Source organism: Centruroides vittatus, unplaced genomic scaffold (assembly GCF_030686945.1).
Source record: "Centruroides vittatus isolate TY-2023 unplaced genomic scaffold, ASM3068694v2 contig_178, whole genome shotgun sequence".
Taxonomy (NCBI): Eukaryota; Metazoa; Arthropoda; class Arachnida; order Scorpiones; family Buthidae; genus Centruroides; species Centruroides vittatus.
Genome location: NW_027121089.1, coordinates 552,850 through 624,938, shown reverse-complemented (window position 1 = coordinate 624,938; position 72,089 = coordinate 552,850). Strand labels below are relative to the sequence as shown.

Sequence of the window (72,089 nt, the reverse complement as noted above, 5' to 3'; positions counted from 1 at the left end):
AGTAAAAGAGAATATAAAGAAAAAAACACCCCTACCTAAAGCAGGGATAGTAACCAGAAATGTGGGTTCTAAAAAAGCTAATAAGAACCCACTGAACAAACAAAAATTAAAATCAGCCCTCTCTAAATCTAAAAGATCAGAGACTCAGTCTATGAGTGAGTTCTCTGACTTCTCAGATGAGGAGACTAATAAGGTGGTTACACCACCAAACTCGCCTCCAAAAGGCAAATCGGCTGTAAAACTAAAGAGGGATACTTTTACAAAGAATGCTGCCTCAACCACATAATGGATTATAAAATAATCCAATGGAACTGTCGTGGTTTCCGCAACAACTTTTCTGACGTTAAACATTTGACATCATCTACCACATCTCTCTGCGTGGCACTCCAGGAAACACATCTAAAACCTGGAGAAAAAATTACTTTAAAAGGATTTAATCTTTACCGTAAGGATGATGATAGCCACACTCGCGCCAGTGGAGGTGTGGCTGTACTGGTTTCAAATTGCATCCCTTCCTTACCGGTACAAATAAGAACAGAGCTGCAAGCTGTGGCAGTCAGAATTTCAATTGGAGTAACTGTCACAGTTTGTTCCATATACTTGCCACCAGATGTCAGAGTCAATGAGGATGAATTGGATGACTTGGTTGAACAACTGCCAACTCCGTTTATTCTACTTGGTGATTTCAATGGCCACAATCCAATGTGGGGCAGTCACGACATCAATTGTCGAGGCAGAGCCATTGAAAGATTCATAGGTAATCACCAACTGTATTTATTTAATACTGGAGAAGTGACATACTTCCACGCCCCAACAAGAACATTTACTGCCATTGATTTGACATTAGCTAGTCCAAATCTGTTTTCAGCGTTTACATGGGAGGTTGGATCTAATCCACTTTCCAGTGACCACTTCCCAATATTTTTAAAATATAGAGGCAGAGGAAGCTGTGAAACAGCCCGTCCACCACGCTGGAAATTTGAAACGGCAGATTGGCCTGCATTTTCCTCTTTGGCTAACATCACTGAGGAAATGGTCAATACTGCCGATATCAATGATGCAGTAGAAGTTGTCACTTCCAGTATTATTCAGGCAGCCGAAAAAACAATGGGGAAAACGTCAACCAGATATCCAAAACATCCGAAACCATGGTGGGATCAGAATTGTGAGGCAGCATTTAAAAAACAAAAGAAAGCATGGGGGATTTTCAGAAGATACCCCACTGCTGAGAATTTGATAGCTTTTAAAAAAGCAAAGGCAAATGCCAGAAAAATAAGGAGGCAAAGCCAAAGGGATTCCTGGAGGAAGTATGTTTCTAGCATAACATCTTCCACCAGCTCAAAAGCAGTCTGGGATAAAATCCATAAAATTAATGGGAAATATGCTTCTCACTCTCTGTCCATGCTGGAAAATAATGGCACAATAATCAGTGACATAAAAGGTATTGCTGATTTGTTGGGTGAAACATTTTCGTCTTCATCCAGCAATATTATGTATACAACAAATTTCCAGGCTTATAAAGTCCAAAGTGAAAAACAATATCTAAACTTCCACTCTCCATCTAATGAGGAATATAATGTGCCATTCAGCAGAATAGAACTATGTACAGCAATCTCTCGCTCGGGGAATACTGCTGTAGGGCCGGATAAAATCCATTACAGCATGATTAAAAATCTGTCAGACAATTCCCTTAGTAACCTTCTGAATCTGTTCAACAGAATATGGACAGAACATACTTTTCCTGACTCTTGGAGGCTATCTATCATAATTCCCATTCCCAAGCCAGGTAAAGACTGCAAGAATCCCTCTAATTATAGACCAATTTCTCTGACTAGTTGTCTCTGCAAACTTTTCGAGAGAATGGTAAACAGACGCCTGATGTTCCTCCTAGAGGAAAAGAACTACTTTTCACCACATCAGAGTGGATTTCGTAGGAACAGAAGTACCACAGACAATTTAGTAAACCTTGAAACATCCATACGCGAAGCGTTTGTTAGACGACAGCACTTAGTGTCTGTGTTTTTCGATATAGAGAAGGCCTACGATCGCTGTTGGCGATACGGGATACTCCGTGATCTGCACAAATTCGGATTGCGGGGTAATTTGCCAATTTTTATAAAAAACTTCCTACAGAATCGAAGATTCCAAGTCAGGATGGGCAACACTTTGTCTAGGCCTTTCACACAAGAAGAGGGTGTCCCTCAAGGTTCTATTTTGAGTGTAACTCTGTTCCTAATAAAAATTAACAGTATAACTAACTGTCTTCCTCCCAGTGTGAAACACTCTCTGTATGTGGATGACTTTCAGATTTCCTGTCAGTCTAGTAACATGGGTTTTATTGAGAGACAACTGCAAACCTCCTTAAATCGAATAGACAATTGGTCCAAGACCAATGGTTTCAGTTTTAACGTAGAGAAGACCTCGTGCATCCACTTTTGCCGAAGGCGTGGTTTGCACCTGGACCCTGAAATTCACCTAAATGGGGTTAAAATCCCAATGGTCAACGAAGCAAAATTTTTGGGTGTCGTGTTTGACCATAAATTGACGTTCTTACCACACTTGCGCAATTTGAAGAGTAGATGTTTAAAAGCTTTAAACCTGTTAAAGGTATTGTGCTGCTCATCCTGGGGAGCAGACAAATGTTCTATGCTCAGGATTTATAGGGCCCTTGTTCGCTCTAAGCTGGACTATGGGTGCGTTGTGTATGGCTCTACACGTGAATCTACTCTTCGGATGCTGGATCCAATCCACCATCAAGCATTGCGTTTGTGCACTGGTGCATTTCGAACTTCTCCTGTACAAAGTTTGTATGTGGATGCTCATGAGCCTCCACTATCTCTTAGGAGAGAACAGTTGTCTCTTTTTTATTACATTAAACAGAGATCTCAAAATAAACTTTTAGCTGATTGTTCAGATAGTCAGCTGAGGAGATTATTTGCAGCTCGCCCAAGTAGTGTCCCTACATTTGACATAAGAATGGAGAATGTAAGCAGCACGATTGACCTGGACACAAGCAACATTTCGCAGGTCGAGGTCGATAATATATCACCTTGGTCAATTCCTGTGATAAACGTTGATTTAAGCTTAAAGCAGTTTCTAAAAGAAACCACCCCAGACTACGTTTATAGACAGCACTTCGCAGAAATTCAACATCGTGACAGGAATTTAATTCCTATATACACAGATGGATCTAAATCGGATGACTATGTTGGCTTAGCCTTTGTTTGCCAGGATGAAATCGTGGCAGAGCAAATAGCACCGAAGTCTTCCATTTTTACTGCGGAGTTGCAGGCTATTTATTTAGCCCTAAAGTATATAAATAGGAAAGGTCATCGTTGCTGCGTGATTTACACTGACTCAGTTAGTGCACTTCAGGCTTTGATCTCGTATGAACCTAGTTTTCACTCCATAGTGATTAAAATTCGTAAGCTGATTTGCCATCTTTTTGCGAGGAATTTCTCTATAAAATTTTGTTGGGTCCCAGGCCATGTAGGTATAAGAGGGAATGAAGAAGCTGACGCAGCTGCAAAGTCAGCAAGTCCTTCTCAGCATACAATGCATATTGAAGGAGGTGACTTGAAGCTAGTTGTTAAAAAACGACTAGAGGAGAGATGGCAAAATGTGTGGAACGCACAAGTCCACAATAAACTACACGAGATCAAACCTGTGATAGAAAATTGGACACAGAAGAAACCTTATGACAGGAGATCTGAGGTCATTCTTACTCGTTTGAGAATTGGACATACTCGACTGACTCATCAATACCTTTTGAAGGGTGATGACCAGCCTGTATGTCAGTATTGCAACTGTAATGTAAGTGTTAAGCACATACTGAGCAATTGCATCGCCTCTGAACGGATTCGTAGACAGCATTTTGGAAATGCAAGTTTTAAAGAGATTTTGGGCCAGAGGCCAAATGTTGATAAATTATTGAACTTTCTAAAAGTTACAAATATTTATAAAGAAATTTAATTATTTATTTATTTATATCCATATACATGTAGTTGTTATACACAGTTTAACTGTTGTATATTTTTGTTATTGGTTTTTTGTTTTGTTCATTTTTATTGTTATTTATGTACATATATATACCGTATGTTGTGGCGCAGCTTGGCCTATGTGGCCCTTGTGCCAATAAACTTAAACCAACCAACCAACCTGAGGCACGTCGCATGGTCACTTTAAGTGCACCAGCAAAAAACAAGACATTTGCTGCTGTTTTAAAATCGACTAAGACATGTGGAGTTCAAACAGATATTTCTGTCTCCAATGAATCTCTCACTCGCCATGCGAAATGTCTACTGATCCCATCGAAAGATACATCAGAAAAGGAGAAGATAAAACCTACAACACCACTACCTAAAACAGGGGTAACAACAAGAAACCTGGGTTCTAAAAAGGCAAGTAAGAACCCACTAAACAAACAGAGAGTGAAAGCAGCTCTCTCTAAATCTAAAAAATCAGAGGCTCAATCTATGAGTGAGTTTTCTGATACCTCTGATGAAGAGAATAATATGGAGGTGACACAACTAACGTCACTTTCAAAAGGAAAATCATCTGTGAAGTTAAAGAGGGATACCTTCACAAAAAATGCTACCTCAAAAAACACATAATGGATTACAAAATATTCCAATGGAACTGTCGTGGTTTCCGCAACAACTTCTCTGATGTTGAACATTTGACATCATCTATTACATTTCTCTGCGTGGCACTCCAGGAAACACATCTAAAACTTGGAGAAAAAATTTATTTAAAAGGATTTCATCTTTACTGTAAGGATGATGATAGTTACACTCGCGCCAGTGGCGGTGTGGCTATACTGGTTTCAAACAGCATCCCATCCTTACCGGTACAAATAACAACAACGCTGCAAGCTGTGGCAGTCAGAATTTCAATTGGAGTAACTGTCTTAGTTTGTTCCATATACTTGCCACCAGATGTCAGAGTCAATGAGGACAAATTGGATGACTGGGTTGAACAACTTTTGACTCTGTTTGTCCTACTTGGTGATTTCAATGGCCACAATGCAATGTGGGGCAGTTACGATATCAACTGTCGAGGCAGGGCCATTGAAAGATTCATAGGTAATCACCAACTGTATATATTTAATACTGGAGAAGTGACATACTTCCATGCTTCGACAAGAACATTCACTGCCATTGATTTATCATTAGCTAGTCCAAACTTGCTTTCAGCATTTACATCAAAGGTAGGATCCAATCCACTCTCTAGTGACCACTTTCCAATATTTGTAAAATATTGAGGGAGAGAAAGCTGTGAAACAGCTCGTCCACCATGCTGGAAATTTGAAACGGCAGATTGGCCTGCATTTTCCTCTTTGGCTAACATCACTGAGGAAATGGTCAATACTGCTGATATCAATGATGCAGTTGAAGTTGTCACATCGAGTATTATTCAGGCAGCTGAAAAAACAATGGGGGAAATGTCAACCAGATATCCATAGCATCCTAAACCATGGTGGGATGAGAATTGCGAGGCAGCATTTAAAAAGCAAAAGAAAGCAAGGGGGATTTTCAGAAGATACCCCACTGCTAGCAATTCGATTGCTTTTAAAAAAGCAAAGGCAAATGCCAGAAAAATAAGGAGGCAAAGCCAAAGGGATTTTTGGAGGAAGTATGTTTCTAGCATAACATCTTCCACTAGCTGAAAAGCAGCCTGGGATAAAATTTATAAAATTAATGGGAAATATGCTTCTCACACACTGTTTATGCTGGAAAATAATGGCGCAATAATGAGCGATATACAGAGTATTTCTGATTTGCTGGGTGAAACGTTTTTTTTGTCATCCAGCAATACAATGTGCACAAGGAATTTTCAAGCTTATAAACCTCAAAGAGAAAAACAAAGTTTAAATTTTCTTTCCTCATCTAACGAAGAATATAATTTGCCATTCACCAGAATTGAATTACATACAGCGATCTCTCGCTCGTGGAGTACTGCTGTAGGCCCGGATAAAATTCACTACAGTATGATTAAAAATCTGTCAAACAATTTTTTCAGTAACCTTCTGAAACTGTTTAACAGAATATGGACAGAACATACTTTTCCTGACTTTTGGAGGCTATCAAGTATTATTCCCATTCCCAAACCAGGCAAAGACTACAAGAATCCCTCTAATTACAGACCAATCTCTCTTACGTGTTGCCTCTGTAAACTTTTCGAGAGAATGATAAACAGACGTCTGATGTTTCTCTTAGAGGAAAAGAGCTACTTTTTTCCACATCAGAGTGGATTTTGTAGGAACAAAAGTACCACAGACAATTTAGTAAGCCTTGAAACATCTATACGCGAAGCGTTCGTTAGACGACAGCACTTAGTTTCTGTGTTTTTCCATATTGAGAAGGCCTATGATCGCTGCTGGCGATATGGGATACTTTGTGATCTGCACGAATTCGGATTGCGGTGTAATTTGCCAATTTTTATAAAAAACTTCCTACAGAATCGAAGATTCCAATTCAGGATGCGCGACACATTGTCTAGGTTTTCCACACAAGAAGAGGGTGTTCTTCAAGGTTCTATTTTGATTGTAACTCTGTTCCTAATTAAAATCAACACCATAGCTAAGTGTCTACCTCTCAGTGTGAAACACACACTGTATGTGGATGACATTCAGATCTTCTGCTAGTCTAGTAATATGGGTTTCATCGAGAGAGAACTGCAAACCTTCGTAAATCGCATAGACAATTGGTCCAAGACCAATGGTTTCAGTTTTAATGTAGAGAAGATTTCGTGTATCCATTTTTGCCGAAGGCATGGTTTGCACCTGGATTTGGAAATTCACCTAAATGGGATTAAAATTTCAATGGTCAATGAGGATGTTTTGTGTATGGCTTTGCGTGAGAATCTACTCTTCGGATGCTGGATCCAGTCCACTACCAAGCATTGCGTTTGCGCACTGGTGCTCATCGAACTTCTGTTCAAAGTTTGTACGTGTATGCTTATGAGCCTCCACTATCTCTTAGGAGAGAACAGTTGTCTCTTTATTACTACATTAAACAAAAATCTGAGTACGGACTGTTAACTGATTGTTCAGATACTCAGCTGAAAAGATTATTTGCAACTCGCCCAAGTTGTGTCCCTACACTCGACATTAGAATGGAGAATGTAAGCAGCATGATTGACCTGGACACAAGCAACATTTCACAGGCTGAGGTCGATAATATATCACCTTGGTCAATTCCTGTGATAAATGTTGACATTAGCTTAAAGCAGTTTGCTAAGGAATCTACCCTGGACTACATCTATAGACAGCACTTTGCAGAAATTCAACACTACGACAGGAATTTAATTCCTATTTATACTGATGGATCGAAGTCGGTTGATTACTTTGGCTTGGCCTTTGTCTCCCAGGATGAGATCATGGCAGAACAAATTGCACTGAATTTTTTCATCTTCACTGCAGAGTTGCAGGATATTTATCTAGCCTTAAAATATATAATTAGTAAAGGTCATCGTCGCTGTGTTATTTACACTGACTCAGTTAGTGCACTTCAGGCTTTGATCTCACATGAACCTAGTTCTCACTCTATAGTGGTTAAAATTCACAAATTGTTTTGCCATCTATTTATTAGTAATATTTTTGTAAAATTTTGTTGGGTCCCAGGCGACGTAGGTATAAGAGGGAATGAAGAAGCTGACGCAGCTGCAAAGTCAGCAAGTCCTTCTCAGCATATAATGTTTATTGAAGAATGTGACTTGAAGCTGGTCGTTAAAAAACGACTAGCAGAGAGATGGCAAAATGTGTGGAACGAACAAGTCCACAATAAACTTTACGAGATTTAACCTATAATAGAAAATTGGACACACAACAAACAGCATGATAGGAGATCTGAAGTCATTCTTACTCGTCTGAGGATTGGACATACTTGGCTGACTCATCAATACTTTATGAAGGGTGATGACCTGCCAGTATGCCAGTATTGCAACTGTACTGTAAGTGTCAAACACATACTTTGCAACTGTGTTGCTTTTGACCAGAGTTGTAGACAGCATTTCGGAAATGCAAGTTTGAGAGAGATTTTGGGCCAGAGGTAAAATTTTGATAAGATACTGAACTTTCTGAAAGTTATAGATATTAATAAAGAGATTTAAGTTAACTAAGTGATTTATTTATTTATTATGTACTTATATTTTTTTTGTTCTGTTTGTTTGCACTTGTTTATGTTTCTGTGTTATATTAATATTTTATGATATATATATTTGGCATTGTTTAATTTTATTATTTGTCATGGCGGAGCATAGCCTATATGGCTTTTGTGCGAAAAAACTCAAACCAACCAACTAACTTTCTTGAAAATGTATTGTTTTCAGGTATTGCAAATTAGCAAAACATATGTTGCAAAGTGAATTATTAAACAGAATTTTTTAATGTAGGGAAAACAAATGTTATCTTGCTGTCATACTGGTTTAATTATAAAGAAACAGATGTTTATACTTTTGTTACAGATTGTATATATGCATCTTATGCTAGGAACTTGTCATTGTTTAAAAAAAAGTTTAACATTAATTTACCCCTCGATGTGGGTTCCTGTCCGTGGTGAGGGGACCTCCCAGAGATGGTTTAGAAACTCTTCTTTACCATCGCTGGGATCTGAACGCCCACCCACGTGTTTGCCGTGCGTGGTGTCCCGTATGCCGGAAAGGGGGATCCTGGTAGTTGAGGGGCAACATACCGTCCCCAACACACTGCTTTGGCCCCTGCTTCGGATAAACGGGAGGCTCAAATCAGGCTCCGTTTGAGTCAATCGGCTGGTCGTTGAGTCATTGTTGACCTCGGCTTGGAGTCAACTGATCGATGCAGACCGGGCAGACACGTCAGACAAGATGTGCTCTTCTTGACTGCATTGTGAGGGTATAGCTCCTGGGAAACCCTGGTGTGACGGTCTATGGGAGTCTCCCATGTGACGGCATCCCCTTGTTGGACTCTATGGTGGGTGGGGTCACTAGGAGCTGAATATTAATTCTTAAATATGGATCCTAAAAACAACAAACAAGCGACAAAGAACCAGACCTCCAGCCAACCCGCTTACTTAATAGTACATGCAACTGGAGAAAAACCCCTTGCTAAGTGTTCTCCTTTTTTGATTCAAAAGCTATTTGAATCAACCATCGGGCTTTTAAAAAAAACGCAAAAATTGAGGTCAGGGGATCTACTAGTAGAAACAGCCTCTCCTCAACAAACAATAAAGCTTTTGTCAATGAAGACTCTTGGAGACATGGCAATTTCGGTCACACCACACGTAAGTTTGAACTCATCACGAGGTGTGATATCTGAGTTTGACTTAATGTCTGAAGACGAATCAGACATTCAAATCGGCCTCTCAGGTTGGTTGGTTGGTTAAAGTTTATTGGCACAAGGGCCACATAGGCCAAGCTGCGCCACAACATACGGTATATATATGTACATAAATAACAATAAAAATGAACAAAACAAAAAACCAATAACAAAAATATACAACAGTTAAACTGTGTATAACAACAACATGTATATGGATATAAATAAATAAATAATTAAATTTCTTTATAAATATTTGTAACTTTTAGAAAGTTCAATAATTTATCAACATTTGGCCTCTGGCCCAAAATCTCTTTAAAACTTGCATTTCCAAAATGCTGCCTACGAATCCGTTCAGAGGCGATGCAATTGCTCAGTATGTGCTTAACACTTACATTACAGTTGCAATACTGACATACAGGCTGGTCATCACCCTTCAAAAGGTATTGATGAGTCAGTCGAGTATGTCCAATTCTCAAACGAGTAAGAATGACCTCAGATCTCCTGTCATAAGGTTTCTTCTGTGTCCAATTTTCTATCACAGGTTTGATCTCGTGTAGTTTATTGTGGACTTGTGCGTTCCACACATTTTGCCATCTCTCCTCTAGTCGTTTTTTAACAACTAGCTTCAAGTCACCTCCTTCAATATGCATTGTATGCTGAGAAGGACTTGCTGACTTTGCAGCTGCGTCAGCTTCTTCATTCCCTCTTATACCTACATGGCCTGGGACCCAACAAAATTTTATAGAGAAATTCCTCGCAAAAAGATGGCAAATCAGCTTACGAATTTTAATCACTATGGAGTGAAAACTAGGTTCATACGAGATCAAAGCCTGAAGTGCACTAACTGAGTCAGTGTAAATCACGCAGCAACGATGACCTTTCCTATTTATATACTTTAGGGCTAAATAAATAGCCTGCAACTCCGCAGTAAAAATGGAAGACTTCGGTGCTATTTGCTCTGCCACGATTTCATCCTGGCAAACAAAGGCTAAGCCAACATAGTCATCCGATTTAGATCCATCTGTGTATATAGGAATTAAATTCCTGTCACGATGTTGAATTTCTGCGAAGTGCTGTCTATAAACGTAGTCTGGGGTGGTTTCTTTTAGAAACTGCTTTAAGCTTAAATCAACGTTTATCACAGGAATTGACCAAGGTGATATATTATCGACCTCGACCTGCGAAATGTTGCTTGTGTCCAGGTCAATCGTGCTGCTTACATTCTCCATTCTTATGTCAAATGTAGGGACACTACTTGGGCGAGCTGCAAATAATCTCCTCAGCTGACTATCTGAACAATCAGCTAAAAGTTTATTTTGAGATCTCTGTTTAATGTAATAAAAAAGAGACAACTGTTCTCTCCTAAGAGATAGTGGAGGCTCATGAGCATCCACATACAAACTTTGTACAGGAGAAGTTCGAAATGCACCAGTGCACAAACGCAATGCTTGATGGTGGATTGGATCCAGCATCCGAAGAGTAGATTCACGTGTAGAGCCATACACAACGCACCCATAGTCCAGCTTAGAGCGAACAAGGGCCCTATAAATCCTGAGCATAGAACATTTGTCTGCTCCCCAGGATGAGCAGCACAATACCTTTAACAGGTTTAAAGCTTTTAAACATCTACTCTTCAAATTGCGCAAGTGTGGTAAGAACGTCAATTTATGGTCAAACACGACACCCAAAAATTTTGCTTCGTTGACCATTGGGATTTTAACCCCATTTAGGTGAATTTCAGGGTCCAGGTGCAAACCACGCCTTCGGCAAAAGTGGATGCACGAGGTCTTCTCTACGTTAAAACTGAAACCATTGGTCTTGGACCAATTGTCTATTCGATTTAAGGAGGTTTGCAGTTGTCTCTCAATAAAACCCATGTTACTAGACTGACAGGAAATCTGAAAGTCATCCACATACAGAGAGTGTTTCACACTAGGAGGAAGACAGTTAGTTATACTGTTAATTTTTATTAGGAACAGAGTTACACTCAAAATAGAACCTTGAGGGACACCCTCTTTTTGTGTGAAAGGCCTAGACAAAGTGTTGCCCATCCTGACTTGGAATCTTCGATTCTGTAGGAAGTTTTTTATAAAAATTGGCAAATTACCCCGCAATCCGAATTTGTGCAGATCACGGAGTATTCCGTATCGCCAACAGCGATCGTAGGCCTTCTCTATATCGAAAAACACAGACACTAAGTGCTGTCGTCTAACAAACGCTTCACGTATGGATGTTTCAAGGTTTACTAAATTGTCTGTGGTACTTCTGTTCCTACGAAATCCACTCTGATGTGGTGAAAAGAAGTTCTTTTCCTCTAGGAGGAACATCAGGCGTCTGTTTACCATTCTCTCAAAAAGTTTGCAGAGACAACTAGTCAGAGAAATTGGTCTATAATTAGAGGGATTCTTGCAGTCTTTACCTGGCTTGGGAATGGGAATTATGATAGATAGCCTCCAAGAGTCAGGAAAAGTATGTTCTGTCCATATTCTGTTAAACAGATTCAGAAGGTTACTAAGGAAATTGTCTGACAGGTTTTTTATCATGCTGTAATGGATTTTATCCGGCCCTACAGCAGTATTCCTTGAGCGAGAGATTGCTGTACATAGTTCTATTCTGCTGAATGGCACATTATATTCCTCATTAGATGGAGAGTGGAAGTTTAGATATTGTTTTTCGCTTTGGACTTTATAAGCCTGGAAATTTGTTGTATACATAATATTGCTGGATGAAGACGAAAATGTTTCACCCAACAAATCAGCAATACCTTTTATGTCACTGATTATTGTGCCATTATTTTCCAGCATGGACAGAGAGTGAGAAGCATATTTCCCGTTAATTTTATGGATTTTATCCCAGACTGCTTTTGAGCTGGTGGAAGATGTTATGCTAGAAACATACTTCCTCCAGGAATCCCTTTGGCTTTGCCTCCTTATTTTTCTGGCATTTGCCTTTGCTTTTTTAAAAGCTATCAAATTCTCAGCAGTGGGGTATCTTCTGAAAATCCTCCATGCTTTCTTTTGTTTTTTAAATGCTGCCTCACAATTCTGATCCCACCATGGTTTCGGATGTTTTGGATATCTGGTTGACGTTTTCCCCATTGTTTTTTCGGCTGCCTGAATAATACTGGAAGTGACAACTTCGACTGCATCATTGATATCAGCAGTATTGACCATTTCCTCAGTGACGTTAGCCAAAGAGGAAAATGCAGGCCAATCTGCTGTTTCAAGTTTCCAGCGTGGTGGACGGGCTGTTTCACAGCTTTCTCTGCCTCGGTATTTTAGAAATATTGGGAAGTGGTCACTAGAGAGTGGATTAGATCCAACCCCCCATGTAAATGCTGAAAACAAGTTCGGACTGGCTAATGATAAATCAATGGCAGTGAATGTTCTTGTTGGGGCATGGAAGTATGTCACTTCTCCGGTATTAAATATATACAGTTGGTGATTGCCTATAAATCTCTCAATGGCCCTGCCACGACGATTGATGTCGGGACTGCCCCACATTGGATTGTGACCATTGAAATCACCGAGTAAAAGGAATGGAGTTGGCAGCTGTTCAACCAAGGCATCCAATTCATCATCATTGACTCTGACATCTGGTGGCAAGTATATGGAACAAACTGTGACAGTAACGCCGATTGAAATTCTGACTGCCACGGCTTGCAGCTCTGTTGTTATTTGTACCGGTAAAGACGGGATGCGGTTTGAAACCAGTACAGCCACACCTCCACTGGCGCGGGTGTGGCTGTCATCATCTTTACGGTAGAAATCGAATCCTTTTAAAGAAATTCTTTTCTCCAGATTTCAAATGTGTTTCCTGAAGTGCCACGCAGAGAGATAAAGTAGACGATGTCAGGTGTTTAATGTCAGAAAAGTTGTTGCGAAAACCACGACAGTTCCATTGGATTATTTTATAATCCATTATGTGTTTGAGGCAGCATTCTTTGTAAAGGTATCCCTCTTTAATTTTACAGCCGATTTGCCTTTTGGAGGTGAGGCTGGTGGTGTAACCACCTTATTAGTCTCCTCATCTGAGAAGTCGGAGAACTCACTCATAGACTGAGTCTCTGATCTTTTAGATTTAGAGAGGGCTGATTTTAATTTTTGTTTGTTGAGTGGGTTCTTATTAGCTTTTTTTGAACCCACATTTCTGGTTACTACCCCTGCTTTAGGTAGGGGTGTTCTTTTCTTTATACTCTCCTTTTCTTCTGTTTCTTTGGATTGAGTTAATAAACATCTAGCATGGCAAGTGAGAGATTCATTTGGTGAAACGGAAATGTCTGTCTGAACTCCACGTGTGTTTGTGGACTTCAAAACAGCAACAAATGTTTTCTGTTTCACTGGTGCACTTGAAGTGACCATGCGACGAGCCTCTAGGTAAGATAAATTGTTGACAGTTTTTACCCGCTGAACCTTTTTCTTTCTCTGCCATGCAGGGCATTTCCGGGAGTAGGAAGGATGGGCATCTTTGCAATTCACACAGCATGGGATACTTTTACAATCGGTACTCTCGTGACTTTCAGTCCCACACTGTGCACATACGCTCTTTCCTCTGCAGGATGTTTGAGAATGTCCAAATTGCTGGCATTTGAAGCAGCGCAGCGGGTTTGGAATGTATGGTCGAACTGGGCAGCGCAGATATCCTGCAGTAACAAATGATGGTAATGTTGGCTTTCCAAAAGTGAGAAAGAGATGTTTGGTTGGTATCAACTTGCCATCACGACGAATGGAGATGCGTCGGACAGCAGTGACACCTTGATCTGAAAGATTGATCTGGATATCTGATTCATCTTCAGACATCAGATCGATCTCAGATATCACACCACGTGACGAGTTCAAACTTGTGTGTGGTGTGATGGTGACATTTATGTCTCCTAGAGATTTAGTTTTTAAAAGCTTTGCTGATTGTTGAGGAGAGGCTGCCTCTACAAGTAAATCTCCTGACCTCAATTTTTGGATTTTTTTAAGATGCCCAATGGTTGATTCAAATAATTTTTGTATTAGAAAAGGAGAACATTTCGACAGAGATGTTTCTCCCGTAGCATGAACAATAAGGTAGGCTGGTTGGTTGGTGAAAATAAAATCGCTTGGTGGTGATGCATTGGTACATGGTGTTTTAGATTTTAGTGAATCCATATTGAAAAATTATTATTCAGCTTTTGGTGACCCCACCCACCATGGGGCCCAACAAGAGGATGCCGTCACATGGGAGATTCCCATAGACCGTCACACTAGGGTTTCCCAGGAGCTATACCCTCACAATGCAGTCAAGAAAAGCACATCTTGTCTGACGTGTCCGCCCGGTCTGCATCGATCGGTTGACTCCAAGCCGAGGTCAACAATGACTCAACGACCAGCCGATTGACTCAAACGGAGCCTGATTTGAGCCTCCCGTTTATCCGAAGCAAAGGCCAAAGCAGTGTGTTGGGGACGTTATGTTGCCCCTCAACTACCAGGATCCCCCTTTCCGGCATACGGGACACCACGCACGGCAAACACGTGGGTGGGCGTTCAGATCCCAGGGATGGTAAAGAAGAGTTTTTAAACCATCTCTGGGAGGTCCCCTCACCACGGACAGGAACCGACATCGAGGGGTCGGCCTCTCAGACCAAGGTGTCACTTTTGTTCGACGCATTTCGATCCGCCGAGACGGCAAGTTGATTCCCACAAAACATTTAATCCTCACGTTCAACAACCCTGCATTGCCATTTTTTGTTACAGCCGGGTATCTGCGCTGTGCAGTTCGTTCGTATATTCCAAATCCGCTGCGTTGCTTTAAATGCCAGCGATTTGGACATTCCCAGACGTCTTGCCGAGGCAAAAGCTTATGTGCACAGTGTGGAACTGAAGGTCACGACAGTACTGAATGTAAAAGTACTCCACACTGTGTGAACTGCAAAGATGCCCATCCTTCCTACTCCCGGAAATGCCCTGCATGGCAAAGAGAAAAAGAAATTCAACGGGTAAAAACTGAGAAAAACATATCATATTTAGAGGCTCGTCGCATGGTCACTCCAAGTGCACCTATGCAACAAAAGACATTTGCTGTTGTGTTGAAATCTACTACGACACGTGGGGTTCAAACAGATATTTCTGTATTTTGAAGCGAATCTTTTACACGCCATGCAAGATGCTTATTGATCCCATCTACACAATCAGAAGAAAAGGAGATCACAAAGACTAAAACCTCTGTAAGTAAATCAGGGGTAACAACCAGAAATGTGGGTTCTAAAAAAGCCAGTAAGAACCCACTTAACAAACAAAGAGTGAAAGCAGCCCTCTCTAAAGTTTCAAAAAAATCAGAAGCTCAATCTGTGAGTGAGTTTTCTGACATATCTGACGAAGAGCCTAATACGGAGGTTACGAAACCAAAGTCACCTCCAAAAGAGAGACCCCCTGTTAAATTAAAGAGGGATACCCTCGCAAAGAATGCTACCTCAAACACATAATGAATTATAAAATAATCCAATGGAACTGTCGTGGTTTCTGCAACAACTTCTCTGACGTTAAACACCTGACATACTCTACCTCATCTCTCTGCGTGGCACTCCAGGAAACACATCTAAAACCTGGAGAAAGAATTTCTTTAAAAGGATTCGATCTTTACCGTAAAGATGACGACAGCCACACCCGCGCCAGTGGAGGTGTGGCTGTACTGGTTTCAAACCGCATCCCGTCTTTTCCGGTACAAATAACAACAGAGCTGCAAGCTGTGGCAGTCAGAATATCTATGGGCGTCACTGTCACAGTTTGTTCCATATACTTGCCACCAGATGTCAGAGTCAATAAGGATGAATTGGATGCATTGGTTGAACAGCTGCCAACTCCTTTCCTTTTACTTGGTGATTTCAATGGTTACAATCCAATGTGGGGCAGTCACGATATCAACCGTCGAGGCAGAGCCATTGAAAGATTCATAGGTAATCACCAACTATATCTATTTAATACTGGAGAAGTGACATACTTCCACGCTCCAACAAGAACATTTACTGCCATTGATCTATCATTAGCAACCCCAAATCTGTTTTCAGCGTTTATATGGGAGGTTGGATCTAATCCACTTTCCAGTGACCACTTCCCAATATTTCTAAAATACCAAGGCAGAGAAAGCTGTGAAACAGCCTGTCCACCACGCTGGAAACTTGAAACGGCAGATTGGCCTGCTTTTTCCTCTTTGGCTAACGTCACTGAGGAAATGGTCAATACTGCTGACATCAATGATGCAGTAGAAGTTGTCACTTCCAGTATTATTCAGGCAGCCGAAAAAACAATGGGGAAAACGTCAACCAGATATCCAAAACATCCGAAACCATGGTGGGATCAGAATTGTGAGGCAGCATTTAAAAAGCAAAAGAAAGCATGGGGGATTTTCAGAAGATACCCCACTGCTAACAATTTGGTTGCTTTTAAGAAAGCAAAGGCTAATGCCAGAAAAATAAGAAGGCAAAGCCAAAGGGATTCTTGGAGGAAGTATGTTTCTAGCATAACATCTTCCACCAGCTCAAAAGCAGTCTGGGATAAAATCCATAAAATCAATGGAAAATATGCTTCTCACTCTCTGTCCATGCTGGAAAGTAATGGCACAATAATCAGTGATATAAAAGGTATTGCTGATTTGTTGGGTGAAACATTTTCGTCTTCATCCAGCAATATTATGTATACAAGGGATTTTTAGGCTTATAAAGTCCTGACTGAAAAACAATATCTAAACTTCCACTTTCCATCTAATGAGGAATATAATGTGCCATTCAGCAGAATAGAACTATGTACAGCAATCTCTCGCTCGGGGAATACTGCTGTAGGCCCGGATAAAATCCACTACAGCATGATTAAAAATCTGTCAGATAATTCCCTCAGTAATTTTCTGAATCTGTTTAACAGAATATGGACAGAACATACTTTTCCAGACTCTTGGAGGCTATCTATCATCATTTTCATATTCCAAGCCAGGTAAAGACCACAAGAATCCCTCTAATTATAGACCAATTTTTCTGACTAGTTGTCTTTGCAAACTTTTCGAGAGAATGGTAAACAGACGCCTGATGTTCCTCTTAGAGGAAAAGAACTACTTTTCACCACATCAGAGTGGATTCCGTAGGAACAGAAGTACCACAGACAATTTAGTAATTCTTGAAACATCTATACGCAAAGCGTTTGTTAGACGACAGCACTTAGTGTCTGTGTTTTTTGATATAGAGAAGGCCTATGATCGCTGCTGGCGATATGGGATACTCCGTGATCTGCACAAATTCGGATTGCGGGGTAATTTGCCAATTTTTATAAAAAACTTCCTACAGAATCGAAGATTCCAAGTCAGGATGGGCAACACTTTGTCTAGGCCTTTCACACAAGAAGAGGGTGTCCCTCAAGGTTCTATTTTGAGTGTAACTCTGTTTTTAATAAAAATTAACAGTATAACTAACTGTCTCCCTCCCAGTGTGAAACACTCTCTGTATGTGGATGACTTTAAGATCTCCTGTCAGTCTACTAACATGGGTTTTATTGAAAGACAACTGCAAACCTCTCTAAATCGCATAGACAATTGGTCCAAGATCAATGGTTTTACTTTTAATGCAGAGAAGACCTCGTGCACCCACTTTTGCCGAAGGCGTGGTTTGCACCTGGACCCTGAAATTCACCTAAATGGGGTTAAAATTCCAATGGTCAATGAAGCAAAATTTTTGGGTGTCGTGTTTGACCATAAATTGACGTTTTTGCCACACTTGCAGAATTTGAAGAGTAGATGTTTAAAATCTCTGAACCTTTTAAAGGTATTATGCTGCTCATCCTGGGGAGCAGACAAATGTTCGATGCTCAGGATATATAGAGCCCTCGTTCGCTCTAAGCTGGATTATGGATGTGTTGTTTATGGCTCTGCGCGAGAATCTACTCTTCGGATGCTGGATCCAATCCACCATCAAGCATTGCGTTTGTGCACTGGTGCATTTCGAACTTCTCCTATTCAAAGTTTGTACGTGGATGCTTATGAGCCTTCACTATCTCTCAGGAGAGAGCAGTTGTCTTTTGTTCTATTACATTAAACAGAAATCTCTGGCTAAGCCTTCAGTTTATTGTAGAGTATCAGATACTCAGCTGAAAAGATTATTTACAGCTCGCCCAAGTTGTGTCCCTACATTTGACATTAGAATGGAGAATGTAAGCAGCACGATTGACCTGGACACAAGCAACATTTCACAGGTCGAGGTTGATAATATATCACCTTGGTCAACTCCTGTGATTAATGTTGACTTTAGCTTAAAGCAGTTTCCTAAGGAATCCACCCCGGACTACATCTATAGGCAGCACTTTGCAGAAATTCAACATTGTGACAGGAATTTAATTCCTATTTATACTGATGGATAGAAATCGGTTTATTACGTTGGTTCAGCCTTTGTCTGCCAGGATGAGATCGTGGCAGAACAAATCGCATCGAATTCTTCCATCTTTACTGCAGAGTTGCAGGCTATTTACCTAGCCTTAAAATATATAATTAGTAAAGGTCATCGTCGCTGTGTTATTTACACTGACTCAGTTAGTGCACTTCAGGCTTTGATCTCACATGAACCTAGTTTTCACTGTATAGTGATTAAAATTCGCAAACTGTTTTGCCATCTTATTGCGAGTAATATTTTTGTAAAATTTTGTTGGGTCCCAGGCCATGTAGGTATAAAAGGGAATGAAGCAGCTGATGCAGCTGCAAAGTCAGCAAGTCTTTCTCAGCATACAATGTTTATTGAAGGAGGTGACTTGAAGCTTGTTGTTAAAAAACGACTAGAGGAGAGATGGCAAAATGTGTGGAACGCACAATTCCACAATAAACTACACGAGATCAAACCTGTGATAGAAAATTGGACACAGAAGAAACCTTATGACAGGAGATCTGAGGTCATTCTTACTCGTTTGAGAATTGGACACACTCGACTGACTCATGAATTCCTTCTGACGGGTGATGACCAGCCTGTGTGTCAGTATTGCAATTGTACTGTAAGTGTTAAGCACATTCTGAGCGATTGCATCGTTTCTGAACGGATTTGTAGGCAGCATTTTGGAAATGCAAGTTTTAAAGAGATTTTGGGCTAGAGGCCAAATGTTGATAAATTACTGAACTTTCTAAAAGTTACAAATATTTATAAACAGATTTAGTTGTTTGTTTATTTTATATTTACACCTTGTTACTATATACATTTTAATTGTTATTTATTTTTGTTATCGGTTCTATGTTTGTTGTTTTATTTTGTTCTATTTTATTCCATTTAATTTTGTTATTTATTTATGTATTTATTTACACTATGTGTTGTGGCGCAGCTTGGCCTGTGTTGTTTTTGTGCCAAAAAAACTATTACCAACCAACCAACCTAAACATTAATTTAAATATAATCAATGTAAATTGTCTCTATTGTATTTGCATTATAGATGTATGCACAGCAATCAATTACATTTCTATGTATACATGTAAGTGCAGTGCATTTTATTAACAAGTCCATCTTATTTACTCAACTATTTATTTATACCAAATTCAAATCCACTTTTATATAAACACATTTGTTAACACGATATTAATTGTTTTTCATCTTTAATCACTAACAAGTTCCATCTACAAACATGTTGATGCAATTTCTGAGTCTTCCATCACTTATCTGAAATAATTACATCGTCTCATATCCATTTACTAAAATTGAATTTGAAGTGAAATAATTCATTTTCGAATTGTTTGTATTTTTTTTTCCAAGGAATTTGGAGTAAGTTATTGATGGGTAATGTTAAATGAATTTCTTTTTATCAAGAAAAATAGGAACAAAGCTATAAATGGGGCCCCTTTTTGCCTACCAGATTGATTACAAGATCTCTATATCTGCCAGAATATTTTGTTAGTGTTATGCCTTTGTCCCTATTCCTGAATTAATTAAAAATAGAGGAATTTTACAAGGTGAGCCACTTTCACCATATTTGTTCAACTTTTATATTAATGATATTGACAAGTTGTTTTTAGATGATTCAGAAGATATATATATATATATATATATACATGGAAGAATATTTCATTATATTTTATATGCCAATGATCTGGTTTTATTGGCCCCAACCAAAGTAACTCTACAACACAAGTTTATCAAAATGAATGACTACTTGAACTCTATATTCCTATCAATAAATATTGCTAAATCTAAAATAATTTTTTTCAGAAATAACATTAAATTATCAAACCAAGAGAAATTTTTTTATTTAAACAGTCAACCTTTAGAATTAGTTAATAATATAAAATGTCTTGATATGATTTTTACTGGAATGGTAAATTCCAGATGCATTTGAAATATCTTAATGTAAGAATCAACCAATTAATTAACAATACTTATTATTTAAGTGCAAGTTTAAAAATTGCAAATTTAAAATTGCATATGAAAATGTTTAACTCAATTCGCTTGTGCCACTAACTATAGGTGGCGTATGAGTTGACTAAAATGGCAGCCAGAAAGGGTATAGCATGCCTGTTGACATAGACATTACAAACAAAAGTCACTTGTGTGTTAACTTTTCTTTCTATAGTGAAAACGTTTTATTCGCATTCTTGTCTGATATGAACAACTACGAAATCAACTAGGATTAATATCGTAATGAAATCACATTGTGACATTTTAGATTATGTGGGTGATAGAAAAAGATGTTTTATAGAAGGAGAGGAAATGCTAAAACAGATAATTTGCTGAGGCATTAAAGAAAAAATCCTTCTGAATGTTGGATTTTTCACTTAAACTTAAGAGTGCCATAGCTGCATCTTTTTCTGTTCGTGATACTGATGTCATATCTTCATCCTCCTCTATTTGTGATGTCATTTGTTGATCTGTACATGCACAGCAGTCAATACATGATTTAGACCAGGATGTACTAGGCTGTGACAATTCCAAAATGTTGGTGTCATTATTAGGTTGATATGTTCATTTTTCCTTGATAAAAGTTTCTTTATTTGCCAGTTCCAAACCTAAAAATTTAGTGATTTCAATCATTATAAGATCTTGTATTGACGTAGCGTTATTAAAGAAATGCATCTGACAAAATGAAGAAACAAACCTTTATTCCATATTTCCTGTCTTTTTTGGGCATGAATGGACCTTTGCTCAGCAATGTTTTGAGGAGATTGTATGAAACTTCCTTATCGGTATGTTTTAGATGGATACGAATTAGGTTTTAAATAATGACGAGCACATGGTAAACCTATAAAAACGTAAGTACCGTACGTGATAACAGTTAAAATATACTTATAAGAAATGTTGTTATTACCTGGCAAATAGTAATCATCTTTGTCAAAATGCAAACTGCAAACGTATGTAGATTTCATTGATTGCTAACTTCAGTTTTATTTCCCACTTTTTTTTCAGTAATTTGTCTTTTGGGAATGTGTGCATATGTACTGAGTTTGATGTACCTTTAGACTTACATCCAAATACACAGCAATACGTATTATTTACCATTGTAAGTTAAATACTTTTTAATTCTTACTGACCACAGACTTACATTATACCCATAGTAGTTGCCATTATGTATGTGCTAATACCGGTAGATGTCAGATCGATCGTTGGCACGAGCAAATTATTATGCCAGCTATTCTTTATGCCAGTCTGATTTGGCCTATTGATCTCTCTCATAATTTGGAAAAATATCATATGATATTTTTATGAAAATTATATAAACTACTAGCACCGACATCTTTTGAGACTAGTTTCCTCGATGTGGGTTCCTGTCCGTGGTGAGGGGACCTCCCAGAGATGGTTTAGTAACTCTTCTTTACCATCCCTGGGATCTGAACGCCCACCCACGTGTTTGGCGTGCGTGGTGACCCGTATGCCGGAAAGGGGGATCCTGGTAGTTGAGGGGCAACATACCGTCCCAAACACACTGCTTTGGCCTCCTGCTTCGGATAAACGGGAGGCTCAAATCAGGCTCCGTTTGAGTCAATCGGCTGGTCGTTGAGTCATTCTTGATCTCGGCTTGGAGTCAACCGATCGATGCAGACCGGGCGGACACATCAGACAAGATGTGCTCTTCTTGACTGTATTGTGAGGGTATAGATCCTGGGAAACCCTGGTGCGACGGTCTGTGGGAGTCTCCCATGTGACGGCATCCCCCTGTTGGGCCCCATGGTGGGTGGGGTCACTAGGAGCTGAATATACATTCTTAAATATGGATTGCAAAAACTCAATTCAAGCAACCAAAGTAAAGACCTCCAGCCAACCTGCTTACTTAATAGTACATGCAACTGGAGAAAAACCCCTTGCTAAGTGTTCCCCCTTTTTGATTCAAAAGCTGTTTGAATCAACCATTGGGCATTTGAAAAAAATTCAAAAATTGAGGTCAGGGGACTTACTTGTAGAAACAGCCTCTCCTCAACAAACAACAAAGCTTTTGTCAATTACAACTCTTGGAGACATGGGAATATCGGTCACACCACACGGAAGTTTGAACTCATCACGTGGTGTGATATCTGAGTTTGACTTGATGTCTGAAGACGAATCAGACATTCAGATCGGCCTCTCGGACCAAGGTGTCACTTCTGTCCGACGCATTTCGATCTCGTCGAGACGGCAAGTTGATACCCACTAAACATTTAATTATCACATTCAACAACCCGACACTGCCATCTTTCGTTACAGCAGGATATCTGCGCTGCGCAGTTCGTCCGTATATTCCAAATCCGCTGCGTTGCTTTAAATGCCAGCGATTTGGACATTCCCAGACCTCTTGTCGAGGCAATAACTTGTGCGCACAGTGTGGAACTGAAGGTCACAACAGTACTGAATGTAAAAGTACTACCACACTGTGTGAACTGCCAAGATGCTCATCCTGCCTATTCCCGGAAATGCCCTGCATGGCAAAGAGAGAGAGAAATTCAACGCCTAAAAACAGTTAACAACATACCTTACCCAGAGGCTTGGCGCATGGTCACTGTAAGTGCACCAGTGAAACAGAAAACATTTGCTGCTGTTCTGAAGTCCACAAACACACGTGGGGTTCAGACAGACATTTTCGTTTCACCAAATGAATCTCTCACTCGCCATGCTAGGTGTTTGTTAACTCAATCTAAAGAAACAGAAGAAAAGGAGAGTATAAAGAAAAGAACACCCCTACCTAAAGCAGGGGTAGTAACCAGAAATGTGGGTTCAAAAAAAGCTAATAAGAACTCACTCAACAAACAAAAATTAAAATCAGCCCTCTCTAAATCTAAAAGATCAGAGACTCAGTCTATGAGTGAGTTCTGTGACTTCTCAGATGAGGAGACTAAGAAGGTGGTTACACCACCAGCCTCACCTCCAAAAGGCAAATCGGCTGTAAAACTAAAGAGGGATACGTTTACAAAGAATGCTGCCTCAAACATATAATGGATTATAAAATAATCCAATGGAACTGTCGTGGTTTCTGCAACATCTTCTCTGACATTAAACACCTGAGATCGTCTACCCCATCTCTCTGCGTGGCACTTCAGGAAACACATTTGAAATCTGGAGAAAAGATTTCTTTAAAAGGACTCGATCTCTACCGTAAAGATGATGACAGCCACACCCGCGCCAGTGGAGGTGTGGCTGTACTGGTTTCAAACCGCATCTCATCCTTATTGGTACAAATAACAACAGAGCTGCAATCTGTGGCAGTCAGAATTTCTATTGGCGTAACTGTCACAGTTTGTTCGATATACTTGCCCCCAGATGTCAGAGTCAATGATGATGAATTGGATGCCTTGGTTGAACAGCTGCCAACTCCTTTCCTTTTACTTGGTGACTTCAATGGTCACAACCCAATGTGGGGCAGTCCCGACATCAGTCGTCGTGGCAGGGCCATTGAGAGATTTATAGGCAATCACCAGCTGTATATATTTAATACCGGAGAAGTGACATACTTCCATGCCTCAACAAGAACATTCACTGCCATTGATTTATCATTAGCTAGTCCAAACTTGTTTTCAGCATTTACATGGGGGGTTGGATCTAATCCACTCTCTAGTGACCACTTCCCAATATTTCTAAAATACCGAGGCAGAGAAAGCTGTGAAACAGCCTGTCCACCACGCTGGAATCTCGAAACGGCAGATTGGCCTGCATTTTCTTTTTTGGCTAAAATCACTGAGGAAATGGTCAATACTGTTTATATCAATGATGCAGTTGAAGTTGTCACATCGAGTATTATTCAGGTAGCTGAAAAAACAATGGGGATAACATCAACCAGATATCTAAAGCATCCGAAACCATGGTGGAATCAGAATTGCGAGGCAGCATTTAAAAAGCAAAAGAAAGCATGGGGTATTTTTAGAAGATATCCCACTGCTAGCAATTTGATAGCTTTTAAAAAAGCAAAGGCCAATGCCAGGAAAATAAGCAGGCAAATCCAAAGGGATTCTTGGAGGAAGTATGTTTCTAGCATAACATCTTCCACTAGCTCAAAAGCAGTCTGGGATAAAATCAATAAAATTAATGGGAAATATGCTTCTCACACACTGTCCATGCTGGAAAATAATGGCACAATAATCAGTGATATACAGGGTATTGCTGATTTGTTGGGTGAAACGTTTTCTTTGTCATCTAGCAATACAATGTACACAAGGAATTTTCAAGCTTATAAAGCTCAAAGAGAAAAACAAAGTTTAAATTTCGTTTTCTCATCTAACGAAGAATATAATGTGCCATTCTCCAGAGTTGAATTACATACAGCGATATCTCGCTCGGGGAGTACTGCTGTAGGCCCAGATAAAATCTATTACAGCTTGATTAAAAATCTGTCAGAAAACTCCCTTAGTAATCTCTAAATCTGTTTAACAGAATATGGACAGAACATACTTTCCCTGACTCTTGGAGGCTATCAATTATTATTCCCATTCCCAAACCAGGCAAAGATTACAAGAATCTCTCTAATTACAGACCAATCTTCCTTACGAGTTGCCTCTGTAAACTTTTCGAAAGAATGATAAACAGACATCTGATGTTTCTCTTAGATGAAAAGAGCTAATTTTCTTTACATCAGAGCGGATTTCGTAGGAACAGAAGTACCACAGACAATTTAGTAAGCCTTGAAACGTCTATACGCGAAGCGTTCGTTAGACGACAGCACTTAGTGTCTGTGTTTTTCGATATAGAGAAGGCCTATGATCGCTGCTGGCGATACGGAATACTTTGTGATCTGCATGAATTTGGACTGCGGGGTAATTTGTAAATTTTTATAAAAAACTTCCTACAGAATCGAAGATTCCAAGTCAGGATGGGTAACACTTTGTCTAGGTTTTTCACACAAGAAGAGGGTGTTCCTCAAGGTTCTATTTTGAGTGTAACTCTGTTTCTAATTAAAATTAATAGCATAGCTAAGTGTCTCCCTCTCAGTGTGAAACACTTTCTGTATGTGGATGACTTTCAGATCTCCTGTCAGTCTGCTAACATGAGTTTTATTGAAAGACAACTGCAAACCTCCCTAAATCGCATAGACAATTGGTCCAAGATCAATGGTTTTACTTTTAATGCAGAGAAGATTTCGTACATCCACTTTTGCCGAAGGCGTGGTTTGCACCTGGATTTGGAAATACACGTAAATGGGGTTAAATTCCTTATCGTCAACGAGGCGAAATTTTTGGGTGTTGTGTTTAACCATAAATTGACGTTCTTGTCTCACTTGTGCAATTTGAAGAGTAGATGTTTAAAAGCTTTAAACCTGTTAAAGGTATTGTGCTGCTCATCCTGGGGAGCAGACAAATGTTTAATGCTCAGGTTATATAGGGCCCTTGTTTACTCTAAGCTAGACTATGGATGTGTTGTGTATGGCTCTTCGCGAGAATCTACTTTTTGGATGCTGGATCTAATCCACCATCAAGCATTGCGTTTGTGCAGTGGTGTATTTCGAACCTCTCGTGTTTAAAGTTTGTATGTAGGTGCTCATGAGCCTCCACTATCTCTTAGGAGAGAACGGTTTTTTCTTTTTTATTACATTAAACAGAGATCTCAAAATAAGCTTTTAGCTGATTGTTCAGATAGTCAGCTGAGAAGATTATTTGCTGCTCGCTCAAGTAGTGTCCCTACATTCGACATAAGAATGGAGAATTTAAGCAGCACGATTGACCTGGACACAAGCAACATTTCACAGGTTGAGGTTAATAGTATATCCTTTTGGTTAATTTCAGTGATAAATGTTGATTTAAGCTTAAAGCAGTTTCCAAAAGAAACCACCCCAAACTACGTTTATAGACAGCACTTCGCAGAAATTTAACATTCTGACAGGAATTTAATTCCTATATACACAGATGGATCTAAATTAAATGACTATGTTGGCTTAGTTTTTGTTTGCCAAGACGAAATTGTGGCAGAACAAATAGCTCTGATTTTTTTCATTTTCACTGCGGAGTTGCAGGCTATTTATTTAGCTCTAAAGTATATAAATAGGAAAGGTCATTGTTGCTGCGTGATTTACACTGACTCAGTTAGTGCACTTCAGGCTTTGATCTCGTATGAACCTAGTTTTCACTCCATAGTGATTAAAATTCGTAAGCTGATTTGCCATATTTTTGTGAGGAATTTCTTTATAAAATTTTTTTGGGTCCCAGGCCATGTAGGTATAAGAGGAAATGAAGACACTGACGCAGTTGCAAAGTCAGCAAGTTCTTCTCAGCATATAATGTTTATTGAAGGAGGTGACTTGAAGCCAGTTGTTAAAAAACGACTAGAGGAGAGATGGCAAAATGTGTGGAACGCACAAGTCCACAATAAACTACACGAGATCAAACCTGTGATAGAAAATTGGACAGAGAAGAAATTCTATGACAGGAGATCTGAGGACATTTTTACTCCTTTGAGAATTGGACATACTCGACTGACTCATCAATACCTTTTGAAGGGTGATGACCAGCCTGTATGTCAGTATTGCAACTGTAACGTAAGTGTTAAGCACATACTGAGCAATTGCATCTTTTCTGAACGGATTTGTACGCAGCATTTTGGAAATGCAAGTTTTAACGAGATTTTGGGCAGAGGCCAAATGTTGATAAATTATTGAACTTTCTAAAAATTACAAATATTTATAAAGAAATTTAATTATTTATTTATTTATTTATGTGAAAGTTCGAACCCACCGGAATTAAGCCGGTAATGATACATCCCTTTTCGCGCAAGTAGAAGGAAAAGGGATATGAGTCAAAAGAAAGAAAAAATGAATCAGGAGGAACAAGAGTCGAAAAACGGGGGCTGGCGAAACTGGAACTTGTGACCGAGAGAATAAAAAGGTGACGACAGAGAAAAGGGTCGTCGGTTACGTTTGTCTTATAACTGTGCGTGTGCGGACAAAATCGAGGGGAACCGCCTGGAATCAACGGAGTATTGTCGACTACGAGGACCGACCCGGATCACAAGGTATGACCAGAATTTATGTAAACTCTCCCTCCGCGAATCCAGAAAGATGCGACCGTCGCGCGCTTTTTTTTGTAATTATCCTGCTAGCTTAAATAAATTCTTGTTGTTGTTATTAACCGTTGGCTATGTTTTTTATTCGAATATTATCATTTGCTGCTCTACTGTCGACTTTCTTCACTTCCTCCACTCGCGTAACGCGTAACTCATCTGAACCGCCATGTTGATGTGGGCAGGTCTCACGGACCTGTTAGCTGACAAAAAGGAGGAACGAGACTTTGGCCGCCTCTTGGCACTTACAAATTGGTTTTTCAGGAGTGGGGTTCGACTCCTTCGAAATATCGATAGAGCGGAAAGGATCATATTCGAATAAAAAGGGATTATTTCAGTCGAAGTAGGGACTTAGATTATAGGAAGAAAGATTAGGAATAGTATCGGAGGTAGTCCTATTAGGAAAAATGGACGGCAATTCGCAACTTGCGGTAGGACCAGCTCCCGCGAATCCAAAACCCTTTTACCCTAGGAGGGTTGGGCGGAATTATCCCACTTTTGCCTGTATTTTTCGGAGAAATGGGAGGTCTTTGAGTTACAGATTTTTTTGACTTGTTTGCGGATGTAACGAAAGTCGCGGCATGGTCAAAGGCCCAAATGTTGGCCGTAGCCAAACTCAAACTCACCGGAATAGCTCGAGAATTCGTCTGAAAAGATCGACAAATCAAAGAGGTCGACGAGTTTAAGCGCTTAATGATCGCGCGGTTTAAACGGGAACCTTATTCGTTTAGGCTTAGTAAATTTTATACCTGCGTACAAAAACGGGACGAGGACGTGCAAGCGTACGTTGCCCGGCTCCAAGCGCTTGCAATGGAAATCGAGATCACGCCGGAGCCTGGAGCAGACGCCGCAGAAGCCGCTATTATTCAGCGCATTCAACAGAAGGAGTTAGACGAACGGTTAAAGGCGCAATTCCTTAACGGGATCGATATAAGGATCCGTAGAAGAGTAATGAGTCGCGAGGCTGAGACCTTCGATGAGGCGCTCAAAGCCGCGATCAGTGAGGAGACGATCGAACAGCTCACCTCCCATCCGCGGGGAATATTACGAACAGTCCGGGACAGCGAGCAGGTGACAGACTCCCCCTCACAGGATCAGATAGCTCAATTAACGTCGGCTATGCAAGAACTGCAAGCCAGAGTGGAAGGGTTAACCCGAACCTCCGCGACCGGTAATGCTAGAATCTCTCCAGAGAGGCGAAATAATCGGGGAGATAATCGAGGTAATCAGAATAATCCGCCTTCCCGGCGAGGAGGCTACTGCGCAGGTAACCCTAGTCATATGCCCAATCGACCGAATAATCAACCCTATCGGAACCGGAATCCCTCCGATCGCCGAGAGAACAATCCTAGCGATGTTCCTACGCGTAGGCAAAGCGACGTCGAGAATTCGGAGGCCCCAAGAAGGCGCGAAAGCTAATAGGGGTCGTGCTAGAGAGGAGAAACTCAACAGGTGGAAAGGAAAGGTAGCGAAGCGTCCAATTTTGTTGGGTCCCAGGCCATGTAGGTATAAGAGGGGATGAAGAAGCTGACGCAGCTGCAAAGTCAGCAAGTCCTTCTCAGCATAGAATGTTTATTGAAGGAGGTGACTTGAAGCTGGTCGTTAAAAAACGAGTAGCAGAGAGCCCCTCGATGTGGGTTCCTGTCCGTGGTGAGGGGACCTCCCAGAGATGGTTTAGTAACTCTTCTTTACCATCCCTGGGATCTGAACGCCCACCCACGTGTTTGCCGTGCGTGGTGGCCCGTATGCCGGAAAGGGGGATCCTGGTAGTTGAGGGGCAACATAACGTCCCCAACACACTGCTTTGGCCCCTGCTTCGGATAAACGGGAGGCTCAAATCAGGCTCCGTTTGAGTCAATCGGCTGGTCGTTGAGTCATTCTGGACCTCGGCTTGGAGTCAACCGATCGATGCAGACCGGGCAGACACGTCAGACAAGATGTGCTCTTCTTGACTGCATTGTGAGGGTATAGCTCCTGGGAAACCCTGGTGTGACGGTCTATGGGAGTCTCCCATGTGACGGCATCCCCTTGTTGGACCCCATGGTGGGTGGGGTCACCGGGAGCTGAATATTACTTTTTCAATATGGATTCACTACAATCTAAAACATTAGGTACCAAAGCATCACCACCAAGTGACTTTACTTCCGTTAACCAACCAGCCTACCTTATTGTTCATGCTACGGGAGAAACATCTCTGTCTAAACGTTCCCCCTTTTTGATTCAAAAATTATTTGAATCAACCATTGGGCATCTTAAAAAAATCCAAAAATTGAGGTCAGGAGATTTACTCGTTGAGGCAGCTTCTCCTCAACAATCAGCAAAGCTTTTAAAGACTAAATCTCTAGGAGACATAAATGTCACAATCACACCACACACAAGTTTGAACTCGTCACGTGGTGTGATATCTGAGGTCGATCTGATGTCTGAAGATGAAGCAGACATCCAGATCGGTCTTGCAGATCAAGGTGTCACTGCCGTTCGACGCATCTCCATTCGTCGTGATGGCAAGCTGATACCGACTAAACATTTGATTCTCACTTTCGGAAAGCCAACATTGCCATCATTCGTTACTGCGGGATATCTTCGATGCCCAGTTCGACCATACGTTCCAAATCCGCTGCGTTGTTTCAAATGCCAGCGATTTGGACATTCCCAGACCTCCTGCCGAGGCAAAAGCTTATGTGCACAGTGTGGAACTGAAGGCCACAACAGTACTGAATGTAAAAGTACTCCACACTGTGTGAACTGTAAAGATGCCCATCCAGCCTATTCTCGGAAATGCCCTGCATGGCAAAGAGAAAAAGAAATTCAACGCCTAAAAACAGTTAACAACATACCTTACCCAGAGGCTCGGCGCATGGTCACTCAAAGTGCATCATTACAACAAAAGACATTTGCTTCTGTTTTGAAGTCCACAAAGACATGTGCGGTTCAGACAGAAATTTCCGTTTCACCAAATGAATCTTTTACTCGCCATGCTAGATGCTTGTTAACTCAATCTACAGATACAGAAGTAAAAGAGAATATAAAGAAAAAAACACCCCTACCTAAAGCAGGGATAGTAACCAGAAATGTGGGTTCTAAAAAAGCTAATAAGAACCCACTGAACAAACAAAAATTAAAATCAGCCCTCTCTAAATCTAAAAGATCAGAGACTCAGTCTATGAGTGAGTTCTCTGACTTCTCAGATGAGGAGACTAATAAGGTGGTTACACCACCAAACTCGCCTCCAAAAGGCAAATCGGCTGTAAAACTAAAGAGGGATACTTTTACAAAGAATGCTGCCTCAACCACATAATGGATTATAAAATAATCCAATGGAACTGTCGTGGTTTCCGCAACAACTTTTCTGACGTTAAACATTTGACATCATCTACCACATCTCTCTGCGTGGCACTCCAGGAAACACATCTAAAACCTGGAGAAAAAATTACTTTAAAAGGATTTAATCTTTACCGTAAGGATGATGATAGCCACACTCGCGCCAGTGGAGGTGTGGCTGTACTGGTTTCAAATTGCATCCCTTCCTTACCGGTACAAATAAGAACAGAGCTGCAAGCTGTGGCAGTCAGAATTTCAATTGGAGTAACTGTCACAGTTTGTTCCATATACTTGCCACCAGATGTCAGAGTCAATGAGGATGAATTGGATGACTTGGTTGAACAACTGCCGACTCCGTTTATACTACTTGGTGATTTCAATGGCCACAATCCAATGTGGGGCAGTCACGACATCAATTGTCGAGGCAGAGCCATTGAAAGATTCATAGGTAATCACCAACTGTATTTATTTAATACTGGAGAAGTGACATACTTCCACGCCCCAACAAGAACATTCACTGCCATTGATTTGACATTAGCTAGTCCAAATCTGTTTTCAGCGTTTACATGGGAGGTTGGATCTAATCCACTTTTCAGTGACCACTTCCCAATATTTTTAAAATATAGAGGCAGAGGAAGCTGTGAAACAGCCCGTCCACCACGCTGGAAATTTGAAACGGCAGATTGGCCTGCATTTTCCTCTTTGGCTAACATCACTGAGGAAATGGTCAATACTGCCGATATCAATGATGCAGTAGAAGTTGTCACTTCCAGTATTATTCAGGCAGCCGAAAAAACAATGGGGAAAACGTCAACCAGATATCCAAAACATCCGAAACCATGGTGGGATCAGAATTGTGAGGCAGCATTTAAAAAACAAAAGAAAGCATGGGGGATTTTCAGAAGATACCCCACTGCTGAGAATTTGATAGCTTTTAAAAAAGCAAAGGCAAATGCCAGAAAAATAAGGAGGCAAAGCCAAAGGGATTCCTGGAGAAAGTATGTTTCTAGCATAACATCTTCCACCAGCTCAAAAGCAGTCTGGGATAAAATCCATAAAATTAACGGGAAATATGCTTCTCACTCTCTGTCCATGCTGGAAAATAATGGCACAATAATCAGTGACATAAAAGGTATTGCTGATTTGTTGGGTGAAACATTTTCGTCTTCATCCAGCAATATTATGTATACAACAAATTTCCAGGCTTATAAAGTCCAAAGTGAAAAACAATATCTAAACTTTCACTCTCCATCTAATGAGGAATATAATGTGCCATTCAGCAGAATAGAACTATGTACAGCAATCTCTCGCTCGGGGAATACTGCTGTAGGGCCGGATAAAATTCATTACAGCATGATTAAAAATCTGTCAGACAATTCCCTTAGTAACCTTCTGAATCTGTTCAACAGAATATGGACAGAACATACTTTTCCTGACTCTTGGAGGCTATCTATCATAATTCCCATTCCCAAGCCAGGTAAAGACTGCAAGAATCCCTCTAATTATAGACCAATTTCTCTGACTAGTTGTCTCTGCAAACTTTTCGAGAGAATGGTAAACAGACGCCTGATGTTCCTCCTAGAGGAAAAGAACTACTTTTCACCACATCAGAGTGGATTTCGTAGGAACAGAAGTACCACAGACAATCTAGTAAACCTTGAAACATCTATACGCGAAGCGTTTGTAAGACGACAGCACTTAGTGTCTGTGTTTTTTGATATAGAGAAGGCCTATGATCGCTGCTGGCGATACGGGATACTCCGTGATCTGCACAAATTTGGATTGCGGGGTAATTTGCCAATTTTTATAAAAAACTTCCTACAGAATCGAAGATTCCAAGTCAGGATGGGCAACACTTTGTCTAGGCCTTTCACACAAGAAGAGGGTGTCCCTCAAGGTTCTATTTTGAGTGTAACTCTGTTCCTAATAAAAATTAACAGTATAACTAACTGTCTCCCTCCCAGTGTGAAACACTCTCTGTATGTGGATGACTTTCAGATTTCCTGTCAGTCTAGTAACATGGGTTTTATTGAGAGACAACTGCAAACCTCCTTAAATCGAATAGACAATTGGTCCAAGACCAACGGTTTCAGTTTTAACGTAGAGAAGACCTCGTGCATCCACTTTTGCCGAAGGCGTGGTTTGCACCTGGACCCTGAAATTCACCTAAATGGGGTTAAAATCCCAATGGTCAACGAAGCAAAATTTTTGGGTGTCGTGTTTGACCATAAATTGACGTTCTTACCACACTTGCGCAATTTGAAGAGTAGATGTTTAAAAGCTTTAAACCTATTAAAGGTATTGTGCTGCTCATCCTGGGGAGCAGACAAATGTTCTATGCTCAGGATTTATAGGGCCCTTGTTCGCTCTAAGCTGGACTATGGATGCATTGTGTATGGCTCTACACGAGAATCTACTCTTCGGATGCTGGATCCAATCCACCATCAAGCATTGCGTTTGTGCACTGGTGCATTTCGAACTTCTCCTGTACAAAGTTTGTATGTGGATGCTCATGAGCCTCCACTATCTCTTAGGAGAGAACAGTTGTCTCTTTTTTATTACATTAAACAGAGATCTCAAAATAAACTTTTAGCTGATTGTTCAGATAGTCAGCTGAGGAGATTATTTGCAGCTCGCCCAAGTAGTGTCCCTACATTTGACATAAGAATGGAGAATGTAAGCAGCACGATTGACCTGGACACAAGCAACATTTCGCAGGTCGAGGTCGATAATATATCACCTTGGTCAATTCCTGTGATAAACGTTGATTTAAGCTTAAAGCAGTTTCTAAAAGAAACCACCCCAGACTACGTTTATAGACAGCACTTCGCAGAAATTCAACATCGTGACAGGAATTTAATTCCTATATACACCGATGGATCTAAATCGGATGACTATGTTGGCTTAGCCTTTGTTTGCCAGGATGAAATTGTGGCAGAACAAATAGCACCGAATTCTTCCATTTTTACTGCGGAGTTGCAGGCTATTCATTTAGCCCTAAAGTATATAAATAGGAAAGGTCATCGTTGCTGCGTGATTTACACTGACTCAGTTAGTGCACTTCAGGCTTTGATCTCGTATGAACCTAGTTTTCACTCCATAGTGATTAAAATTCGTAAGCTGATTTGCCATCTTTTTGCGAGGAATTTCTCTATAAAATTTTGTTGGGTCCCAGGCCATGTAGGTATAAGAGGGAATGAAGAAGCTGACGCAGCTGCAAAGTCAGCAAGTCCTTCTCAGCATACAATGCATATTGAAGGAGGTGACTTGAAGCTAGTTGTTAAAAAACGACTAGAGGAGAGATGGCAAAATGTGTGGAACGCACAAGTCCACAATAAACTACACGAGATCAAACCTGTGATAGAAAATTGGACACAGAAGAAACCTTATGACAGGAGATCTGAGGTCATTCTTACTCGTTTGAGAATTGGACATACTCGACTGACTCATCAATACCTTTTGAAGGGTGATGACCAGCCTGTATGTCAGTATTGCAACTGTAATGTAAGTGTTAAGCACATACTGAGCAATTGCATCGCCTCTGAACGGATTCGTAGGCAGCATTTTGGAAATGCAAGTTTTAACGAGATTTTGGGCCAGAGGCCAAGTGTTGATAAATTATTGAACTTTCTAAAAGTTACAAATATTTATAAAGAAATCTAATTATTTATTTATTTATATCCATATACATGTTGTTGTTATACACAGTTTAACTGTTGTATATTTTTGTTATTGGTTTTTTGTTTTTGTTTTGTTCATTTTTATTGTTATTTATGTACATATATATACCGTATGTTGTGGCGCAGCTTGGCCTATGTGGCTTTTGTGCCAATAAACTGTAACCAACCAACCAACCGAGTAGCAGAGAGATGGCAAAATGTGTGGAACGAACAAGTCCACAATAAACTTTACGAGATCAAACCTATAATAGAAAATTGGACACACAACAAACAGTATGATAGGAGATCTGAAGTCATTCTTATTCGTCTGAGGATTGGACATATTCGGCTTACTCATCAATACCTTTTAAAGGGTGATGACCAGCCAGTATGCCAGTATTGCATTTGTATTTTAAGTGTCAAACACATACTTTGCAACTGTGTTGCTTTTGACCAGAGTCGCAGACAGTATTTCGGAAATGCAAATTTGAGAGAGATTTTGGGCCAGAGGCCAAATCTTGATAAAATACTGAACTTTTTGAAAGTTATAAATATTAATAAAGAGATTTAACTAATTTATTTATTTATTTATTTATTTAGTATATATTTATATTTGTGTTGTACTGTTTGTTTGCACTTGTTTGTGTTTTTGTGTTGTATTGACGTTTTGTGATATATATATTTAGCTTTGTTTAATTTTACCATTTGTCATGGCGCAGTATAGCCTGTATGGCTCTTGTGCCAAAAAACTAGAACTAACCAACCAACCACGAAGCGTCCAGGGCCAGTGATCCCTATATAATAAGCGGCGACGACCCTCACGTGTTGGATACACTCCCGTAAAGGACAAAAAGCAAAAATTAGACACCGGGAGACCACAGGCTCAATCGGTAACTGCTATTACTTATCCTGATATTCGAAGTGAAGCTACCTTTGAATGTTATATAGGAGGAAGCTCGGCCATTGTGCAGATAGACACTGGAGCTAGGGTATCCCTCTTGTCTAAAGCTTTTGCCAAAACAATGAAGGAAAGGATACAAATCGATTACCATAAAGAGACTGATTTACGAAGCGCTACCGGTCATCTCATTCAAACTTACGGTATTGCGAACCCTACCTTCAAAATCGGCGACCTGCAGTTCCCCTTTGCGTGTTGTCTAGTAGATATAGACATTACATATTCTTGCGATGGCATTATTGGGAGAGATATGATCGCTGATAAGGGCTTTCTTATCAACTTAAAGGAGAATTGATTATACCTTCTGTTACGGTAGTAACGTTATTAAACTCCACGATGTCCGGAGACGAGTCGGGGAAGGAACTACCCGACGAAACGACAACGCATAACCGACAGGTCCAGGGAAGTCGGAATAAATCGAGGGAAAAGGCCCAGGTAACTGCGGCTATAAGATCTAAAAAGGGATCACAAGGACAGGTAAACGGAGAAGAAGGAAAGGAGGTAGTCTTAATAGAACCGTGCCGACTTCCCCCCATGACGGATAATATCGTAAGCGCGACCATCCGAGGACGTCGCCTTCCAAGTAATAAAATGGGAGTAATTGAGACACTTCCCCTTGCCCAGGAAGGAATATTTGGAGCCAATGTATTGGTCACACCCAACAAAAAGGGACAAGTACCTATCCGTCTCCGTAATTCGACCCACCAAACGATAACTTTAAAGAAAGGAGAAAAAGTAGGCATGTATTTCGAGGCGGTCCAGGAAACAGACCCGGTCGGGACTATCCGAGAAGGAGAAACGGCACAATTATCAGAGGCCGAATTCAACCAATTATTTGACTGGACTGATATCCCGGAAGACGAACATCAAGAGCTTTTAGCCTTATTATATAAATATCGACACGTTTTTGCCGTAAATGATTACGATTTGGGGTATTGCGATATTGTGCAACATAAAATTGATACCGGCGATGCGGCGCCCGTTTACTCCCCCCCTTATCGAATTCCATATGCGCAACGGCAGCAATTAAATGAAATAATCGATGGACTTTTAGCGAATAACATCATCGAACATTCTACATCACCCTGGAGTTCAGCAGCGCTTCTCGTTAAGAAAAAACTGGGTGGTTTAAGATTAGTGATAGATTACCGCAAATTAAACAAAATCACCAAAGTAGATCCATATCCACTGCCCTTAGTGCAGGAATCCCTCAGCTTGATGGGCCAAGCAAAATATTTCTCCACAATGGACACAGTCTCGGGATTTTGGCAATTGAGTGTATGTGATAAGGAGAAAACAGCCTTCTCCACACCTGATGGGCACTATCAATGGAACAGGTGTCCCATGGGGCTCCGTAACTCACCTGCAGCCTTTGAAAGAACCATGGACTTCGTCCTGCATGGTCTGAAGGGAAAGACATGCCTCGTCTACATGGACGACATCTTGACTTTCAGTCCCGACTTCCCTACTCACCTCCAACGCTTGGAACAAATATTCCAACGATTAGGCGAAGCCGGAATTAAGCTAAAACCAAAAAAATGTCATTTTCTGCAGAGGCAAATAAAATTTTTAGGCCATGAAATTTCCGAACAGGGTATAAAACCAGATAGCGATAAGATAAAGTGCGTCTTAGACTTCCCTAGGCCCGAAAATGAGCGAGAAATTCGATCCTTTTTGGGATTAACTGGTTATTATCGTCGACATGTGGACAAGTATGCAAAAATCGCCAAACCCTTAACGGATTTATTGAAGAAAGATACCTCTTTCGAATGGGGCCCGGCTCAACAAGAAAGTTTCGAGACGCTAAAGCAAATTCTAACCTCCACTCCATTATTAAAATCACCGGATTTTTCGAAGCCTTTTTTCCTTGCTACAGATGCTTCGAATGTTGCCTTAGGAGCCATATTATCCCAAGAGGAAAATGGCACAGAGAAACCGATTGCTTATGCAAGTCGATTACTGAGAAAACCCGAACTTAACTACAGCACGACTGAGAAGGAGTGTTTAGCTACTGTTTGGGCTGTGAGATATTTTAAACCTTACTTATATGGACGAAAATTTACGATACTCACGGATCATCGACCTCTGCATTGGTTATTAGATTGTAAGGACTCAACTACAAATTCGCGGCTTTCACGATGGATTATCTTCCTCCAAGAATTCGATTTTGACGTGGTTCACAAAGCGGGAGAGTCGCATAAAAATGCAGATGCTCTTAGCCGCATCCCTATTCGGCAAATCCAGGAGGTAGACCCTATATTTTCCCTGACGCAAATAGCGAAGGCACAACAAGGAGATACGCAGTGGAAACCCCTTATCCAACAATTGCAAGACGGAGCAATCTCAGGAAGTTGGAACGGCCTTACCTTAGACGAATTCTATCTCAATGAAGAAGGCGCCCTATGCCACAAAGGCACCAATAAAGGACAGTCCGACTGGTGGGAACAAATTGTTGTCCCAGCCACTCTTAAGGATTATCTCCTATATACCTTTCATGATAATCCCATCGCTGGACATCTGGGAGAACTTAAGATGCGTACTAAAATAGCTAAGTCGTTTTATTGGCCAGAAATGACCAAGGAGATACGAAATTATTGTCAAAGCTGTCTAAGCTGCGCGAAACATCGTCGGCGCGGACGCAGAGCCCAAGCCGAATTACAATTATTTGCTCCCCTTTCACACGTCTTTGAACGTACTGCCATGGATATTGTTGGACCACTCCCGCGCACCACTACAGGGAATAAATATATCTTAGTCTTCGTCGATCACTTTACCCGGTATGCTGAAGCTATTCCACTACCGGATGTTAGTAGTAAGACGATCGCGAAAGCCTTCGTTACCAATATTATATTACGTCACTCGACGCCGACGCACTTACTGACGGACCGAGCTCCGAATCTGATTTCGAAAATGTTTACCGAAGTATGCAAGCTCCTGAACATAAACAGGCTCCTCACCACCGCCTATCATCCCGCCAGTAATGGCGTTGTGGAAAGATTTAACAAAACATTAATTGATATTTTAGCACATTATGTAGCCAGAGATCAACACGATTGGGACGAGTGGATACCTTACGCTCTCTTCGCGTACAACACCTCGGTTCACGCTTCTATGAATGAGAGCCCATTCTTTCTTTTGTATGGTAGAGACCCTACCTATCCGTTTGATATAGTTACTAAGCCGGCGGAAGTGCGTTATGATATAGATGACAATTTTGCCTCAGAATTGCAACAACGGATGAAATTAGCCCATCAAACGGCCCAACAAGTGGCCGAACAGGTCGCCGAAGCTCGACAAGAACGACACCGGCGACAAAATAAGCCTCCCTGTTATAAGGTGGGAGACCGAGTTCTATTAAAGGAAGTCGTTACGCCAAGAGGGTTAAAGCAGAAATTAGCACCGCGATGGTCTGGACCCTATCGAATTATCGAAGCTCTCGGTCCTGTAAACTTTAAAATTGAACACTTAGAAACCAAACGTAGAATGCACATCCACGCGGATCGAATCAAACCAACGACCGCCCGCGAGGAAGTCCACCTGCGGCAAGCTCGAGGTAATGATCAACTCACAACCTTGACCGCAACCGCCGAGCTTGATCAATCCTCGTATCTCAGACCCGTGGGACGAATTTATCTTAACCTCTATCCCTACTCAACCCCCTACGGGAGAAATAGTGGAAAGGGAAAGTGAAGAGGACACCGAGCGCGGGGACTCAGAACGCGAACAATCGGAAGCCGAGGAACCAGAAAGTACGCCTCCATACGCGCTACGCAGCCGTGGCCCGGTCCCCGAACAGCCATGGGTGATGCCACGGCCAAGCCGAAATCGTAGTCGCATCCTGCGATTCGTTTCGCCTGCGACAAGCCAACCGTCATCCCCTGAGCGCAGGGAATAGACTAAGGAAGGTTAGCAATAACATCTATTACCGACCTTCATCTTTGCCTCTTCCGTAATATTTGCTAACTGCTTTGATGCTGAAATATTCTTATTGGCCTTATCTATATTTTCCGATTGGTTACACGCCGCCGAGAACAACCTCCGGCGGGCCGACAACTATCGCAAGATACTCGACCCGAAGAAATCCGTCTTCAAGAAAGGGAAACTAACCCGCTTCTGGGAAGCGACACACCCTTACAGGAAGCACCCCGGAGCGATCCCACCCGCCTTCACCAACGGGCCATTGTTCAAACCTATTGACACCGCCATTTTTAGATCCTTTGTTCAACTTCTTCTTTCGAAGTTTTGTCCTTATTATAATCCATTATAATATATCACTATATATCACATGTTAAACTATATTATTACTTACTATTACTCACATATTATATTACTTGTTATTCAAATTTTATTTAACCATTTTAACCAACGTTTTGAATTAGACCAACGTGTTAGCTTATCCCATTTAGATTTAAGTTAAAATTTTATCATCATAGCGACCTGAGGGAGAGTAACCCCATTTATTAATTTTTGTAATGTGTACCTCGATCCGAAAACAAATAGACCTTTCATTTCAAATGACTATTTGTAATTGACTTTTGTGAGTACCAATAGGACGACATCCTCGCCGCAACGGACTAAGACTATGACGACCCTCCACCAAAATTAATCACCGCACCGAATTCCACGCCCCCTCGATGTGGGTTCCTGTCCGTGGTGAGGGGACCTCCCAGAGATGGTTTAGTAACTCTCCTTTACCATCCCTGGGATCTGAACGCTCACCCATGTGTTTGCCGTGCGTGGTGACCCGTATGCCGGAAAGGGGGATCCTGGTAGTTGAGGGGCAACATACCGTTTCCAACACACTGCTTTGGCCCCTGCTTCGGATAAACGGGAGGCTCAAATCAGGCTCCGTTTGAGTCAATCGGCTGGTCGTTGAGTCATTGTTGACCTCGGCTTGGAGTCAACCGATCGATGCAGACCGGGCAGACACGTCAGACAAGGTGTGCTCTTCTCGACTGCATTGTGAGGGTATAGCTCCTGGGAAACCCTGGTGCGACGGTCTATAGGAGTCTCCCATGTGACGGCACCCCCCTGTTGGGCCCCATGGTGGGTGGGGTCACTAGGAGCTGAATATACATTCTTAAATATGGATTGCAAAAACCCAAAAGAAACAACCAAAGAAAAGACCTCTAGTCAGCCTGCTTACTTAATAGTACATGCAACTGGAGAAAAACCCCTTGCTAAGTGTTCCCCCTTTTTGATTCAAAAGCTGTTTGAATCAACCATTGGGCATTTAAAAAAAATTCAAAAATTGAGGTCAGGGGACTTACTTGTAGAAACAGCCTCTCCTCAACAAACAACAAAGCTTTTGTCAATTACAACTCTTGGAGACATGGGAATATCGGTCACACCACACGGAAGTTTGAACTCATCACGTGGTGTGATATCTGAGTTTGACTTGATGTCTGAAGACGAATCAGACATTCAGATCGGCCTCTCGGACCAAGGTGTCACTTCTGTCCGACGCATTTCGATCTGTCGAGATGGCAAGTTGATACCCACAAAACATCTAATACTCACGTTTAACAACCCTGCATTGCCATTATTTGTTACAGCAGGATATCTGCGCTGCGCAGTTCGTCCGTATATTCCAAATCTGCTGCGTTGCTTTAAATGCCAGCGATTTGGACATTCCCAGACCTCTTGTCGAGGCAAAAACTTGTGCACACAGTGTGGAACTGAAGGTCACAACAGTACTGAATGTAAAAGTACGCCACACTGTGTGAACTGCAAAGATGCCCATCCTTCCTACTCACGAAAGTGTACCGCATGGCAAAGAGAAAAAGAGATCCAACGGGTAAAAACTGTGAAAAACATCTCATATCCAGAGGCTCGTCGTATGGTCACTCCAAGTGCACCTTTGCAACAAAAGACATTTGCTGCCGTTTTGAAATCTACTAACACATGTGGGGTTCAAACAGAGATTTCTGTATCCCCAAGTGAATCTTTTACACGCCATGCGAAATGTTTAATACTCCCATCTATGAAAACACCAGAACAGGAAAGTACAAAAGCAAAAACACCTCTACCAAAAACTGGGATAACAACTAGGAATGTGGGTTCCAAAAAAGCGAGTAAGAACCCACTAAACAAACAGAGAGTGAAAGCAGCACTCTCCAAATCCAAAAAATCGGAGGCTCAGTCGATGAGTGAGTTCTCTGATATCTCTGACGAAGAGAATAAACTGGAGGTGACCCAAACAACATCGCCTCTAAAAGGAAAATCATCAGTTAAATTGAAGAGGGACACTTTTGCAAAGAATGCTGTATCAAACACATAATGGATTATAAAATAATTCAGTGGAACTGTCGTGGTTTCCGCAACAACTTCTCTGACGTTAAACACTTGACATCACCTACCACATCTCTCTGCGTGGCACTCCAGGAAACACATTTAAAACCTGGAGAAAAAATATCTTTAAAAGGATTTGGACTCTACCGCAAGGATGATGATAGCCACAACCGCGCCAGTGGAGGTGTGGCTATACTGGTTTCAAACTGCATCCCGTCCTTACCGGTACAAATAACAACAGAGCTGCAAGCTGTGGCAGTCAGAATTTCTATTGGAGTAACTGTCACAGTTTGTTCCATATACTTGCCACCAGATGTCAGAGTCGATGAAGATGAATTGGATGCCTTGGTTGAACAACTGCCGACTCCATTCCTTTTACTTGGTGATTTCAATGGCCACAATCCAATGTGGGGCAGTCTTGACATAAACCGTCGAGGCAGGGCCATTGAGAGATTTATAGGCAATCACCAACTGTATTTATTTAATACTGGAGAAGTGACATACTTCCACGCCCCAACAAGAACATTCACTGCCATTGACCTATCATTAGCAACCCCGAATCTGTTTTCAGCGTTTACATGGGAGGTTGGATCTAATCCACTCTCTAGTGACCACTTCCCAATATTTTTAAAATATCGAGGCAGAGAAAGCTGTGAAACAGCCCGTCCACCACGCTGGAAACTTGAAACGGCAGATTGGCCTGCATTTTCCTCTTTGGCTAACGTCACTGAGGAAATGGTCAATACTGCTGATATCAATGACGCAGTTGAAGTTGTCACTTCCAGTATTATTCAGGCAGCCGAAAAAACAATGGGGATAACATCAACCAGATATCCAAAACATCCTAAACCATGGTGGGATCAGAATTGTGAGGCAGCATTTAAAAAACAAAAGAAAGCATGGGGGATTTTCAGGAGATACCCCACTGCTGAGAATTTGATAGCTTTTAAAAAAGCAAAGGCAAATGCCAGAAAAATAAGGAGGCAAAGCCAAAGGGATTCCTGGAGGAAGAGCCCCTCGATGTGAGGTTCCTGTCCGTGGTGAGGGACCTCCAGAGATGGTTTAGTAACTCTTCTTTACCATCCCTGGGATCTGAACGCCCACCCACGTGTTTGCCGTGCGTGGTGGCCCGTATGCCGGAAAGGGGGATCCTGGTAGTTGAGGGGCAACATAACGTCCCCAACACACTGCTTTGGCCCCTGCTTCGGATAAACGGGAGGCTCAAATCAGGCTCCGTTTGAGTCAATCGGCTGGTCGTTGAGTCATTCTGGACCTCGGCTTGGAGTCAACCGATCGATGCAGACCGGGCAGACACGTCAGACAAGATGTGCTCTTCTTGACTGCATTGTGAGGGTATAGCTCCTGGGAAACCCTGGTGTGACGGTCTATGGGAGTCTCCCATGTGACGGCATCCCCTTGTTGGACCCCATGGTGGGTGGGGTCACCGGGAGCTGAATATTACTTTTTCAATATGGATTCACTACAATCTAAAACATTAGGTACCAAAGCATCACCACCAAGTGATTTTACTTCCGTTAACCAACCAGCCTACCTTATTGTTCATGCTACGGGAGAAACATCTCTGTCTAAACGTTCCCCCTTTTTGATTCAAAAATTATTTGAATCAACCATTGGGCATCTTAAAAAAATCCAAAAATTGAGGTCAGGAGATTTACTCGTTGAGGCAGCCTCTCCTCAACAATCAGCAAAGCTTTTAAAGACTAAATCTCTAGGAGACATAAATGTCACAATCACACCACACACAAGTTTGAACTCGTCACGTGGTGTGATATCTGAGGTCGATCTGATGTCTGAAGATGAAGCAGACATCCAGATCGGTCTTGCAGATCAAGGTGTCACTGCCGTTCGACGCATCTCCATTCGTCGTGATGGCAAGCTGATACCGACTAAACATTTGATTCTCACTTTCGGAAAGCCAACATTGCCATCATTCGTTACTGCGGGATATCTTCGATGCCCAGTTCGACCATACGTTCCAAATCCGCTGCGTTGTTTCAAATGCCAGCGATTTGGACATTCCCAGACCTCCTGCCGAGGCAAAAGCTTATGTGCACAGTGTGGAACTGAAGGCCACAACAGTACTGAATGTAAAAGTACTCCACACTGTGTGAACTGCCAGGATGCCCATCCAGCCTATTCTCGGAAATGCCCTGCATGGCAAAGAGAAAAAGAAATTCAACGCCTAAAAACAGTTAACAACATACCTTACCCAGAGGCTCGGCGCATGGTCACTCAAAGTGCATCATTACAACAAAAGACATTTGCTTCTGTTTTGAAGTCCACAAAGACATGTGCGGTTCAGACAGAAATTTCCGTTTCACCAAATGAATCTTTTACTCGCCATGCTAGATGCTTGTTAACTCAATCTACAGATACAGAAGTAAAAGAGAATATAAAGAAAAAAACACCCCTACCTAAAGCAGGGATAGTAACCAGAAATGTGGGTTCTAAAAAAGCTAATAAGAACCCACTGAACAAACAAAAATTAAAATCAGCCCTCTCTAAATCTAAAAGATCAGAGACTCAGTCTATGAGTGAGTTCTCTGACTTCTCAGATGAGGAGACTAATAAGGTGGTTACACCACCAAACTCGCCTCCAAAAGGCAAATCGGCTGTAAAACTAAAGAGGGATACTTTTACAAAGAATGCTGCCTCAACCACATAATGGATTATAAAATAATCCAATGGAACTGTCGTGGTTTCCGCAACAACTTTTCTGACGTTAAACATTTGACATCATCTACCACATCTCTCTGCGTGGCACTCCAGGAAACACATCTAAAACCTGGAGAAAAAATTACTTTAAAAGGATTTAATCTTTACCGTAAGGATGATGATAGCCACACTCGCGCCAGTGGAGGTGTGGCTGTACTGGTTTCAAATTGCATCCCTTCCTTACCGGTACAAATAAGAACAGAGCTGCAAGCTGTGGCAGTCAGAATTTCAATTGGAGTAACTGTCACAGTTTGTTCCATATACTTGCCACCAGATGTCAGAGTCAATGAGGATGAATTGGATGACTTGGTTGAACAACTGCCGACTCCGTTTATTCTACTTGGTGATTTCAATGGCCACAATCCAATGTGGGGCAGTCACGACATCAATTGTCGAGGCAGAGCCATTGAAAGATTCATAGGTAATCACCAACTGTATTTATTTAATACTGGAGAAGTGACATACTTCCACGCCCCAACAAGAACATTCACTGCCATTGATTTGACATTAGCTAGTCCAAATCTGTTTTCAGCGTTTACATGGGAGGTTGGATCTAATCCACTTTCCAGTGACCACTTTCCAATATTTTTAAAATATAGAGGCAGAGGAAGCTGTGAAACAGCCCGTCCACCACGCTGGAAATTTGAAACGGCAGATTGGCCTGCATTTTCCTCTTTGGCTAACATCACTGAGGAAATGGTCAATACTGCCGATATCAATGATGCAGTAGAAGTTGTCACTTCCAGTATTATTCAGGCAGCCGAAAAAACAATGGGGAAAACGTCAACCAGATATCCAAAACATCCGAAACCATGGTGGGATCAGAATTGTGAGGCAGCATTTAAAAAACAAAAGAAAGCATGGGGGATTTTCAGAAGATACCCCACTGCTGAGAATTTGATAGCTTTTAAAAAAGCAAAGGCAAATGCCAGAAAAATAAGGAGGCAAAGCCAAAGGGATTCCTGGAGGAAGTATGTTTCTAGCATAACATCTTCCACCAGCTCAAAAGCAGTCTGGGATAAAATCCATAAAATTAATGGGAAATATGCTTCTCACTCTCTGTCCATGCTGGAAAATAATGGCACAATAATCAGTGACATAAAAGGTATTGCTGATTTGTTGGGTGAAACATTTTCGTCTTCATCCAGCAATATTATGTATACAACAAATTTCCAGGCTTATAAAGTCCAAAGTGAAAAACAATATCTAAACTTTCACTCTCCATCTAATGAGGAATATAATGTGCCATTCAGCAGAATAGAACTATGTACAGCAATCTCTCGCTCGGGGAATACTGCTGTAGGGCCGGATAAAATCCATTACAGCATGATTAAAAATCTGTCAGACAATTCCCTTAGTAACCTTCTGAATCTGTTCAACAGAATATGGACAGAACATACTTTTCCTGACTCTTGGAGGCTATCTATCATAATTCCCATTCCCAAGCCAGGTAAAGACTGCAAGAATCCCTCTATTTATAGACCAATTTCTCTGACTAGTTGTCTCTGCAAACTTTTCGAGAGAATGGTAAACAGACGCCTGATGTTCCTCCTAGAGGAAAAGAACTACTTTTCACCACATCAGAGTGGATTTCGTAGGAACAGAAGTACCACAGACAATCTAGTAAACCTTGAAACATCTATACGCGAAGCGTTTGTAAGATGACAGCACTTAGTGTCTGTGTTTTTCGATATAGAGAAGGCTTATGATCGCTGCTGGCGATATGGAATACTTTGTGATTTGCATGAATTTGGACTGCGGGGTTAATCTGCCAATTTTTATAAAAAACTTCTTGCAGAATTGAAGATTCCAAGTTAGGATGGGCAACACTTTGTCTAGGCCTTTCACACAAGAAGAGGGTGTTTTTCAAGGTTCTATTCTGAGTGTGACTCTGTTTCTAATCAAAATTAATAGCATAGCTAAGTGTCTACCTCCCAGTGTGAAACACTCTTTGTATGTGGATTACTTTCAGATCTCCTGTCAGTCTACTAACATGAGTTTTATTGAAAGACAACTGCAAACCTCCCTAAATCGCATAGACAATTGGTCCAAGATCAATGGTTTTACTTTTAATGCAGAGAAGACCTTGTGCATCCACTTTTGCCGAAGGCGTGGTTTGCACCTGGACCCTGAAATTCACCTAAATGGGGTTAAAATCCCAATGGGCAATGAATCAAAATTTTTGGGTGTCGTGTTTGACCATAAATCGACGTTCTTGCCACACTTGCACAATTTGAAGAGTAGATGTTTAAAATCTCTGAACCTTTTAAAGGTATTATGCTGCTCATCCTGGGGAGCAGACAAATGTTCGATGCTCAGGATATATAGAGCCCTCGTTCGCTCTAAGCTGGATTATGGATGTGTTGTTTATGGCTCTGCACGAGAATCTACTCTTCGGATGCTGGATCCAATCCACCATCAAGCATTGCGTTTGTGCACTGGTTCATTTCGAACTTCTCCTATTCAAAGTTTGTACGTGGATGCTTATGAGCCTCCACTATCTCTCAGGAGAGAGCAGTTGTTTTTGTTCTATTACATTAAACAGAAATCTCTGGCTAAGCCTTCAGTTTATTGTAGAGTATCAGATACTCAGCTGAAAAGATTATTTACAGCTCGCCCAAGTTGTGTCCCTACATTTGACATTAGAATGGAGAATGTAAGCAGCACGATTGACCTGGACACAAGCAACATTTCACAGGTCGAGGTCGATAATATATCACCTTGGTCAACTCCTGTGATTAATGTTGACTTTAGCTTAAAGCAGTTTCCTAAGGAATCCACCCCAGACTACATCTATAGGCAGCACTTTGCAGAAATTCAACATTGTGACAGGAATTTAATTCCTATTTATACTGATGGATCGAAATCGGTTGATTACGTTGGCTCAGCCTTTGTCTGCCAGGATGAGATCGTGGCAGAACAAATCGCATCGAATTCTTCCATCTTTACTGCAGAGTTGCAGGCTATTTACCTAGCCTTAAAATATATAATTAGTAAAGGTCATCGTCGCTGTGTTATTTACACTGACTCAGTTAGTGCACTTCAGGCTTTGATCTCACATGAACCTAGTTCTCACTCTATAGTGATTAAAATTCGCAAACTGTTTTGCCATCTTATTGCAAGTAATATTTTTGTAAAATTTTGTTGGGTCCCAGGCCATGTAGGTATAAAAGGGAATGAAGCAGCTGATGCAGCTGCAAAGTCAGCAAGTCCTTCTCAGCATACAATGTTCATTGAAGGAGGTGACTTGAAGCTGGTTGTTAAAAAACGACTAGCAGAGAGATGGCAAAATGTGTGGAACGAACAAGTCCACAATAAACTTTACGAGATCAAACCTATAATAGAAAATTGGACACACAAGAAACAGTATGATAGGAGATCTGAAGTCATTCTTACTCGTCTGAGGATTGGACATACTCGGCTTACTCATCAATACCTTTTAAAGGGTGATGACCAGCCAGTATGCCAGTACTGCATTTGTATTTTAAGTGTCAAACACATACTTTGCAACTGTGCTGCTTTTGACCAGAGTCGCAGACAGTATTTCGGAAATGCAAGTTTTAAAGAGATTTTGGGCCAGAGGCCAAATGTTGATAAATTACTGAACTTTCTAAAAGTTACAAATATTTATAAACAGATTTAGTTGTTTGTTTATTTTATATTTACATATTGTTACTATATACATTTTAATTGTTATTTATTTTTGTTATCGGTTCTATGTTTATTGTTTTTATCTGTTGTTTTGTTCTATTTTATTCTATTTAATTTTGTTATTTATTTATGTATTTATTTACACCATGTGTTGTGGCGCAGCTTGGCCTGTGTTGCCTTTGTGCCAAAAAACTATTACCAACCAACCTATTTATACTGATGGATCGAAATTGGTTGATTACGTTGGCTTAGCCTTTGTCTGCCAGGATGAGATCGTGGCAGAACAAATTGCATCGAATTCTTTCATCTTTACTGCAGAGGTGCAGGCTATTTACCTAGCCGTAAAATATATAATTAGTAAAGGTCATCGTCGCTGTGTTATTTACACTGACTCAGTTAGTGCACTTCAGGCTTTGATCTCACATGAACCTAGTTCTCACTCTATAGTGATTTAAATTCGCAAACTGTTTTGCCATCTTATTGCGAGTTATATTCTTGTAAAAATTTTGTTGGGATCCCAGGCCATGTAGGTATAAGAGGGAATGAAGAAGCTGACGCAGCTGCAAAGTCAGCAAGTCCTTCTCAGCATAGAATGTTTATTGAAGGAGGTGACTTGAAGCTGGTTGTTAAAAAACGACTAGCAGAGAGATGGCAAAATGTGTGGAATGAACAAGTCCACAATAAACTTTACGAGATCAAACCTATAATAGAAAATTGGACACACAAGAAACAGTATGATAGGAGATCTGAAGTCATTCTTACTCGTCTGAGGATTGGACATACTCGGCTTACTCATCAATACCTTTTAAAGGGTGATGATTAGCTAGTATGCCAGTATTGCAATTGCATTTTAAGTGTTAATCACATACTGTGTGAATGCCCGGAATTTGCAGGTGTACGCACAAGTCAGTTTGGGAATGGACGTTTGTTAAGAATTTTGGGTCATAGGCCAAGTCTTCACAAGATTCTGAATTTTCTGAAAGTTGTTAATTATTACAAAGAAATCTAATTACGGAGTTATTTATTTATTTTTTAATTTGTTTGTATATTGTAGTTTAGATGTTGCATTTTTATTACCATTGGCTTAAAAATATAACTATTTAACGATTAATATCTTGATAAAACCGTGTTTTATGTTTTCTTTCTTGTGCAGACACAATACAGTGAGAGTTAATTTAAACACTGGGCAAATTTTTATTTTCTGTTTGGTTATAACGTTTTTACATCGCGCGGTTCGGGCCGATACTCTGTCACAATTTTAAGTTTGCTGAGGAGGAGTATCGGCCTGAACCGCGCGATGTAAAAAGTGTTCCAACCGAATAGAGGATGAAAATTTGCCCAGTGTTTAAATTAACTGTCACTGTATTGTGTCTGCACAAGAAAAAAAATAGTTATATTTTGTATATATGTATTTATTTATTTTGTACCATGTGTCATGGCGCAGTATAGCCTGCACGGCTGTTGTGCCACTAAAATCCAACCAACCAACCATCTCCACTCATCTAATATAAAGCAACCCAGTAATCTCTACGTGTAATGTTTAACAGCAGTCAATTTTCCATAGAAAGTCCTCCCAGGAGGCACATTAACTTTGGCTGAGCACCGAACTGTTACGATGTTTTGTCTCTTCAATTTAATCAAATTGAAAACAAAGAAAAGGTAAACCTATTGTTATAACCTAAAAAATTTAAATATTTTTATGCTTAATATTTAAAAAAATATATAAAATATTTAGTGTTGCAGTTATTCTATACATATGTTCCTGATAGAATAAACATGAGCCAATATCATCGAATCAGTATCCGTAACTTATTTTGAACTTAATGTAGCAACTTAAGTTTACTCACGTTTCTCCTTACCTACAGTAACATAAAAATGGGTTTATATTACCAAGTCGTGGTATGAAATCATTTAAATTTCCTTTGGAAGTCACGTGGATTTTAAGCTAGTGTTACGATTTTTAGTTTACCTATTCAAAACAGTCTGTTTAATTAGATGCTTATTTTATGCGTAAAGAAATATGTATTGATAATACCCATTTACAACGAACAGTATGACAAAAAATTCAGCAACAAGTTGCTTAACTTTCCCGGCAACATTTGTGGTGCCCTATTTTACGATATTTTATTATAAACAGCTTTTTATATTTCCAACAATTATTATTTTTAAATTGCAAAAACACTTAATTTTTAGAGTAAGGATGGTTTTATAAAGAAAGTTGTAAATGCTAATAACGAGTAGTATTCGTGATTTATATGACCCTACTGGAGATACACACAACCCATTTATCTGCCTATCCTATTGAACTTTAATCAACATACTTTAATAGCATCCATTAACCTAATACATAAACTTTACTGCAACATTTCAGAAAATTAGATTAATAACTTGTGTGCTTTTCGTGCTCAAAGAGGGTGAACAAAATCGAACCTCCCCACACGCAAACTAACATCCATACATACAGTAATACAATTTCTTTTTCTTCTTATTTTTGATGTGTTAAGGTATCGTAGTGAGTACGAAAATGTAAAATCTGCTGGTGTCATTTTTTTGACCGATCGTCGTACATTCCTTTTGTTATGTATAACAGCCGGGAAAGTAAAAATATGAAAGACAACAGTTTATGGATACGATCACATTCTGCTGAAGAATGTAGTAAAATTTTTTTAAAATACGAACAGGGAAAAAATTATTTTCAGAAATGCAGAGAAATGATTGCACATATTGAACCGGAATAATCAATGTGTGACAATTTATACAAACCTTGATGAAGAAATCTTTCTTTATATAGAAGAAACCACCAACAGATATCCCTAATGGAATTTTTCCAAATCGTTTCATGAAGCAATTCATCTGGAAAATAAATATATTATTTTACTTCCTGCTAAAAACATTTCAATACACTTATAAAATTTGCACCATTTCTTGGCTCTTTAGTACAGAAGCTGAAGGGCAATAGAGAGACATTTCCTCATCACTTAGCATTGCTGCAGAGCAGCATCTTCAAGAGTAGCTAGCCCTATATTTAACTTCTACTAGAGCCGAAAGAATGCTTTTGAAGGTTTGTTTATAAAACATTTTTTGATTTCTTAGGCCTCTAGAACGTGGTGTTAAACTATTGTCCCTACCTTACAAAACATGCTGTATAAAGTGTAATTAGTTTTGAAATATTAGGTGCATAACTACAGAGTTGCCATAATTAAAGTTTTCTTGTACATTGCACTTTGTAGCTGTAAACAATAAAATGATTTACATCAAAATTTGTATGTAAAATGCAAAGGAAGCTGGAATAAGATTTTGCAAAAGAATGTAGTTCGAAAATTTTCATTAGGGTGCTCTTTACAGAAAAATACATGAAACAAGACAGTGTAAACGCATTTATTGATGTAAGAAATATTAGTCAGTTCATTCCTGAATGTTCAGATGCAAAATTTCAAGGCAATGAAATGCTGACTTCATTCGCAATGTTTAAATTAACAGTTGAAAATATTACTTTAAAATTGGTCTTCATCATTTAGTGTGTATTATTATATGGGCTTTTCTGTAAAGCAGCCTATAGCAAAAGTGTTTAAACAAATTCTTTATGGCAAAATCATTTTTGCATTTTCTGCATAATCTGTATACAAATTTAGGTGTCATTTTGCTTATTTCTATCAGCTACAGATTGCTCAGAACAGGAAAACTTTAATTGTGGCCATCTTTTGTGTTAGCAGTGTTAAAAACACAAAATACTTCAAACTTTGTTATCCCCTTTGTTACATTTTTTACACATGGAATGGCGTTTGGAAAACCACTAAGTAATTTATTTTTTATATTGAATAATAATTTCCTCTAAGTAATATGAATAAATAAAAATAAAAACAATAATAATAATAATTATTGAGTTCAACAATTTTGTTTATTAAATATTATTTGTTCAAATACAAAATATCAGTTGTTTTGGAATCAAGATAATAAAATATAAACGAATAGCATTATTGAATTCATGTCGCGAGTTACGGGGAATTGTTTCGCGGGCCATGACTGGCTTGCGAACCGTATCTTTGACATGCCTGGTTTAACGGCTTCGAAATTTATTTCTTTGTATTATATATATATATATATACATATACATATATATCTTTAGTTATTTTATTCTGTTCAACTATTTGATTTTAATTTGACAGATTTACTTACAGGACAAAAAGTCTCATTTTACAATATAAACTATTTTATAAAAAAATTCTAGCAACCAGTTGGTTAACTTTCCTGACAAGATTTAGTGGTGCCATCTGTTATGATATTTTATTTTAAAAATTTCATATACATATAAAATGGCAAAAGTTGAATTATTATGCCTTTGTGTCCTTTCTATCATAATTTAAAATTTATTTTGTATACTAGTACTTTTTATATATTAACAGGACTTAATATCTGCATCCATATTTTCCAGTATAATAAGTCTTACAGATCATAGGATCACAGGATCGTAAGTTTGTATGGAAATGTAAAGAAGTTCGGAAATACAGAAGTTGTAAGAATCTGTAATTTATTGTTGGGTAATTATTGTGTTTTTAATTAATTTTAGTTATAATTGTACCAAGAAATGCTTTATCGTTAATTGTAGAAAGTGTCGTTTAAAGGCCTGCTGAGGAGGGACGAACAAGTCCGAAACACAAGTTTAAGGTGTATGTGTTCAGGTGAAGTAAAAAAAAAACAGTATTTTTGATCTGTAGGACTTAATATCTGCATCCATATTTTACAGTATAATAAGTCCTGTTAATATATAAAAAGTACTAGTATACAAAATAAATGGCAAAAGTTGATTTAAGAGGATAGGGATATGTTTTATTTAAAAAATTGTAAATGTTAATCAGAAGTAAAATCGTCATTAAGTCTGATCCTGCTCGAGATATGACACGACCCCTTTATCTTCTCGTCCCCTAGACCTTTAATTACCAAAACTGAATATCATCAACCACCCAAATACACAAACCATTCTGCAAAATTTCAGAAATTTTCGACTAATAGCACAGGAGTGATATGCCTTTAAAGAAGGTGAACGAAAGGCGTGGCCCCAAAAACTAAAATCAATACATACAAAAAAATTTTGGAATTTTATTGCATTTTACGACGTTTCAACTTGTTCTGGTTCCAAATACGTAAAAATCTTTGAGGATCAGGTTTTGACTGGTTGCCATACCATCCCTCTGTTATACATAAGAGTGGGAAAGTAATATCATGCTATTTGAATGATAAGTAGAATTATCAGAGTTTTACCTTTAATTTAAATTCAACCGGCAAATTGGCAGGGGAAAGTCTGTGGATAGACATATAGTCGTCGTTCAACTGAAACAAAAATTTATCGTTATATAATTCATATTTGCTGAATTCCTCTGAATCCACTTCTGGCCGAATGGGTAAAACCATTGAACAACGAGAGTTAAAGCCTCGTAAAGGGCGACAACGCGGAGTTTGCCCGGTTTTCTTTACATGACACAGCCTGTCTTCAGCGATTTTATCTAGTCGGCCACTAGTGGTGTTACACATTTTTTTTTTTTTTTTTTTTTTTCCACATTTAAAAATAATTTAAATATTTTATGGCAAACAATTTTCAAACTTACCATTGACGTGAAATATGATAATGTCCAAGTTAATGAAAATACTGCTGATATAATAACTGGAACTCCCAGAACAAAATAAAGCTTTACTTGTAGAACCATTTGCACGAATATGGCAATGTATACCAGGATACAGCATATATGCATGAAGAAGGCATACTCTAATGGAATAAGATCCTTATAATTCTCATTAAATTCTTTTAGAAATTGCCAAATTTCGACTTGCTTTTCGAAAAATCTTTGTAATTTATACTTTATAGACAAATCATTTATCTTCATTCCTTCAAATTCTTCGGATAATTTTTTGCACCTTTTCATTAGAAAGATGCCACAATAAAAATGTACAAGAATCAATGTTGCAACTTGTCCAATTACGTAAAAATTCCTCACTGAAAAATAAAGATTGCATACGAATGCTTCGGACATGCTACCTTGTCTTCTTAATTCGCTTATTACTATCAGACATGCCATAATGCTGCTACATATAAAAAATATAAGTAGCAAGAAAATGAAACAAAATAAAAAAATTTCCATTCGTTGTACCAATTGATATTTTTGTTTGTAGCTGCTTTTCACAACATGAAGAGATATTTTCTTTCTTTTCAAAATACTATACTGTACTGCTGCGTAGGATGTAACTATAATCAATACCAGAATCCATAGGTGTGCAAACTCTTTCAAATATAGATAAAATCGAATACAGTAAACGTCTATACTGGGCAAATTAATTATGTAACTCAGACAAAGAAACCATAAAAATGCTTCGATCAGGTCACAATATACTTTGAAAATTTTTGCAGGAATAAGAGCTTTCTCTTCTGCCATACATGGACACGGAACTACCGGATCCAGTCCAAAAACTTTCGTGCAATTGAAAGTAGGACGAATAAGGAACCCGAGACAACTATATCGCCGATCAGCAGAATACATACTTGACAATGCAGAAATTTCAATTTCGAATATATAATAGTAAGTGAACAGGATACTATCAGTAGATGAGTTGGTAAAAATGTACGTAGGTGAGGTGATTAGAATGTTTCGGATTGAAATTGCGGTGGCCTAGTGATTAAAACCACCGAACATAGCAAGTGGTCGCGGGTTCGCCCAGATCAAGGGTAGCGGAATTACGCTCGATCTCTTCACATCTCTAACACTGAAATAATTGCGTTTTCAATAAAACTTTCTTATTTGTTGCACTCGGCATTTCGTGACATGTCTAATGCAAAAATAAAAGCAGTGCACGTAGACAATCTTCCAACAGCTATCTCTTTTGCTGGGATTCCCATGCGTTGCGTTCTCTCATCCCATATTTTTACTTGAACTGAAATTGAAGAAAGCAGATTGCTCAATTCAATGTATAAAATGGAATTCAGTTATTTCGTAACGCACTTTCATGTTAGTATTGTGCAAGAACCTTCCTGCAAAATTTCAGAAAATTTCGACAAAAACCACATCTGTTATTCAGTTGCGGGTGAACAAAATTTTGCCCCTCACACATACTAATATTTATACGCAAAAAAATGCTCGTTTTTTATTTTCTCGTCGTTTCAAGCATCTGAGTCCGAAAATGTGAAACCTTGAAGGTGATTTTTTGACCGATTTCCATGCTTTGCCTCTGTTGCATATAACAGAACCGGGAAAGTAAAAATTGTAACTCACGTGCAAAGAATTAATATGATTTTTACTACATTTCAATAACTGTTATTAAATTCTACGTACTCTCTAAATGTCATTTCGGTTTCTTGATTATATTTTCACCAAATGAAATAATTATCTCACAAATTCGAATGAAAGATATGCGAAAATGCCGTCCATTAAAATCAAATTTATGAACCGTACGAGTGGAGATTTAATTTCAGAATGTAGAAGAAAGCCTGAAGCAATTACTTCTACGTAAAACGAATTTTATTAAAATTGATATTTACCTTTCATTAAAATATTTTTCCAATCAATAGTCATTAGAGTTAAGATCAAGAAATTTATTATTCCATTAATTGAACCTTGTTTGCCGTTTGAACCTATTTATAAAAATATGCCAAGGATAACGATAATGAATTTCTATTCAGAAACAATGAAGTATAATCTAACGTTTTTTGATTAATACGATCAATATTAATTAAATTGATGCAGCAATACATTTACTTAGATGTTTGCGTGCTCATATGCTCTTATACATTATTTTCATTAAAATTGTGTGTTTGCAATCCTATAATAATTTCCGAATAAGCGAGTCCTTTACATTTGTTGTCATAACGCTTTGTGTCCGAAACAGACAACCCCCTCAAATTTTCTGGATTCGGTTCCGGATCGTCCAAACTCCACCACTCAGACGTCACCATTTTTGGTTTGTGCCAGACCTACATTTGTTATAGGAAAACTGGAAATAGAAGTTATCTGTTACAATTTAGGAACGTTGCGTGATTCATTCAGTACAGTAATCTGTGTTCAAAAACACTTTATTGAGACTTTTTTGAAAATAACGTTCAAATTGAATGCCTTTTAAACTTAACTGCAACAGTTTGATTGCACACTACATAGTGGATTAGAGTGCTTCTCCGGCTGGATAAAACTGGAAATTATTGAAAGTTTTACTAGGTTTATCGTGGTTTAATTTTAATACAGGTATATAAATAAACACACGAGTTTTTGGCTAGCTCATTGGTGAGGCATTATCCGGGAAGTCACCCACTGGGTTACTGATGGGCAACTTCCAGGAAAAGCAATTTTTATTCGTACGAGAACATGGCCATCACTGGCTGAGTGGAACACTGGTTGTTCGTGATAAATTCGCGCCTCGTCAACAGGCTATCACGTGGAATTTTCCGGGCGTTCGTTGCGTTAGTAACATCGAAATCGGAGGTGTCCAATCTTTTTCTATCTGGGCCACATTGGAAGAAGTCAGAGTTTTGTGCCAGAAATATATATAATACTTGTGACCCAATACTTAAATATACTTGTATTTTTAAGGATATGGCTTTGGTGTGTCCATGCGTGAATCAAGCTGTAATAATCCGATCGCTGAAGGACAAGGAAAATTTGTTGTTTATTGAGTTCCGACAAAGTAGCGACTTTTTAAAATATCTGTGGCGAAATCAGCGACTTTTATTTTAAAATGTAGCGACATTTATTTACGAAAAGTTGGGAACTCTGGCCGAACGAAAAGTTGTTTTACTGGTATCGTTTTACAAATTTTTTACCTTTCCTCTACTCCCTTTCCGCTCGGCTGAGTTCATTTTCATTTAAGAGAGATATCTAATGTCAGTTAGTTATGTTTACAAAATGTTTGTTGTTTTGTATATAGTGTATATATTTTATATAAATTAAATATTATTGTATTGTTGAATGAAATGTTATGTACACTTTCTTCCGACTTCTTTTCGTTTATTAAATTTATATTAATCTTATTTTATAATATATTATTTCTCGTTATAATGCAGATTACTTTATATCAGGCATGTCAAACACGCGGCCCGCGAACACATGGGTTGCGGCTCGCTGAGACTTTTTAAAAATTTTTAAATATCAATTTTTGACGCTTTAAGTTGGAAAGTTTGAACTTTTTTGAACTGTACGATTCCCGCCCTTTTTGTGTTTGTTCGTTCCGTATTTCATCCAACTAATTCAAATTGGTCGACGCTACGAAAGACGGTTGGATAATGGTTGCGGCTTTGAATCTACGAACGATGATTGGCCGGCAAACATCGTACGAGAGCGGACGTCGTGGAAGACTGCTACGCGCTTATTGGTCCATCAGCGATTGCTACAATCCGTATAAAAGGAAAGGTTTTGGCGCGAAAGTTAAGTTTTTGCAGGAACTCTAAGGCGAATGTTGTGTGCTCTACCGTAAGGTGTTTCTTCTACTATTGCCGTGACGAGTGACCGGAGGAGTGTTCCAAGTAACTGTATCCGAAGTATACATCGCAGGTATATATCATGTTCCCTACACACACAAGCATATACACACACTAACTTTCTTACCTAATGAAAAAAACTTCAAAGGAAAATTTTTTTTGCATTTCACGACGTTTTAATGTCCCGAATCCAAAAATGTAAACATCTTGAGGGGAGATTTTTGACCGATCGCCATACTTTTCCTCTGTTATATATGACAGTGCTGGAAAAGTAATACGTAAGAACAATTTGTAATCTAATCTAGCACCTGCTTTAACATTCTCTATGAAGAATTCAAATACAGTAGAGTTTCTCGTATCCAAATTAACGTAAGTGGGTTTTATCCGAATGTTTTAAAAAATCCGGATAAAACACTATAATAATTTTTAAATAAAATTGTAACTTAGGCCTATATGCATGGGGTAGGTATGAAAAGTGTTTATTTTGATTTTGACATTTATTTAACAATTAAAATTACAATTAATTTTGACGTGATGATAACGAAGCATTTGCTACACATGCAAATATCTCAAGCTGTGATATGTGACATCGATTATTGTCACTAATGCAACTGAAAATGGATGACATCGGATCGAATATTTTGTGTATGGTGATTTGTAAATTATAAAATTATTAAGCAAGACAATGATTTCGTTTAAGTATTTATTCAATTTTATAAGTGCACTCCATCTACAATTAAATAGCACTACACCCTAAACAGTTTCAATACGTCGAATACTCACAAATTTTTAACACGTACTGAAATACTTTACTTTAACTGAATTTGCAGTAAAGATTATGATATATGATGATGTAAAAGTCAGTGAAGTTTGACCGATACACATGTCGTTTCTATAGACGTATTGACAATAACATTAGGCATTTAATAAAGTAACAACTTACATAAGTTTTGTGTTTATAGTTGAATTAACATCTTATGTGAATTTTTAAATTTAATTCTTTATGTAGTGAAATCAGATCAATAAATTCTGTACTACTAATTTGTGCTTTTAGTCTTATTATTGTTTTCTACATTTACTTCTGTAATTCGACGTGATAAATTCACATTTCATAAATAGTGCTGGGCATTGAAATTGTAACACCATGAAGGCAGCACGCAACAAAAAATTGGTAGGAAACGTACAATGTGCTGGGTGCTCCGCATCTCTGTCAATTTAATCATGGCTTCTTTCAATTATAGTGTATATATACAAAAATGACGATTTTGCTGTTTGCTTTCTTTTCGGATGCGGTAGTTTTAATGGCCAGCAGTGTACTTTTATCTACTAACAAAATTACTCTAAAAATTTCTATGTCACAATGAGTATTACTGAGAAAACCGAATATCCAACCAATCAAAAATTACAGAAATATAATTTTCATTAATTTGTGCCTGATGTGTACTCGAACAACCAGCAAACACTTTGTGTGATTTCTTCGAACGTTCACAATAAATAAAACACATTTTTATAATATGAAATTTACAGTAAATCAACAACGTATGAAATGACAAAATATGTAATCTACAATAATAATTGTTTCTAATACTAAGTAGTAAATTTTAATACATTCAAATATAGTCTACTTAAAAGTGACAATTTATAGCACGTGATTAATTGAAAACATAAGCAATACATATAATGGTAAACGACAACTGATCATACTGAAAATCTACTAACTTAAACTATACTTTGTAATAGGATCCATAAGCTTGAAATATAAAAGAAAACACGAGCAGTTCCAGTAAATAGAACAGAGATTACTATAGAGTGCATCTATCTTTACATCTGCATTATATGAAAGGATAGTCAGGTTTACACCTGCATACATAGGAGTTGCTATTTAATACAATACAACACATCTGACAAGCATGGTCCATTGAATATTATTTAACGGCATGTAAATGTTTATAACTCGAGCATAATCTACGAACAAAGCAGAATTTTCTTATGTCAGTCTTACATTTTAAAAACATGTATATCGTTCGATAGAACGAAAAATACACAAGATTCGTATTTTTTCTTTTATCAAAACAGCCGTTCTCGAAATACAGGTTTCTAAGATGTCTTAATGTAATTCCTGTACAAAACACCGCTGCGGTAGCGTTGTGCCCGGATGGTGTATTTATGTAAAATAGCTTCTGTGCTTCGATACTTAAACATGTGTCAATACTTGTATATGCATGAAAGAAGTCAGCATATTTCACAGAGAAAGATAGACTTTTTGTAACGTTATTGACGTAAACGTTACACTTCCAGAAGTAAACTGTTCGTTAGAAAATTGTGACAGAAGTGCGTTTATTTATGTTGTCACTGTGAACAATTAATTGTTCTTTAACATTGTATTTTTTACATTTATACCAAATCATAGAAAGTAAAAACCTCCAGCATAATCAATTCTTCGAAATTCAAAGCATAACCACAGCGCTATTGCTGCTATATTTTTATTAGAACATTTTACAATGTTATGTACCAAGAGCGGTTAACCTGACAGATAATAGGAAAATATGGGAATTTTTATTTTCTCCCTCTATCGAATAATATGTATATTTAAATGAATGTAAATGTGACATGAGACAATCGTCTATTGTAAGGTTTACAGAGCTTAACTATGTATTCGTGATGCTTCGTTACTACGGCTAGCTTATTGTGAAGCAGCAACGAAATTGTTCATAAGACTTAACAATTTACATTTTGTTTAGTAAGATTATCTTCTGTAATCGTCAGTTCCATTAAAGATGTAAGTACATAGAAACTTTCATTTCTCTAAAAATATATTTAGTTCGAATTTTGATTTAAAACTTCAATAACGACTTTACAACTATTTAAATTACGTAAATCATGAATTAGGCTACAATATCCGTTACAGTTACAAAAATTATACAAATTTTTTTTCGATTAAATTGGTATAATTCAATGTCTGTTATTGAGGTCGTGTTGTTTGCTTTATTCGTATTCTTCAAGATTTAAATAATTGAAGAATTCTTTTCATTTGCACTGTGAAGTGCAGGCGAAGTACATTTGAATTCCTTTTTCATTACACCACTCAAATCGATTAAAGTATTAAAGATGGAGAACAATGCGTTGTATGCCTGTTAAAATAGTAAAATAGTTTATTATAATTATTAAAGCGATTCGAGTAACATGATTTTATGATACAGTTGCGAAAACAAAATAAGACCCACTAGTGGTCAATGGATAACACGATCGAATAATGTGGTTGGTCTGCACCTGACTATTGTATTGTACACATGGAGTTTTCCGGAAATTTTTTGCATATGCAACGAGTAAACTCATGATTTTGCTTGGACAGTCATCTAATAGAGGACTTTCTTTTGTCAGATAGCCCAAGTATTGCTTTGCTTCATCTCTCGTCAATCCGGACAAATTGATACTACATTGCTTGAAATTTTTGTTACGCGACTTAAACGTCCACATTAGTGGAAGGTTCAGCCAGTCCTGAAAGTGATAGGTGGTGAGGGACGGATGCCGTCACTGCCTCAGTTATATGGTTGGATGACATAATTTTATGTAAATACAATAAAAGAAATTTCCCTTCACAACCTTAGAAGATGATTACAGAAATAAAAGCTGAAAAAATTGATGTGCAAATGTCGAGCTTCTATTGTGCAATAATAGCAATGAACAAATTATATTCGTTAAGAGATATTATGCATCTGATGAATTTTGTCTATCAATTGTTACCGAATATGATAAATGTCAGATTACAGTAAATAGTGATTCACAGTGTTTTCTATCATATTTTTGTTTAAAAAATGTCGTAATTTGTACTAACCTTGATAAAGAAATCTTCTTTTATATAGAAGAAACCACCAATAGATATTCCTAATGGAATTTTTCCAAATCGCTTCATGTAGCAATTCATCTGGAAATTCAATAGATATTTTTATTTTCAAATTGAAAAAATTCAACATCCGTTCCTTGGCGCCATCTGTTGTTAATTTTTATTTTAAGAAAATTATATTTTGTAACTATTGTGAAAATGCAAAAAGCTTAATTATAACAGGAATGATAGGTTTATAAAAAATTGCAAATGATAATAGCAAGTAACGTCGTAATTAATCTGACTCTACTCGAGATACGAAACGCTATCTTCTTTATCTTGCCAACCACAATACAGTAGAACACCGATTATCCGACCCCGATTAATCGACTTATCGGTTAACCGATCGCGTTCTAGTTGGCAAATTTAAATGTCCGCTTGTTATGTGGTGCTACAATATTTGGTTGTCTTGGCTACTTTAGTATTATTTTTGTTAAATTTTTGCATGTTTTAGCTGGCAGCATGGCTCGACCATGAAAGGGAGGCTAGTATTTAAACCAGGCCTAACACATTATACCAATAACGTATTTTTTCATACTTTTCGGTGATCCGACTTTCCAGTTATCCGACCAACCCCAGTCCCCAATTAAGTCGGATAATCGATGCTCTTCTGTAATAGCATAAATCCCCGAACATGCAAACTTCGCTGCCAGATTTCAGAAATTTTTTACAGATAGCAAAGAAGTTATTAGTTTTAAAAAATGGTAAACGAACTCGTGTTACTTACCAACAGACACGCTAATACTTTTGTTACAAAATGTAAAAATTTTCGGGAGGGAGTTACTTTTTAACCGATCGCCATATTTTCTCTTTATTATATGTAACAACCGAAAAAGTAAAAAAAAAAAAAAACACAACAAAATAATTGCATCACAATTGTCACCTACATTAACGCTTTCAGTAAATCATCCAAATTTTAGCTGTTGATTTAATCGATTGCAAGAGTTATTTTTCTGACAGAATAATCTAAGAATAATCTAACTAGTTCTTAAAAACTAACTATTGATGCATAATTGTAAATAATGCATGAATGAAGTATGGTGTACTGTACATATTACACATATAGGGTGTTTCTCGAGATAATGGTATTATTTACCTGTATGTTTCTATAACATACTGTACAAATACTTTTACAGTGTGTTATAGTTATATATTTACGGGCTGTGTCTTATAAAAACACAAACGGCCAAACGCATTATTTCAGAGCTATCAAGAGATAGAGTTGAAACTCAAATCCCTTATGATGATGCTTTATACCACTAGTAACCACGGAGATAAAGTTCGTTCAATTCCTCTGAAGTCTTCGTAATAAATACTACAAGAAAATAAAGGGCATTGAGTTTCAGTTTCTACCACGGCCCGTATCACTTTTGAATATCGAAATAAAAACAATTTACCTCTTTGTAGCAATAAAACAACGAGTTTCAAGGCTGTTTATAGTATAGTTATCTATCTTATGCCTCAACAACATGCTGTAAAATTATTGCCAGCGTTCTGCGGAAGATCTTGTATAAGATATGATTAGTTTTGAAATTACGCGTTACGCTATTTTCTGTGTTAGAAACTCAAAAAGATGTTTTTCGCTGTTTGTTAAGGCATTACATGAAGCCTCAATTAGCGTACAAGTGACGAAATGGATAAAAGCAGAAAATGCAGGTTTTCGAGCATGTTGGCCTTTTTAGCGCTTTTAAAATCTTTATCACGTGCCTAACACGTGAGTAGTGGTGAAAGACGAGGCCCAACATATTTGAGACAGACCATTTATAAAAGTTTCTCGAAGATGGATGCTCTGATTTGAATCCAAATCGCTCATAGTAGTAAGGATTATTAGTGGTCGACTAAATAAAACCATTGATTAATGGCTGTTGGTCGTGGATTCGCGTTTTGCCAACGTGCTGGCACGTGGAATGTTTTCGGGTTCTTCGCGTTGTTAACACGAAAATAGGAACCAGATTCCTATGAATGTCGTTTCGAAAGTCATTCTTCTGTAGTAGATGAAAGACGTTTTGCGTTGGTGCAAAAGAAAAAAATAGAGCAGTTTTGAAATTTAACTGTTATTATTACTTTTATATATTTTAATCGCTACTAAAACTTAAGTATTAAAAGGAATTAAAAGCTGACAGAAAAAAATAAAAAACTTGAACTGCGTATCAATGAATAAAGAATGTAATAAACGCCTTGCGTTGTATCAATCGCTATTATATTGTGCTATAGAAGTAAATAAATAAATAAATAAAATATATATATAATTTTTTTTTGTAAAATAGGGCTGGCAGAATTACAGTAATTAACGTTAAAACACGTAAACAGATACTAAAAATATATCTTTTACATTAATAGCGATGTCCAATTACCAGAAACAACTGTTCTCAACAGCAGAGGCGGAGCCTCTAAAGAAAGCTGGTCTGAGCTGTGGAGAATAATTGTTCGTGAATGGACGTAGCGAGTAGTGAAAAAGATAGTAAAAATATATCTGTTAACGTTATATATATATATTATATATATTATATATATATATATATATAACTTATTTCGATCTGTTTAACGAAAAAAAGATAGATATTTAAGTATTGCACTTATTCGCAGTAGAAAAAAAGCTTTATTTTTAATATAAAAAATATTATGAAATAAAATACTACACAATTTTAATGAAAAACACAATAATCAGTTTAAACCTTACCTTCAGTTTAAATTCCAATGGCAAGTCGGCAGGAGAAAGTCTGTAGATAGACACAAAATCGTCGTACAACTGGGACAAAAAACAAATTACATTATAATTTTTCTAATCACGTTAAGCCCACCTGTGACCAACTGGATAGAAATTGCAGAGCAAGATGGGTAAAGATCTGTCTAATTTCAGACGACGTGCAGTGTCATTGGATTTCCTCACGTGACTAACTTTGTGTTCAGTAGTTTCGTTTATTTGTCACAGGTGAGCCTATTGCATGGCATTTAAAAACAATTTAAGTATTTTATATTATATAATTTCGAACTTACCAATGATGTAAAATATGATAATGCCCAACAGCACGCAAGTACGGCTGATAGAACAATAGGAGATCCAAGAAGAAAACCAAGCTTTATTTCTGTAATCATTTCTATAAATATCATAATGTATAAAAAAATACAGCATATATGCATGAAGAAGGCATACTCTAATGGCAGAAGATCTTTAAAATTCTGATTAATGTCTTTTAGAAATTGCCAAATTTCGACTTGCTTTTCGAAAAATTTTTGTAATTTATACTTTAAACGTAAATCATTCATCTTTATTTCTTGAAATTTTTCGGATAATTTAATGAACCTGTTGAGGAAAAGTATACCAAATAACACGATCACCAAAACTAATGTCAGAATTTGCCCAAATATGTAAAAATCTACAATTGTAAAATAAATACTGCAGACGAATCCCTCGGACATGCTTCTGCCTTGTCTCATTAATTCGCCCATGTTTGAGATATCTGTGAGATAGGTGCAATATATAAAAAGTAGAAGTAGCAAGAAAATGAAGCAAAATAAAAAAATTTCCATTCGTTGTACCAATTGATATTCTTGCTTGTAGCTGCTTTTTACAATATGAAAACATATTTTCTTTCTTTTCAAAATACTAAACTGTATTGCTGCGTAGAATGAAACTATAATCAATACAACAGTCCATAGAAATGCGAACTCTTTGAAATATAAAAGGACTCGTATACAGTAAACGTCAATATTGCGCAAATTAATTGTGTAACTCAGACACACAAACCATAAGAATGCTTCGACCAGATCACAATATACTGTGAAAATTTTTGCAGGAATAAGAGCTTTCTCTTCTGCCATACATGGACACGGATCCACCAGATCGAGTCCGAAAACTTTTAGGCAATTGAAAGTTGGACGAACAAGGAACCCGAGACATCTATCTCGCTGATCAGCAGAATACATACTTGACAATGCAGAAATTTCAATTTCGAATATATAATAGTAAGTGAATAGAATACTATCAGTAGATGAGTTGGTAAAAATGTACGTAGGTGAGGTGATTAGAATGTTATGGATTTAAATTGCGGTGGCCTAGTGATTAAAATCACCGAACATAGCCAGTGGTCGCGGGTTCGCCCAGATCAAGGGACGCGGAATTACGCTCGATCTCTTCACATCTCTAACACTGAAATAATTGCGTTTTCCATAGAACTTTCTTATTTGTTGCATCGGCATTTCGTGACATGTCTAATGCCAAAATAAAAGCAGTGCACGTAGACGACCTTCCAACAGCTATCCCTTTTGCTAGGATTTCCATGCGCTGCTTTCCCTCATCCCATACTTTTACTTGAACTGAAATTGAAGAAAGCAGATTGCTCAATTCAATGTATAAAATGGAATTCAGTTATTTCGTAACGCACTTTCATATTAGTATTGTGCAAGAACTTCCTGCAAAATTTCAGAAAATTTCGACAAAAACCACATCTGTTATTCAGTTGCGGGTAAACAAAATCCTGCGCCTCACACATACTATTTATACGCAGAGAAAAAACCCTCGTTTTTTTATTTTCTCGTCGTTTCAAGCACCCGAGTCCGAAAATGTAAAACCTTGGAAAATGATTTTTTGACTGATTGCCATGCTTTGCCTCTGTTGTATATAACAGAACCGGGAAAGTAAAAACTGTAACCCACGTGCAAAGAATTAATATGATTTTTACTACATTTCAATAACTGTTATTAAATTCTACGTACTCTCTAAATGTCATTTCGGTTTCTTGATTATATTTTCACCAAATCAAATAATTATCTCACAAATTCGAATGAAAGATATGCGAAAATGCCGTCCATTAAAATTAAATTTATGAACCGTACGAGTGGAGATTTAATTTCAGAATGTAGAAGAAAGCCTGAAGCAATTACTTCTACGTAAAACGAATTTTATTAAAATTGATATTTACCTTTCATTAAAATATTTTTCCAATCAATAGTCATTAGAGTTAAGATCAAGAAATTTATTATTCTATTAATTGAACCTTGTTTGCCGTTTGAACCTATTTATAAAAATATGCCAAGGATAACGATAATGAATTTCTATTCAGAAACAATGAAGTATAATCTAACGTTCCTTAATTAAAACGATCAATATTAATTAAATTGATGCAGCAATACATTTACTGAGATGTTTGCGTGCTCATATGCTCTTATACATTATTTTCATTAAAATTGTGTGTTTGCAATCTTATAATAATTTCCGAATAAGCAAGTCCTTTACATTTGTCGTTAAAATGCTTTGTGTCCGAAACAGAGAACCCCTAAAAAACAATATCTAAACTTCCACTCCCCATCTAATGAGGAATATAATGTGCCATTCAGCAGAATAGAACTATGTACAGCAATCTCTCGCTCGGGGAATACTGCTGTAGGTCCGGATAAAATCTATTACAGCATGATTAAAAATCTGTCAGGCAATTCCCTTAGTAACCTTCTGAATCTGTTTAACAGAATATGGACAGAATGTATTTTTCCTGACTCTTGGAGGCTATCAATTATTATTCCCATTCCCAAGCCAGGTAAAGACTGCAAGAATCCCTCCAATTATAGACCAATCTCCCTTACGAGTTGCCTCTGTAAACTTTTCGAAAGAATGATAAACAGACGCTTGATGTTCCTCCTAGAAGAAAAGAACTACTTTTCACCACATCAGAGTGGATTTCGTAGGAACAGAAGTACCACAGACAATCTAGTAAACCTTGAAACATCTATACGCGAAGCGTTTGTAAGACGACAGCACTTAGTGTCTGTGTTTTTCGATATAGAGAAGGCTTATGATCGCTGCTGGCGATACAGAATACTTCGTGATCTGCATGAATTTGGACTGCGGGGTAATCTGCCAATTTTTATAAAAAACTTTTTGCAGAATCGAAGATTCCAAGTTAGGGTGGGCAACACTTTGTCTAGGCCTTTCACACAAGAAGAGGGTGTTCCTCAAGGTTCTATTGTGAGTGTGACTCTGTTCCTAATCAAAATTAATAGCATAGCTAAGTGTCTTCCTTCCAGTGTGAAACACTCCTTGTATGTGGATGACTTTCAGATCTCCTGTCAGTCTACTAACATGAGTTTTATTGAGAGACAACTGCAAACCTCTTTAAATCGGATAGACAATTGGTGCAAGATCAATGGTTTTACTTTTAATACAGAGAAGACCTCGTGCATCCACTTTTGCCGAAGGCGTGGTTTGCACCTGGACCCTGAAATTAACCTAAATTGGGTTAAAATTCCAATGGTCAACGAAGCAAAATTTTTGGGTGTCGTGTTTGACCATAAATTGACGTTCTTACCACACTTGCGCAATTTGAAGAGTAGATGTTTAAAATCTCTGAACCTTTTAAAGGTATTATGCTTCTCATCCTGGGGAGCAGACAAATATTCAATGCTCAGAATATATAGAGCCCTTGTTCGCTCTAAGCTTGATTATGGATGTACCGTGTATGGCTCTGTGGGAGAATCTACTCTTCGGATGCTGGATCCAATCCACCATCAAGCATTGCGTTTGTGCACTGATGCGTTTCGAACTTCTTTTGTCCAAAGTTTGTATGTAGATGCTTATGAACCTCCACTATCTCTCAGGAGAGAGCAGTTGTCTTTGTTCTATTATATTAAACAGAAATCTCTGGCTAAACCTTCAGTTTATTGTAGAGTATCAGATACTCAGCTGAAAAGATTATTTACAGCTCACCCAAGTTGTGTCCCTACATTTGATATTAGAATGGAGAATGTAAGCAGCACGATTGATTTGGACACAAGCAACATTTCACAGGCCGAGGTCGATAATATATCACCTTGGTCAACTTCTGTGATTAATGTTGACTTTAGCTTAAAGCAGTTTCCTAAAGAATCCACCCCAAACTACATCTATAGGCAGCACTTTGCAGAAATTCAACACCACGACAGGAATTTAATTCCTATTTATACTGATGGATCGAAATCGGTTGATTACGTTGGCTCAGTTTTTGTCTGCCAGGATGAGATCGTGGCAGAACAAATTGCATTGAATTCTTCCATCTTTACTGCAGAGTTGCAGGCTATTTACCTAGCCTTAAAATATGTAATTAGGAAAGGTCATCGTCGCTGTGTTATTTACACTGACTCAGTTAGTGCACTCCAGGCTTTGATTTCGTATGAACCTAGTTCTCACTTTATAGTGATTAAAATTCGTAAGCTGATTTGCCATCTTTTTGCGAGGAATTTTTCTATAAAATTTTGTTGGGTCCCAGGCCATGTAGGTATAAGAGGAAATGAAGAAGCTGACGGAGCTGCAAAGTCAGCAAGTCCTCCTCAGCATACAATGTTTATCGAAGGAGGTGACTTGAAGCTAGTCGTTAAAAAACGACTAGCAGAGAGATGGGAAAATGTGTGGAATGAACAAGTCCACAATAAACTTTACGAGATCAAACCTATAATAGAAAATTGGACACACAACAGTATGATAGGAGATCTGAAGTCATTCTTACTCGTCTGAGGATAGGACATACTTGGTTTACTCATCAATACCTTTTGAAGGGTGATGACCAGCCAGTATGCCAGTATTGCATTTGTACTTTAAGTGTTAAACACATACTCTGCAACTGTGTTGCTTTTGATTAGAGTCGTAGACAGCATTTTGGAAATTCAAGTTTGAGAGAGATTTTAGGCCAGAGGCCAAATCTTGATAAGATACTGAACTTTTTGAAAGTTATAAATATTAATAGGGAGATATAAAGTAACTAATTTATTTATTTATTTATTTATTTATTCTATACTTATATTTATCTTGTTGTTTTGTTTATCTACACTTGTTCATGTTATATATATTTAGCTTTGTATAATTTCACTATTTATCATGGCGCAGCATAGCCTATATGGCTCTTGTGCCAAAAAACACGAACTAACTAACTAACTAACCGACAATTTTCTGGATTCTGTTTGGGATCGTTTAAACTCTACCACTCAACCGTCACCATTTTTGGTTTGTGCCAGACTTACATTTGTTATAGGAAAACTGGAAATAGAAGTTATCTGTACAATTTACAAACGTTATGTGATTCATTCAGTACAGTAATATGTGTTAAAAAACACTTTATTGGGACTTTATTGACACTTTTTTGAAAATAACCTTCAAATTGAATGGCCTGCAACATTCTGATTGCACGCTACCCAGTGAGATAGAGGGCCTTTCTGGCTGGATAAAACTCGAAATTATTGAAAGTTTTACTAGGTTCATCTTGGTTTAATTTTAATATATAAATAAACGTACGATTTTTTGGCTACCTGATTGGTAAGGCAGTATCCGGGAAGTTATCCACTGGGTTACTGATGGGCAACTTACAGGAAAAGCAATTATTTTTCGTACGAGAACATGGACATCAGTGACCGAGTGGAACACTAGTTGTTCGTGATAAATTCGCGCCTCGTGAACAGGCTGGTCACGTGGAATTTTCCGGGCGTTCGTTTCGTTAGTAACATCAAAATGGGAGGTGTCCAACGTTTTTTTAATTTGGTCCACATTGGAAGAAGTCTTAGAGTTTTGTTCCACAAATATACAGTAGAGCATCGATTATCCGACTTAATTGGGGACTGCGGTTGGTCGGTTAATCGAAAAGTATGAAAAAATACATTATTAGTATAGTGCAGTGGTTGCCAAAGTGGTCGATATCGACTCTCAGGGGTCGATGTAATATTATTGGGGGTCGATGCGGCTGGGGGGCGATGCAGCTAGAAGTCGATTGGGGTAGGTGGAAAAATTGAAACTAAATTAATTTTAGTTAGTCTTAGCCTTTTCTTTGTTTCTTTGTTCTCTCTTTTCGTAAAACTTTCCAACGATCGTTATCGCCTTTGGGTAGGATTTGCCGTTCTAAGAATTGGGGAAGACAATAAAAGGTAGTGTGGCCTGGGAAAGAGCGGCCAAGAGATAAGATTCTTTTTGACTAGACACGAAGGGTGTCAGAAGGAGCTCCGAACGAAGTTTTGTATAGAGGAGAGAAGTTCGAGAGAGTCCAGCGAGGGACCGAGATAGTTTGGAGTATCTGGACCATACTTGGACGGTATTTGGACCGTACTGAATCACTTGTATGAACATCAAATATAACTACGAAACTTGCAGAGGTCACAGACAAAGGTTTATAGAAGGTAAGCTAAATTTATTCGATAAAAATACTAGCATGGAAAGTTAAATAATCGTTTTTCTTTTCGAAACGAATTTTGTTCGCTGGAGTCAGACTTCAGCGCGGGCTTTGAGTCCCACCTCGGTCAAGAGCGGTAACGGGCTAGCTTTTTTCTTAGATCCAATAAACTACGCGCTGCGGTTTTTGGTTGTGTATCTATTTGTTAAAAGAAAAAAATAAGTATACATCTAAAAGCAGCAACGCCTCGTTTATTAGATTTAATATCCGAAAAAGCTAGGATTGATGAAGCGGTGGCAAGCTAAATTCGGTTAGGAAATTGTAGTTACTTTTGTTCACCTTGATACGATGTAACTTCATTTCTTTTATTATTTATAGAACCCAATTCTGCAATGGCACCTTCAGTTTCTAAAAAAAATGTCGACAATATTCATTGGATTATTTAAAGTTTGAATTTATTCCTTCTCCAACAAATGAAACGATGCCTATGTGTCTTCTTTGTGAGAAAACTTTTATTAATGATGCGATAAAACCAGCTAAAATGAAAGGCCATCTTGAGAGAGTTCATTCTGATAAAAAGTATAAAGATCTTGATTTTTTTAAAACACTTAAAAGAAAATTTGCAACACGACTAAATATAAAAAGTTTTATGAAGCCGTCTGCTTCTTTTATAAATGATATTGAAGGAGGCTTAATCGCTTCGTACAAGATTTCGCTCAATATAGCAAAGAAGGGAAAACCATACACAACTGCAGAAGATATAGTTGTACCTGCAATTAAAGATGTCATTGAAAATGTAATGAAAAAAAGACTCTGTTGATGTTTTTAAGTGCTTACCATTAAGTGCGAATTCAGTAAAACGGCGTATTGACGAAATGGCCGAAAACGTCGAAAATATAGTAGTTTCAGAGCTCAAAAATTGCAAATTTTCTATTCAACTTGATGAGTCTGTTTTTGGTGTTTCTTCTCTTCTTATGGCTTACGTCAGACATTTTAGTAAAAGTAAATGTCAAATCATTGATGAATTTTTATTTGCTAAATATCTTGAGAATGTGATGGAAAAGGTCTGACAATATATCGGAATTTAGAAGAATATTAGAATAAATACGACATTCCAATTAACAATATAACAGCAGTAGCCACAGACGGCGCACCTGCTATGGTAGGCCGTTACAGAGGTTTTACAACTTTTCTTAAAGAAAAAGTCCCTGGAATACGTACTGTTCACTGTGTGTTGCATAGAAACCACCTTGTAGCAAAATATCTCAGTCAAGATCTGCATAACTCTTTACAGATTTGTA

At 38.6% G+C, this 72,089-nt stretch overlaps 3 protein-coding genes and 2 long non-coding RNA genes across 5 annotated transcripts; 4 read left to right on the top strand and 1 right to left on the bottom strand.

Annotated features, from left to right (window-relative positions):
* Window positions 1-15,392: 15,392 nt before the first annotated feature.
* On the top strand, window positions 15,393-29,478 carry LOC136969406 (uncharacterized). Its single transcript, XR_010879818.1, has 2 exons — window positions 15,393-15,838; window positions 29,337-29,478. It is a non-coding gene; the product is annotated as an uncharacterized lncRNA (long non-coding RNA).
* Window positions 29,479-29,799: 321 nt separating this feature from the next.
* On the top strand, window positions 29,800-31,014 carry LOC136969397 (uncharacterized). Its single transcript, XM_067263533.1, has one exon. It carries the CDS (start codon window positions 29,800-29,802, stop codon window positions 31,012-31,014), a length of 1,215 nt encoding a protein of 404 aa, XP_067119634.1.
* A 9,726-nt stretch (window positions 31,015-40,740) lies between these two features.
* LOC136969396 (uncharacterized) lies at window positions 40,741-41,934 on the top strand. Its single transcript, XM_067263532.1, has one exon. It carries the CDS (start codon window positions 40,741-40,743, stop codon window positions 41,932-41,934), a length of 1,194 nt encoding a protein of 397 aa, XP_067119633.1.
* A 1,482-nt stretch (window positions 41,935-43,416) lies between these two features.
* LOC136969394 (uncharacterized) lies at window positions 43,417-44,631 on the top strand. Its single transcript, XM_067263531.1, has one exon. It carries the CDS (start codon window positions 43,417-43,419, stop codon window positions 44,629-44,631), a length of 1,215 nt encoding a protein of 404 aa, XP_067119632.1.
* Window positions 44,632-60,743: 16,112 nt separating this feature from the next.
* Window positions 60,744-64,417, bottom strand: LOC136969410 (uncharacterized). Its single transcript, XR_010879821.1, has 3 exons — window positions 64,347-64,417; window positions 61,619-61,708; window positions 60,744-60,914 (listed from the first exon to the last, which is right to left on the bottom strand). It is a non-coding gene; the product is annotated as an uncharacterized lncRNA (long non-coding RNA).
* Window positions 64,418-72,089: the final 7,672 nt, after the last annotated feature.

What these genes read in the sequence shown, in the direction of transcription:
- LOC136969397 (XM_067263533.1), top strand. Translation starts at nt 29,800, where the DNA reads ATGGATTCACTACAATCTAAAACATTAGGTACCAAAGCATCACCACCA.
- LOC136969394 (XM_067263531.1), top strand. Translation starts at nt 43,417, where the DNA reads ATGGATTCACTACAATCTAAAACATTAGGTACCAAAGCATCACCACCA.
- LOC136969396 (XM_067263532.1), top strand. Translation starts at nt 40,741, where the DNA reads ATGGATTGCAAAAACCCAAAAGAAACAACCAAAGAAAAGACCTCTAGT.